Genomic DNA, 72,089 nt, shown 5'->3' on the forward strand with positions numbered 1-72,089 from the left:
GCAATAAGTAAAGTATGTAGATACACTAATAATCCCAGTCATCAACAGTGGAATGCAGTGAAAAGGATTCTTAGATATCTAAAGCATACTTTAGACTATGAAATTCACTATACCGAGTTTCCTGCTATTATTGAAAGGTATAGTGATGCAAGTTGGAATATCAAGTTTGAAGATTCCAAGTCTACGAGTGGTTGGGTTTTTACCCTTGGTGGAGGAGCAGTTGCATGAGGCTCTAAGAAACAGATCTGTATAACTCATTTTACAATGAAATCTGAGTTTATTGCTTTGGCATCTGCTTGTAGAGAAGTTGAATGACTTAAGAATATGCTAGTGGATATTCCACTATGTGAGAAGCCTATACCTACTATTTCAATGTTTTGTGATAGCCAATCAGCTATATGTAAAGCAGGTAATATGCAATACAATGGAAAGTCTAGACATATTAGTCTAAGACACAATTTTATAGGACAAATGATTGATGACAATATTATTTCATTGAAATATGTGAGATCATGTCAAAATTTGGCAAACTCATTTACAAAAGGTCTTTCGAGAGATGTCATCAATAAAACATCGAGGCGAATGAGAATTAAGTCATCACCTAAAAATACCCAACCTAGTGCGTTGGAGATCCCACATGCATAGGTTCAATGGGAAAGAAATTGGTGAATGACAGATATTGAGCATATTTATGTAAGCCCATTACTGATGTGTGCTCATGAGCTGCAACTAATATCAGAGTTGAGCTAATAGCTCTTAATGAGTTTGTAGGCCTTAAGGCTAGGGTGTGTGTTACTGTACACCTAGACAAACTCACCTATATGAGTATAGAAATGTGAGCTGTTTCTTATGAGAATTAGCAATTCTTTAGAGCACTCATGAATCCAGGAAAGCACAAGGCTCTAAATGTGCCAACATGAAATCCACACAATCGAACTTTTGGAAACCTATGTATGATTAAAAACTTTGTTAACAATATAAGGAGCTATGTTCAAGGTAAGTCCACTTAGCACCTTGGTTAATTTAGGTTTTTTTTCAAATAGTGGGGGTTCAAGTCATGCAGACACTCTCACTGATGCATAAGTTTCTATGCAAGCCAAATATATTTTAAAACTAGTGGGGGATTGTTAGGAAAGTTTTAAAATATTAAATCTTGATGATTTTGTTTACTACCAAAAGTGTTTTGAAAAATGTTTTGTCCCATATCTAAGAGAGAAAAGTTTTTCAAGATGTTTAAATAGAGAGTTTGTTATCTATTCTTTACTTTGGTAAGCCTTGAGTCTTTAGGTGGATTGTGAACGTTGTTGCGCATCGTGCAACAACAGACGAGCCGTTCACGCACACACGCATGCGCGCGTGCGTGCGTGCGCAAGGGCGCTTGAGGCGCAATGTGGCATTTTGATGGCGCACTTTGCAGTTCGCACACTCGCAGCGGTGCGAGGTGCAAATGTCTATTTTGGATTTTTGGTTTTGAGATATTTGGTCGTTTGAAAGGTTTTAATAGCATTTATATTGAGTTTATGTTGCATTGTGACTGTTGGACGATTTGTAAGGCCTTTGATTGACAGTCAAAGGTGGGTGACCGTTCAAGGACCTTTTCGTCCTATTTCCAAACCGTCTGGATTATGGCCATTAATCTCATTTATCTCAAAGCGTTTTGGTCTTTCTCACAAGTCTATAAACCGCTTCCTTTTCCGTCTTTTGAATCATCAAAATTTCTGACTCTCCACTGTTCTCCTTTCTTTCTTCTCGGTTTGGCTTGCAGAGTTCATGTGTGGGAGAGGTCATCTGTTCTTGCGAAGCAGTGACTCTCTTGAAGTTCAAGCCTAGTTGTATCCTGGAAACTCAGTCGTAACAAAACCCTTTTATGCATCTTCAAAATTTCCGGAGTGGGGCGATTGAAGTTCTAAAGATAGCGATCTTAAGAACGTGCCTCTAGGCTTGAAATCTTTTTTTTGAAATACAGTTTTTACAAGGTTGGAATAACAATTTTAGAACTTCATTATGGCCTCTGGTTCGACATCCAACTCCATCAATCTGCTTAGCCGTGACCTTGGAAAAACTTGATCAATTTGATGGGTCAAACTTCAAGCGGTGGCAATCAAAGGTCGCTTTCTTATTGTCCGAGCTGCATATCGACTATGTCCTCAAAAAGCCTCGTCCCAGTGTCGTTGCTGGAGAAGTTGAGACAGAAGAACAAAAAAAAGAGCGTGAGAAGTTGCATACTGACAACTACAAATGCAAAAGGCATATCCTGAACACTTTAGCTGATTCTCTCTTTGACCTGTATTCACCATTGGAGTCGGCTGGAGAGTTGTGGAATGCTCTCGAGATCAAGTACAATGCAGAAGATGCTGGTAACAAAAGGTTTATCGTAGATCAGTATGTTATTTTTTCTATTGTTGATGATAAGTCGATACTTTCTCAAATTCATGCGATGTAAATTCTGGCCTATAATATAAAAGGAGAAGGTATGTATCTTGATGATGACTTCCAAATTGTTGTCATCATTGGGAAACTGCAGGATTTCTGGAAAGAATATAGGAATCACCTAAGACATAAAAATAAGAAAATCACTTTAAATGGTCTTCTTAAGGACATCCGAATTGAGGAGGAAACTCGTCTTCGTGACAAAAATAATTCGAGTCCTAAAGAAGGTTATCCTAAAGTGAATTTTGTTAATAACAAGGGTCTCAAAATCATGAAAACCCAGAAAATCAAAAAGAATTTCTTGAATGGGAAAAAGCCAACTGATAAAAAGAAAATTAATTGCTATGTTTGTGGCAAGTTTGGCCATTTTGCTATAGAATGCAGAGAACGAAAGAGGACTGATCCTAAGCCAAATGAGTCAGAAAAGAGGCTTGTTGCTGTAATCTCTGAAACCTTTATAGTGGATGCAAATAAGGACTGGTACCTGGATACTGGAAGCACTATTCATGTGGCAAACGAAAGGAACTTGTTTAAGTCATATAAAGTAGTGGGGGAGGGATGCAATATCTTTATGGGCAACTCTTCCGCAACTAAAGTGTTGGGAAAAGGGAGTGTGGAAGTTAAGTTCACCTTCAGGAAAGTCCTAACACTTGAAAATGACCACTATGCTCCAGAAGTTTAGAAAAATTTAATCTCTGCAGATCTACTGTCGCGAAATGGCTTTAAGATTGTTATTGAGTCTGTGATTGTAACTGTGAACAAAGAAAAAATCTTTATAGGAAAAGGGTTTGCCACTGGTGGTATGTTCAAGATGAGCATAAATGAAGCTACTACTTCTGTTTATATGGTTGACTCCTATTTTCTTTGGCATTCAAGATTAGGACATATAAATTCTCGTTGCATTCATAATATGAATAACTTTGGTCTTCTTCCTTGTCATGTTAGAATAAAACATAAACATAAGTGTGGGACATGCATTCAAACTAAGCTAACTGGACTACTGTTTCCTACTGTAGAAAAGAATTATAAATTGCTAGAATTAGTGTATTCTGATGTATATACGATGGATAATGTTTTAAGTCGTGGTGGCAATAGGTACTTCATTACCTTTATAGATGATTACTCAAAATTCTGTTACGTTTATTTGATGAAACATAAATCTGAAGCATTTTCCAAATTTCTTCTTTATCTTGCTGAAGTACAAAATAGGTTTAAAACAAATATTGTACATTTAAGAAAAGATAGAGGAGGTGAATACTTAGGAGGAGAATTCAATAAATTCTGTGGAGATAATGACATTATCCATCAAACTTCAGCACCTAGAACTCTTGAACAAAATGGAGTAGCAGAAAGGAAAAACAGAACACTTGTAGAAATGATGAATGTTATGCTTCTTAATACGAGTTTCCATTCCAACTTATGGAGAGAGGCTATACTTTCTGCTTGTTATAATCTTAACCGAGTTCCTTATTCCAAATCTGAAAAATCACCTTATGAATTGTGTTTTGGTAAGAAACATAATCTTAGTTATTTCCGTGTTTGGGGTTGTTTAGCATATGTTAAAATTCCAGAAAATAAAAGGAAGATTGTTGGACCTAGAGCATTTAAATGTGCATTTGTTGGGTATGCTGAACATAGTAAAACATATAGATTTCTGGACATTGTTAATGATGTTATTGTAGAATCTAGAGATGTATTTTTCATAGAACATAAAAATGCATTTGATTCTCTTCTTGATGGCAATCGCATTACAGTAGATGAACATCCTGTTAATGACATGATTGAATATTCTAATGATTGTGTTGATAAACCAGAAACTGAAGTTAGACTCAGTAAACGCATTAGAAAACCAACTAATTTTGGTTCTGACTTTTATACATTTCTAATTGAGAATGATCTTGTGTCTTTTCAAGAGGCTATGTCTTCTCAAGATGCTGTCTTTTGGAGAGAAGTTGTTAATGATGAAATAGAATCAATTATGTCTTATAATGTTTGGAAATTAGTGGATTTACCTATTGGTTTCAAAACTATTGGCTGCAAATGGATTTTCAAAAAGAAATTAAAGGTTGATGGTACAATCGATAAATTCAAAACGGGTTTGGTTGCAAAAGGCTTTAAACAAAAAGAAGGTATTTATTATTTTGATACTTTTGCTCCTGTAACCAGCATATCTACAATTAGAATTTTGATTGCCATGGCTGCCATAGTAAAGCTTCAAATCCATCAAATAGATGTGAAAACGATCTTTTTGAATGGAGAATTAGATAATGAGATATATATGGAGCAACCTGAAGGTTTTGTAGTGCGAGGGCAAGAGCCCAAAGTTTGCAAACTTGAGAAATCTTTATATGGATTAAAGCAAGCCCCTAAGCAATGACATAAAAAATTTGATAGTTCTCTGGTACATAATGGTTTTGAAATTCATGATGCTGACAAATGTGTCTACAGTAAAGTAGATAGTAGCTCAATTATTATTATCTGTTTATATGTTGATGATATGCTTATTTTGGGTAACAATAGTGAATGCATAAATCAAACAAAAATATTTTTATCTTCCTTGTTTTGTATGAAAGACTTGGGTGATCCAGATGTTATTTTAGAAATCAAAATTATAAGAAATAAAAATGACATTATATTATGTCAATCACATTATAATGAGAAAATTCTTACAAAGTATGGATATCTTAATAGTTCACCAGTATGCACCCCATATGATCCAAATATGAAATTGACTCCTAATGTTGGTGCAAGTGTTCAACAATTAAAATATGCCAGTGTTGTAGGTAGCCTTATGTATGCAATGAACTGCACAAGGCCTGATATTGCCTATGCAATAAGTAAAGTGTGTAGATACGCTAATAATCCTGGTCATCAACAGTGGAATGCAGTGAACAAGATTCTTAGATATCTAAAGCATACTTTAGACTATGAAATCCACTATACCGAGTTTCCTGCTATTATTGAAGGGTATAGTGATGCAAGTTGGAATACCGAGTTTGAAGATTCCAAGTCTATGAGTGGTTGGGTTTTTACCCTTGGTGGGAGAACAATTGCATGGGGGTCTAAGAAACAGACATGTATAACTCATTCTACAATGGAATATGAGTTTATTGCTTTGGCATCTGCTTGTAGAGAAGTTGAATGGCTTAAGAATATGCTAGTGAATATTCCAATGGTGATAAGCCTATACCTTCTATTTCAATGTTTTATGATAGCCAATTAGTTATATGTAAAGCATGTAATATAAAATACAATGGAAAGTCTAGACATATTAGTCTAAGACACAGTTTTATAAGACAAATGATTGATGACAATATTATTTCATTGAAATATGTGAAGTCATATCAAAATTTGGCATACCCATTTACGAAAGTCATTTCGAGAGATGTCATCAATAAAACATCGAGGGAAATGGGAATTAAGCCAATTAAGTCATCACCTAAGGATACCCAACCTAGAGCGCTGGAGATCCCACATGCATAGGTTCAATGGGATACGAATTGTTGAATGACACATATTGAGCATATTTATGTAAGCCCATTACTGATGTGTGTTCATGAGCTGTAACTAATATGAGGGTTGAGATAATAGCTCGTAATGAGTTTGTAGGCCTTAAGACTAGGGTGTGTGTTACTGTACACCTAGACAAACTCACCTATATGAGTGTAGAAATGTGAGTCGTTTCTTATGAGAATTGACAATTCTCTAAAGCACTCTTGAATCCAGGAAAGCACAAGGCTCTAAATGTGCCAACATGAAATCGACACAATCGAACTTTTGGAAACCTATGTATGATTGAAAACTCTGTTAACAATATAAGGGGCTAAGTTCAAGGTAAGTCCACTTAGCACCTTGGTTAATTTAGGTTTTCTTTCAAATAGTGGGGGTTCAAGTCATGCAGACACTCTCACTAATGCATAAGTTTCTATGCAAGCCAAATATATTTGAAAACTAGTAGGGGATTGTTAAGAAAGTTTTAAAATATTAAATTTTGATGATTTTTTTTTACTACCAAAAGTGTTTTAAAAAATGTTTAGTCCCATATCTAAGAGAGAAAAGTTTTTTAAGAGGTTTAAATAGAGAGTTTGTTATCTATTCTTTACTTTGGTAAGCCTTGAGTCTTTAGGTGGATTGCGGACGTTGCTGCGCATCGTGCAGCAACGGACGCGTCGTTCACGCACACACGCGTGCGTGCGCATGCAAGGGCGCTTGAGGTGCAATGTGGCATTTTGATAGCTTACTTTGCACTTCGCACGCTCGCTGCGGTGCGAGGTGCAAATGTCCGTTTTGGATTTTCGGTTTTGAGATATTTGGTCGTTTGAAAGGTTTTAATAGCATTTATATTGAGTTTATGTATCATTGTGACTGTTGGACGATTTTGAAGGCCTTTGATTGACAGTCAAAGGTGAATGATCGTTCAAGGACCTTTTCATCCTATTTTCAAACCGTCTGGATTATGGCCATTAATCTCATTTATCTCAAAACATTTTGGCCTTTCTTACAAGTCTATAAATCTCTTCCTTTTCCGTCTTTTGAATCATCGGAATTTAACACTCTCCAGTTTTCTCCTTTCTTTCTTCTTGGTTTGGCTTGCAGAGTTCATGTGTGGGAGAGGTCATTTGTTCTTGCAAAGCAGTGACTCTCTTGAGGTTCAAGCCTAGTTGTATCCTGGGAACTCAGTCGTAACAAAACCCTTTTTCGCATCTTTGAAATTTTTGGAGTGGGGCGATTGAAGTTCTAAAGATAGCGATCTTAAGAACGTGCCTCTAGGCTTGAAATTTTTTTTCTGAAATCCATTTTTCACAAGGTTGGAATAACAAATCAGACTAGCATGCGTTAAGCTGCATCAAAACAACTCATTCTGAAGCAATGCTTGGACAAATCATGAGGACCAAAAATGGCATGCGAGGCATGGGTCATGCTGGAAAGATGGTATGACTCAAAATCACCATTGTGAATCATGATCCTCAAGAAGGATCTCACCTTCATCAGGAAAGAAAACATGGACATGGCTACTTTCCTAGACAAAATTAAATTTGTCTGATTCTCTTGCGACCGCTAAGCATTTAGTGGAAGACAATGATCTTGTATAAATTGTTCTTAATGGTCTACCCATTGAATATGAAAGCTTCGTGACATCTATCACGATCGAGTCCACTAGTCAAAGCTTCGTTGTTCAATATGACCTTCTCCTTAATCAAGATAAGAGAGTGCTTATGTTACATGCCAAGCAGCCAAAGCACAAAGAGTCCTCAAAGGGAAGAGGTTGAGGGCATGGATTCTATAGAGGTCATTGGAATCATGGCAAGGGCTGTCAACAAAGTATGTTAATTAGTATATGTACCAGTCGAGAGGGTTGTGTATGTTCGCCCCCGATGATTCACTGAATCCCACGTCTATGTTCGGGGCTTTAAATGAGCACCACGTATACAAGCACATGGGGCTCGTATTCCCGTGTATGTTGACATAACTTTGCATCGGACTCTGGTGTTGTTGCAAAGACTTAAGTACCCTTTCTTGCTATTCTTCTCATAAAGTGATGGTTTGAGAAAATGACAAAAATGTCCTTCATTCAAAAAAGAAAAAACAAACAGTTCAAAAAAAGGACAAACATGTCCTCCATCTAGAAAGTCGAGGATGATGTTGACTCTTCAAAGTCTTCTTCTTTTTCTGTTCAAAAAAAGGACAAACATGTCTTCTTCTTTCTCCGTAAAACACTGTAAAACCCTCTCTCTCTCTAGAGAAGAAATCAAGGGAAACAAATAGTTCTTCCTGGAGAAGGCCATGAACATCAACTCTCTCACTCTCTCTCCCTTCTCTCTCTACTTCTGTGCACATCCAACAGACGATCCTACATTGCTCCATCGTCATCTTCTTCTTCTTCCTTCTTCGTAAAACACTGTAAAACGCTCTCTTTCTCTAGAGAAGAAATCAAGGGAGGTAAAGGGTTCCTCCTGGAGAAAGCCATGAACACCAACCCTCTCACTCTCTCTCCCTTCTCTCTTTACTTATGTGTCTGATTTAGAGTTTTTGCCCTTACAGGAGGGGGGTCCGGGGGCTCCCCCCCGGCACGGATCCCGCTGCGCGGTCAGCGGGCAGGGGTCCAGGGGGGGCCGCCCCTGGCGGGGGGCTCGGGGGGCAGCGCCCGCCGGACCAAAATTTTTTTTGGCCTTCCAACAATGATTTGTAGTATTATCGGGCTTTCCTACAGCAATTTGTAGTATTTTCGGGTCTCCAACGAAACACTATAGTGATTTGCAGAAGACACTATAAATCGCTATAGCGATTTGCGGAAGACACTACAAATCGCAAATCGCTATAGCGATTTGTAGTGTCTTCCGTGAATCGCTATAGCGATTTGTAGATTCTTTCGCAAATCGCTATAGCGATTTGTAGTGTTTCCGCAAATCGCTATAGCGATTTGCGGAAGACACTACAAATCGCAAATCGCTATAGTGATTTGTAGTGTCTTCCGTGAATCGCTATAGCGATTTGTAGATTCTTTCGCAAATCGCTATAGCGATTTGTAGTGTTTCCGCAAATCGCTATAGCGATTTGTAATGTTATTCAGTAAGCAAATCGTTGTAAATCGCTACCCGAATTAGGACCAACTTGTCAGGGCCATATCTCCCTAACCAGAGGTCATGTTCCAAATCCGTAAAAAGTGGGGTCTTCGTTATTGAGTCTAGTTTATTTATGTAAATTTTCAGCAAATTTTATTGTCATTTCATTCCCCATTTTAACTTCAACGATACATTACAACCACAATCATCAAAAGAAAGATTGCCCAAGCTAAGAGTCACCGTTCTCGCCCTCCTCCTCGACAGCAACCCAGTCGGTGCAGTCGCGCTGAGGATGGCCAGCAGAAGCTCCACCACGTTGTCTTCCTCTCCCTAGCGAGGAGGTCTCAGCGGAGCCGTCGTTCCGGTGACGGGTGTTCATCTCATTTCGGTGACGGGTGTTCTACGAAATGTAAATCCCCCCTCCTGTAAGGGCAAAAGGCCATGAACACGCTGGGAGGAGCCCTCAGACCCCTCTTCTGTAATGGTAAAAGCTCTGAATCAGACTCCATAACTCTTCAAGTTGAATGATGCTACCCACATTGGTGATGCTACCCACGCTGGGAGGAGCCCCCAGACCCTCTTCCTGTGCAGGTCAGTCGGTGCTTGATGGAGCAATGTATGATCTTCTAATGGATGTGCACAGAAGCATAAATAGAAGGGAGAGAGAGAGAGTAAGAGGGTTGATGTTCATGGCCTCCTACAGGGGAGATTTCTTTCTCGGATAATCCTGCAGTGCAGAGACTGGGTCTTAAATAATCATCTTCGGGGCACTTAAGTCTTTACAACCACTCCTTTTCAAGAACCGTCATTTTTTTTTGCACCAATGGAGGAGAGGGTACTTAAGTCTTTGCAATCGCATCAAACTCCAACACTAATTAATGCTGACAAACATGGGGATACGAGACACACATGCTTACATACGTGGTGCTCTTTGGGACCCCGATCATGAGATGTAGCTAACTGCCCTGTTCGGGGGGGAACATATAACCTGCTTCGGTACCAGTCCACCAAAGCTCACTAGTCAATCGTCAAACAAATTTTATGCTACTTGAAAGAGACTTTGCACCATGGCGGGCTTCTTAAATTGCCCTCTTCCCTTCAATTAAGCACTTATCTAATGTGGACTGTCCCGATGATCACAAATCTAATGGTGGCTTTCTTATTTTTCTTGATCAATGTCATTTTGTAGTCCTCTCGCAAGCAACAGGCTGTTACTTGCTTTAGTACCAAGGCTAGCTGAATACAAGTCTCTGGTCTGTGTTGCTTCCTACTTACTCTAGTTAAAATCCCTGCTTCATAAACTCGGCTACTCTCTTTGAGCACCACCGATTCTTTGGTGCGATAACATTAGTGCTCTTGGCTGCCTATCTAATTTTTCATGCACAGACTAAATACGTTGAAATTGACTTGCATTTTGTCTGTGATCATGAGCTCAAGGGCAATACTCGTGTGAGGTTCATCTCATCTAGTAATCAGCTTGCTGACGGATTAACCAACTGCTTTCTTTTGCCAAGTTCGGTATCATACGCGGCAAGCTTAATGTGTGGGCCCCTTCTGTTGAGCTTGCAGGGGCGTGATAAGACAAGATCCACCGAATCCAACCACTTACCAAATGAGGAGATCGACTTCAATGTCAATCCACTCGGATAGCGTGCATTTGTAACAGTCGTGTATATCTTGTAAAGAAAATAAAAGATATCTTTCCTTGGTTTGTTATTGTCTTATAGTGTAGTATCATTGTATTTTTTGTAGCTCTCTACATATTACTTTCAATATATATGAAATCTCTTACACTCACGGTGAATGAGTGAGCAAGGTGTTATTCTTCTTTTCTGCAAGTTCAAAATCCAATGGTTCGTTGAATAATAACTGGTGGGGTCTGCCTAACCCCATCTTATCATTCAGAAAAAATTTTTTTTAATAAAAATACGCGCAATGAGTTGTCTTATCTTATTTCCCAGATTTCTTAATTAGAAAGATGGAAGATGGCCGGGCTTGAAAGACCTGGAGATAAATCGCCACTCACAGTGGACTCACTCACCGTAATGATGAATAAAAAAAGAGTCAAATCACTAAGGTAAAGCAAAGTAAGAGGTAAGGAGAAAGAGAGAGTCGCCCATGCGTTGCACTGCTGCAAGGGCTGCCCTTACCAAATCCAATCCAAAAGGTTGGTTCTCTTTAGAGGGGGTGCTGTTCATGAGTTGCGGCACGGCACGGGAACTGACCTCCCAGCTTTGGAAAAGCATTCTGCAGTATATGGAAATCATTAACTGGCCATTGTGACTGCAGGCTCTCACCTGAAAGCTCTCAACTCGAGAACTTTATCCAAATCTTGGCTTCTTTTTCATTTTACTTGCTCATAAAATGATGTTGGTCACATGTGAGATGTTTTTCCAACTCAACCCACAGTCCACCTAAATCTTCATGTTGCACAGCTGTTTGTCTTCAATATGTCAAGGTCTTTTCTATGATTATTAAAGTCACTAGTCTTTGCAAAATTCTTAACGCATTATATATATATATATATGATGATACCCTACTGTTAACAAGGGCCATAGATCTTGTAAACAGAGCAGCTTGTGACTCGGCTAGGTTCGGCTTGTTCTTGATTGCTTTGTATAGTTGGTGAGCTGATCCACGAGCAGCTCGTTTAGCTTAAATGAGTCAGCTCGGCTATATAGATAATATATATTTTGTGTAATATATAAAAAGAAGAATGCATAAAATATATATAAAAAAGAAGATGAATGAAAAATATATACATAAAATATAGACTATTAACTGTAATTTATAAAAATATATATATGTTTTTAAGTATAATATATATACTATATATAAATAACATGGAATGTTTTTACACGAGCAAGCCAGCTCCCGTTCGGCTTGTTTCATTCTGGGACGAGCTCGGCTCAGCTAAACACAAACATGGTCCAAGCCATGAGCTCAATCCGCTAGTAAATGAGCAGAGCCCGAACATGCCCTGTTCGGCTAGTTTACGGGCCCAACATGTAAATACCTTATCAACAGGATGAATCCCAGGTTAGCTTTCAAAAAATCAAATGGAACTTCAAGTCCTTTTAATAATAAGAAAGAAGCACTTCTCTTTTATGTTGGGGCCGACTTCAAAGGAGTCATCTGTTTGTATAAAAGGATGGGAAAACAAAAGTAAAAGGCATAAAGCTAGAAGCCACGCCGACCGACGACCGCAACTTTCCTCTACATGTGAAATATGTGATGGCATCACGCAAAGTTCCTTGGCCTGGTGTCTCTGCTTACAATGAAGACTTGTTTTTCTTTTTTAAAGGCAAGCTGGGGTTAGGCAGACCCCTACCAGTTATACAACTATACCATTGGGTTTTGAACCTGCAACTTCCCAACACAAGGTAACGTGCACTAGCTGCTCCTACCAGACAAGCGAAGACCCCATAATCAGCTGGATGCCGGGGACACCATTTTAATTTTTTGGGTTGGATGTAAGCATTGCTAGCTATTTACTAGATCCATCCTACATAATCAGCTGCAGCCTAATTGGATCTGGGTAGGTTGAGAAAAGCCCTAGTCTACCTTGATCTGGTTAGCTGCTCAACTTACTGGATACCAGCCAGCTGAGCTAATTGGCTCCGAAAGGTTTTTATCAGCTTAGGTACATGATTATCACTCTCTTGAACATCCATACTGAACCAGAACTACTGAGATCTGAAACCACACTCTTCTGACTACCACATTGGACATATTATAAGATGGGCAGGGCAAGTGACCAGATGTTTCTAACATCTCAGCCTGGGCTGCAAATGAATCGGGTATGGGCTGGATCCTGTTAGATCCAAATCTGAATCCAAAATGTGCAATTAAGATCCAATATGGTAGGGCTGAATTTGGAACCCAAATATGAGTTAATACTGGATTTAATAAAAACCAATAAAAATTGAGCTCTTTACATGTAAGAAAATAAAATTGGACTCGATTTTTGAATTAGATCTGACTTAAAATACTAATACAAATCCAAAAGAAATCTGGTTTAGCAACATCCAATCTCTATCTACATTTGGTTCTTAGCATAAGGATCCAAATTCAGAAATAATGTGTCGGACTCGAATTGGATATACCCAATTATATCTGATCGGTTTGTGACCCTAATTCCCACCCCAGCTAGTCTAGAGAAATGTTGTTAAAATCAGTTCACTAGGTCAATTGGTTTCTTAAAAGAATGAAAAAATCGAATAGAGAAACCAATTGATCTTGAATTGGCCTTTTTTTTTATTTTTACTCGGAGAAACCACTCCAGGCGCAAAGACCTAGCTGCGGTCTCTGTCTATGTCAACATGAAACTCCGAGTGCTTACCCCTCAACCCCAGGGAGTGGTCAAGTTTCGCCTTACACAAGGGGTGACGCCCATGGGATTTGAACCTAGACTGTCCATCAAACGGTCTAACGGTCTAGGCCCCATCCCACTCTTGAATTGGCCCTTTTTTATTACCATCAGATAACATGTCATAAAAAAATAGACAATGTTAAAAATTGTTTAACCTCCTTAAAAAAAAAATTTGAGTCGACCTTGAATAGTAAAGGGAAAAAAGTGAAAGGCAAGCATAGAATCTGTCCTTGGTGATCCTCTAATTTAGAGGACCACTTCCCACCTACCACAAAAGACACTTGTCTTCTCACTTTTACAAAGAAAAGGAAAGGGAGGCCAGAATCTTGGGACTGCTTTTCTGCATAAAGCAACTTGTTCTAGTCATGAACTCTTTCTTTCATTTTATTAATTTATTTTGTGCCTAACAAAATGATAAACTATAAGAAACTTTTAGAAACACGCTTAAACTTTTGGTATAATAAAAACACAGCTAAGTTTTTTATATTGATAAGAAACACACATAAATTTTGTCATGGTTAATTAAATAAAATCCATGGTTTTCTTCCCTCAAAGTTGCTGTTAGATGTGTGCTTCAATTACTAAAACTTAAGTGTGCTTTTTATTATGGCCAAAGTTTTAAGTGTGTGTTTTTAATTTTTTCTAAACTAAAATATTGCTTTGAGAATAAATTAGTAATTTTATCAAATTAACTCAAGTTGATTTAATAGTAATCAAAGCTAAACTGTTGAAAGTGCCCGAAGTTTTACGACAACAACCGTAAGTACGACAGGCAAAGCCAACACGACTAGAGGTCTCTAATTATAAGGGTGGTTTCTCCTTGTAAGTCATCTTATGATTTGACCAAGTTCTATTCTTGATCATTTCCACTAAAACCCACTAAAATCATGGCAAAGTTAACCTCTGATTATTCTATCGCTATGCAACAAATGTCTACAATTATTTGGAAATTTTACAATTTTATCTAACAATGTTTTTTTTAAGTCATCAAGATGGTTTTGAATATTATTCACTTTGAAAATAATGTGATAACAGCAATATCTTAAATAAATTATATTTTTAAGTGTTTTCTGTTACTAATATTTTATATGTCTCAATAATTTTTTAGGCTTTTTGAAAAACAAAATTTTTAAGTTTATCCCAAGATTTCCTTCAATGAAAGACTCCTAATAACTACATTTATGACATGGGCCTACTCCTTGGCTTACTGCCTTGATTCAAGCAAAGCCAAAATTCAATGGGAGTAAGCTCACTAGTCAGGGACACCAACCTTGACTAGTCATGACCATAGTGACAAACATTTTTATCGGCAATTTCTCATTTTTAAAAAACTCACGAGAAATTGAAAAAAATTAATAAATCTTGCATTTTTTCTGCAAAATCTTGGCAATAAAAAAATTAATTAAAAAATATAAAAAAATTTTATAAGAAAATATTAATAAAAAATATTTAAAAATAAAAATACATGATTTTTTTGCCAAAAATAGCCGTTTAAAACATAAATATCGCGTTTAAATCATGGTATTTATGTTTTTTCATAAAACTCATGATATTTTGTAATTCTCGCAAGAAATTGCCGTTTTAAACTTTCAAGCAATTTCTCACGATATTATCGAGAGATTTTCATAAATCTAGCGATATTTGTCACACTAGTCATGACTAGCTGTGACTTGGGGTTGCTTGAAACAACTGGATGGTTAGTTCATACTATTATAATGCTAAAAGTTTCTTGCGGTAAATTTCATGGGATAATATATATAATGGATCCGTGCTAAACCACATTGGTGCTAAATCAGAGCCAGTGATAAATCACGTTGGTGTTAAATCAGAGCTAAAGCCCATTGACCAACCATTGTGTGCCATGATGGACGGTCAATGCGCAAAAATTCAAAAATTGCATTTTTGACTTTTACTGGCACGTGCCAGCAAAGGGTCTGAGACCTTTACTAGCGTTTTTAGTGCGACACTAAAACTCTAGAGAATTTTTTAAAAAGGTTGCACGGTCAGTGCGCTTTAACTCCGATTTAGCATCAAATGGGTTTAGCACATACCCATTTCTCTGTCTCTCTCTCTTTATATATATAAAATGGCAGCTACCTACAGCCAGTGAATAAGGTTTTAGGGTTGTCTTTTGCAAATCTGACCTAGGATAGTCCTATTACTAAAAAATCACTTGAATTGTGTTTTTTTATATAAATAATGATTTTTTATGCATTGAATATTTTTGAAAATGGTAGACCGTTGATTTATAAATACTATAATAACCTAACTGTGTATGAAATTAGATAATCAAAAAGTGGGTTCTTAGATCACGTTTGTATGGTCAGATTCTACAAATAAAAAAATCTTTCCAAAGCTGGATAGGCTAGAAAAGTAGTAACTGCCATCTAATATATATATAGAAGAGTGTATCATCAAACACTTAAGTGTTTGATGATAAGATCAGCAGTGGCGACATTGTTTTTGTGTAAAAACTTTACTTTAGTGGTGGTTGCCACCGCGGCTAAAGGTCACCAAAACTCAAAAAAAAAAAATTTACGTGGATGCTGGGTATGTCCCAATGTGTTCAACATTACTATCAATTAGGGGTGTCAAAAGGTTGGGTTTGGTTTGGACTCAGGTGGAATCAGACTTGGACCAGATTTTTGGGTATCGTAGCGAGTTCAAACTCGGGTCTAATCGGGTCTACTATAAGAAAAACCATACCCGAACCTGATAAAAACTTTATAAACCAAACCCAGATCATACCGGATAAACCATATTTTTTATCATTTTTACATTGAAAAGTAGTTGTAGGTCTTAATTAGAACTCGGGTCTGGTATAAAATTTCACAAACTATACCGGGTCAATGTATTAATAGGACCTTTGAATTCAAACCCGGATCTTAATCAGCTCTTCTTATTTATCAACCCTATAGGGTTGGGTTCGGGTCGGGTCTGGGTCAACCAAGCCGGTTGACACCCCTACTCTCAACTCTCTCTCTCTCTCTCTCTATATATATATATATATATATGTTAAATACATTTTTTTAGTTTCTTTGTTTATTTTAAAATTTTGATCATACAAATGTGAGCTGGGTAATTGATTTTTACAGAGATCAAGGCTTATCAATGATCTAAAATCTTTATAAATTTTGGAGACTCCGAATATCGTTTTTGTTTTTTTAATCTAAAACACGTGATCGAAAACACATGGAAAGACTCGGGCTTCGCGCCATCTCTTGTATATCCGAGTCTAAACCGACTCCGAGTTACGCTGGTTTGAACTTTCAAACGTGAGCGAAGCATGCCAGAATCAGACGATCTTTCTTCTCCAAGTCTGCAACAACCCTCTCCCTCCCTCTCTCTCTCTCTCTCTCTCTCTCTCTCTCTCTCTCCACACTATAAATAGCCTTAACCTCGGAATCCTTCATTCTTGTGTTCAAGGGAGTGAGAAAGTGAGTGAGGAAGAGAGGGAGGAGTAACAGTCGGATATCAATGGAAGTTTCGCGATTGAATATCCTCTGTTTCCTAATTTTCGTCCTCCTCTCTCCGTTACAATCTGAAGGAGGCAGCAAAGTCTCCGTGGATCTCTACTACGAGTCTCTCTGCCCTTACTGCTCCAATTTCATCGTCAACCATCTCCAGAAGCTCTTCTCCAATGGACTCCTGGACGCAGTCAATCTGCGCCTCGTTCCCTACGGAAACGCGAGGATCGGAGCTAACGGAACGATCGAATGCCAGGTTTTTGTTTTTCCTTGTCGATTTCGCGGTCGAATTTGCTTAAGATCCGAGAAAAGACGCATATTGTTTGGTTGATTTTCTCCGCTCTGAGTTATGGATGGATTGGATGAAAACATATGAATTGAGATTCTTCTCTAGGTGTTTGGTATGTGTTGTTTCTGATAAGGGTGTGTTTGATTTGATCAAATTGGTTACTTAATGGCTTTAATTAGATCATCAATATGCCTGAATTGGTTCGTTTGATACGTAATTGAATCCGGTAAATAATGGACAAATAACGGGTAGTCTTTGCTGAAGTTCATTCCTTGTGTAGCTTTAATGAGGTTGATAGCTAGTTGATTATTTAGTTTGGCTGCTGCGTGCATTATACCTCTATTTTGGAAGGAAACCAAGGGGTTGAGCTCGGGATTGAACGTGTCATTGCGTTTAAAAACATCGGGGCGGTTGAGAATTTAACCGAAATCCTGTGATGCTTTCTGATTGAAAAGTATTTGGTGGATATATTGAAATAGTCAGCACTGATAAAAGGAATGAATGGTGGATTCTGAACTGATATCATATCCCCTCTTTTGTGAAGTTGCAGTGATCATTGGTTTCTAGCTGCCGCTGGCACGGTGTGCCATGGCCATATGAGAAAGGATAGATGATGATAATTAGCGGCATCGACCATGAATACCTTGAACGTTTTCTTATTCCTACTGAGCATAACATAATCATCACCTCATGCATGAATGTGGTATCTCAGGTGGTCACATTAATCAGCCAACTTGAACAAGTATGAGGTGCTTAATTAGCCATTTCCCATTTTTCTGCATCTACAATAATCACTGATTTTGTCCTGTCACTGGCATTTTATGCATAGCTATATGGGAAGGTTTCCTGATTCACCTTCTCAATGCTGGAGAGGGGGAAATATTGAGGCCAAACAATTAGTAGGATTTAGAAATGCAGTCGGACATTTTTTTATTCCTACTGAGCATGGCCAATTCATCTTCATCACCACGTGCATGGGCATGGTATCTCAGGCACTCATAACTCCAACAACTTCGAGCACCAAGCTGTTTGATGGATGATTCCAAATTTGGGAGGGTAGAATAGGATGCACATATGCCATGTTTCGAGATAGATAAACAGTTAGAATCTTGTTGAGGAATCTGTAGCTAGACATTCTTATTTGCATGTATATGCCCAATCTTCATTCTTAAACATCTGTCCTTGGAATTTGAAATAGTGGGCTAGTGAAGATTCTGATGAAGAAATTTGTTGACTTGACATCCCTAGTGGTTGTGTTTCCAATCCTTGTGTTAAAGCATCTGGTCTTAAATCAAACTCCAATGATCATCAATATGTAATATCACATGACCCAATCCCTATAATGGGGTTGAAGAAACTCTTTTCTCTTGAGAGCCCTCGGTTCCTACATGGTGTAGAGTGCAGGGATTTCAGTAGAAGAAAATTCTTGTGGAAGCATTGTTCTTTTTTTTTTTCAGAAAAGAAATTAACTTTTCCAGTAGCTACTTGTGCCTGTGTGATATTGTGCTTGTGCATGTGGGTAGGTTGGTTCGAATAATTGTTGGCATGGGATGCATAAATATGTAACCAGTGGATCAACGGGAGGCAATTTGAAAGTATTTCAGTCATTACACAAGATGTAGGGAATAGGGACATTGAGTCTAAAGCCCTCACTCCAGTACATTGTAAAGCAATGTATCAGAGATAATTATTAATCTAAGAGGATAATAACGTTATGCACTAATCTGATGTTCAATGATCCTTACCAAAAACACACTAATGAGATATGAGAAAATAGGTGTGTTCAAGACGAGTAAAAGTTAGAAATACCTGTATGAATTGATATTATTAGCTTATGATCGTATCTATGTCACATGGGTGCAGGTGCGGGTGCGGGGGTGCGGCACTTTCAAAAAACCTGGGTGCGGGGGTGCGGCAAAAATATAAAAAATTATATATATATATATATATATATAAAGTCCAAAAGTTGGACATAAATGACCCTGGGTGCATTGACTGCACCCAGGGTCAGGTTGACCGCATTGGGTGCAGGTGCGACACGGGTGCGGCACCTAGTTGGAGAATCCCTGTGACATATAGAGCAAAAAAAAATTTCTTGGCAATTTTTTTTTTAAGTCCGAAAATTGGACCAAAATGACCCTGGGGTCTTGGCAATTTTTTTAAGTCCGAAAATTGGACATAAATGACCCTGGGTGCGGCACCTAGTTGGAGAATCCCTGACATATAGGGCAAAAAAAAATTGGCAATTTTTTTAAGTCCAAAAATTGGACCAAAATGACCCTGGGTGCGGTCCAGGGTCGGGTTGACCGCACCCGCGTCGACGCGGGTGCGGCACCCTGCTAGTCGAATCCCTGTGACATAGGATCGTATTGATTATATTGTATTATCTTTTGGGAGTTTCTATTTGCAATGATTGTGGCGTATTATATCATCTGTGGCATAGACTTTTTTTTTTCTTAATGTGGTGATCATTGTCTCTTTTCTTTATTCTGTCTAATTTGTTTTTTGCATAGGACATACTTTCAGGAGAAGTCTTCAATTTGTTTTTTCTGTTTTTGCAGCATGGCCCATTTGAATGCTTTCTGAATACGGTGGAAGCATGTGCAATAGATATCTGGCCTGATGTGGTATGGACAATCTCTTTCCATAGCTTTTGAAATGAGTCAATATAGCTGCAAAATAAATGGCAGTTAACACTTTACAGAATATCTGCATATGCTTATGTGCCTCTTGTTTGGTCTGTGTGTCTGCATGTTGAAACTTTATATGTATGTGTCAATGCATGTGTGCAGAAACGTATGTGTGTGTGCGGCTTGATTATATTTCATCTTATCTTATTTTTCTTCATTTTACCTTTTATTTTGATTTGCTATAGTTCATAAAGTACACACTCATATTTTTTGTTTTTATGTATCTCTTACAATTTGTTTATTATGATAATATATAACTCTCATCCGATGTTTCTAAGTATATGCATATTAACAATTCAAACATGCTGATCTTCCATAAGCATTCCCAACTAAATTATGTAGCTGGTTGACCGGTTTGTTAGCAAATTTCTTTTTCTCTTGGGGGAAGAAGAAAGTAGCTTTATATCAATAGCTCATCCAGTTTTGTTATATCATAAATTATTTCATAATATCAATTATTTTTATCAAAGAGCTAAAGACCGCAAACTGAAAGAAGGAAGCTTCAAAGTAAACTAAGCAATGTGAAATCCTAAATGCATCATAAGTTAATTTTGTTTCGAAGAAGAAGCTTTCTTTTACATTGTTATGATGCCTAAGTTCATGCCATACAGAAACAAATTAGCTCCACATTAATGTTATTTAATTACTAGCACTCTTCCTTCTCCCATTATCAATATGTTTAGAAAGTACAATGAATTAATGACATTTGCTGTTTGTAGTGCCATAAAGGTATATGTTATATTCTCTTCATTGGAATACTTTTATGCATTTTGGAGAAATAATGGGTAGCAGTTTTCCTATTTAATTTGCTTTCAACTTGGTCATTACCAAAGGTCCTTGAGACATCAGTTTTATGTTACTAAAAACTAATGGTCATGTTCTGTTTCTGTTGACACCTCAAAATTTACTACTCATTGTTGAAACCACAAACTCTAAGGATACTTGATGGACAATGGGAATACTGAGCATTTCAGGGCCCTTAAGATAAATACACCTCATACACTTACTCTTCCTCTCCATTAGAACATTTATAGCCATTTAAGGCTTGAGAAAGCCTATTGTCACCCTCTAGAACCATGGGCAAGATACCATGGTTCCTTTCTGAGCTATTCCCAAATGTTAGGAACCATACATAAGTGCAGAAGGTGTGGATCTAGGAACATCAGACACCAACCCCCCTCCCCTTCCAAAGTGGTTTCCTATGTTTCCCATAAACACAAAGGAGCTTGGTAACATTTGCAATGTGTGCCAAGAAAACTTGTAATGTATCTAATACATGGCACAAACATGAGGCTAGCCCACGAGATAAGGTTAGTAATGTTTTAGTATATGTCGTCAGGTTCTTGACTAATGACACAAGAATACTTGTCCAACAAAAGAACTTCACTAACATTTGAGCTGGGTGTTATGAACTCCTTAACATTTCAGATAGATGTCCTCATGCATGTCACCCAGGCTTCTTAATGTTTGGATGGGTATTGTGGACCTCCAAATGTCTTTTATGGGTGCCCTTATGCATGTCACCCAGGTTTCCATAACTTTTGGATGTCACAATCTTCCGAATGTTTGTGTTAAGTTTCTCTGTGCATCCCAAGGGACTTTCATAATGTTTCGAGGTAGTGTCCTCCCCACATGATTTTGCCAAAAGAAATATGGCATCATGCCCAAGGGTTTCTACATTTGGCTTGAACAAGTGTCATGGTGTTCATAAGAGCATTTACGCTGCAATAAATGGCTATCAATAGGGTTCCTAATGAACAGAAAAGGATATTTGATCTCATCCTCAGCTACCCAAGTTTGGTGCCTAGGCTATCACCCTTCTGTTATTGCCTCCTTTATCAGTATCCTGTATCCCAGCTGTCAAATATCGGAATAGTCTTGTCATAAAAGCTTGGTGACTCTGACTTCACCACCCATAACTATCTCTTTGACCTATCCAAGAACTTGATTGTCAGACCTTTACTCTTGGCTTTGAGGAACCATCACATAGACCTGCCTTTCCACTGGAAAAAGAAACTTCTGTGGTGTATCAGAAATTCACTATTCTTGCATTTCTAGAAGCGAAATCATCGAGGGTTTATCTTTTTATACCTTGAAATGAATTGACAACTGTGGATCTATAGTTCAGAGAGTTAAACACCAATTTTCCCTCATTGGATCTACTTTCTTGTACCCTGGAGAGTGAGACACCAGTTTATCCCCTCTGACCTTGCTTGTTTCAGCAATTTATGATACCATTTGTAGTGCCATAGTTTTATTGCCCATGAAAAATGAGAATGTCTTTGTCAGAAGTAAGGTGGAACCTCTAAATGTCCAAGATGCATCTAAGCTTCCATGGTCTTTTTTTTTTGTATTTTTCATTTTTTTAATGGGGAAGGGATGTGGGGGTTGCATAATTTGATTTTGTCTTTGTCATTGACTAGGTGATACTATTCTACACAACTATTTGTTCATCTCTCCACAGAGCACCATAAAATCCAATATTTGATCTTTGGAATTTTTATCCACCAGGATAGGCTCAGGTTTGGAACACTGTTTTGAAAGGGCTCCTGATGCAGGGCAAGATGCATTTTAGTTACCTGGACACAATTTGGTATATTTGATTTGTTCTAAATGAATGCTTTGACATGGTTATTGCATTCTAAATTAAAGTTTCATACTAGTGCAGATACCATACTCCAGGTGTCAAGGAGGGGCTGTACTGGGGTTAGTTATAACTTTCTACTTGGCCGCCGCCCTTAGGACTTGCACCCTGAGCACCTTACATTTGCACTAAGCAATTGCCCTCTGTTGATTTTAAAATTCTGAGCTGTAAATTGATGTGAAGGGTCTAAAGAGAAGGGCACCTTACTTTTGGACTAAGCAATGACCCTCTGTTGCATTTTAAATTCTGAACTGTAAATTGATGTGAAGGGTCTAAAGAGAAGGTCAACTTTGACTCTGCTATAGAAACAAAAATTATAGGATGGTCAGTACCTTTACCAAAGTAAAGTTTTAAAACCCGGTGACTTGTCACTCGGCTCGTCCTTGAGTGACTCGTGACTCAGCCAGGTCAACTCGGTGACTTGGCCAGTCATGTTAACTTTATATTTTATATAAAATATATAAATATATGTATATATTATCTATATTTTATAGTATTTTACCAATATATTATATATAATATACATTATATGATATTTTTTATAATATATTTAATGTATAAGTTTATTAATACATGTATAATTATTTTTTATATATAATATACATAATATTTATATTATATTTCATATAATATATGTAATTATATATCAAATATATTATATATGTATATATATATGCATGACTCGCCCATGACTTGGCCTAGTTTTGTAAAAGCCGAGTTACACCTGTTTTTTGACCCGGTGACTGGGCGATCCGGGCCCAGTCAACTGAGTCACTGGGTCAACCCGGTGAGTTTTAAACTATGACCTTTACAACACACCATAAAACCACAGCATTTTTAATTGTAAACTGGAATATATGTCCTTGGTATGACAGACATATTAAGGCTACATAATCTACGATTTCTGTCTTTAAGAGGGAAAAGATAAGAGTTAATGCCTTTAAAGCTGAAAAACACTAAGATCTACTACTCTCAAAGAATTTATCTATCTACTTAAAATTCTTGTTATGAATGCTAGCTCTGTGGGCTTTGCAGCTAGAGGGAAAAGCTGCTGTCCTTGATAGGTTTTGAAAAAATAGTAACAAGTTTCCAAAGTGAGCCATCTAAGGAAACTCCTGATCTAAAGCAATTAATTGTAGTATTATAAATATGCCTAATAATTTAAGAAAAATAAAAAGTGAGAAACCAGAATTTTTCTGGGTTTTCTCATACCAAGCCAAAATTGAATCTTGACTTGCCGGAGATCCAAGTCCAAACTGAAATAAGCTTTTGAAGGGTCAAAGTTACATATTCAGTCATTGAAAAATGAGGCAGGAAGGCTAAAACATATGAAACTTGTATATGAGGGATTAAAACTTGAAGTTCCACTTCTTACAAAGAAAACTAAAAGATTAAGCAATGTCTTATATGGTACAATAAGAAGGGTAAAAAGATAGAAATGCCCCTAATAACAAAACCTTTAAAAAAGCATGATATGTACATACTAGTATCCCAAAAACTGTGGAATTATCAAGTTTGGTAAGGTAGTTCTGAATGCAAGATGTCAATAGATTATTTTAGATGATTTAAACTAGGGGAATTGGCTCTAAATTGTAATGTATGTCATGTTAATTATCTCCACACAAAAGATATTCATGACATAGTCATCATTCCTCTCATTGTGCTCAATATGCTTTCAAAAAATTGTTATTTCTAGTAATATGAATTTTTTCATAATCAAGGGGTTCAATGAGATAGTTGGATGATTAGGTTGCATTATCATAACAGTTCTCTGGTTGAAATCCAATAGGGGTTATCTCCCAGCTTGATTATCCGAGAAGATATTTTTTTTCCCTAATCAAACAAGGGGAGCTTTAAGATGCAAGCAAGAGACGCTAGTGATAAGAAGTCGTTGCCACATAAAAGGAAGGTACTAAGTTATATTTGGAAGATATAAGAAAGTGGACTAATTAACTGAATAAATTTTACTTGGCCAAGCAATTGTTGCATACTGCAAAATTCACCTTCCTGCTAGCCACTTGTAGCATTGTCAGTTTAAAAATACAAAAGTTTGGAATTTCTGGAACAGTCATTGATCTTTACTGGATCTATGGACCCCAATTAGCATTGTTAGTTTATAATGGATTTCTTGATATTACTCGTTGAAACTATAGAATATATATTGATATTGCAAGGAATGCGAACAAGTTCTTCTGAAAGATTAGAGATTAGTGTTTATTCCATTTGCTGATCTCTAGCATTCATGGTCTGTGTTGATCAATGAAGAATATATTGCAAAATCCAAGTATCTTTAGTATATCACATGAATGAACTGCCAGGAGCTAATATGGAGTTGGTTTGACTGCCTAGGGTTTCTATGACTGGCAGAAACGCCACATGGTCATGTTTTATGTGATGCTTAGTGTAGTTGGTCTTAAGCAAGTCATCTTTCGATCCTAGTCTATTCTTTAATTTGTCTAATTCTTTTTTCTCTTCTATCATTATGTAATATTGTACATCATAATCCACTTTGAAAGTTGTGTTAATTTATTTTACTTTCTTGATTTGTAAAGACCTATGTTGGAAGCAAGATTTTTTCTGATTATATCTACTGAAAACTGACTCCTTTTCTTTTCTTGTTTTGGTTTATGATCATAATTTATACTAATTGATATTATTTTTAATTATATGCAGCATGTACATTTTAGTTTCATTTATTGTGTGGAGGCTCTTGTCATAAAGGGTGAATACACACAGTGGGAGACTTGTTTTACCAAGACTAAATCAGACATTCAACAGATTGCAGAATGTTACAACAGTGGACATGGGAAAAAGGTGTCTTTTTTCTCTCCTTTTTTTTGGTCTTATTTTAGCCGCCATCCAGCATAATGTCAATCTATGTCACATAGGTGTGGGTGCGGCGATACAACACTTTAGAAAAGCTTGGGTGTGGGAGTATATATATATATCCGACAGACCTGGCTCTGTATAGCCAGACTGATTCAAACCTGGGTTTATTTTGACCCAGGTCAGATTTTGACTGAGTCAAAGCAAACCCAACAGACCCAGGTCCAATTCAGACCTAGGTCTGCTTTGATGCAAGACTGAGTCTAACTTGGGTCAGAATAGGTCCAGGTACAATTCAGATCTGGGTTGCTTTGACCCAAGTCTGAATCAGACTTAGGTCTAAACAGACCCAGGTCAGACCTGACACCTGAGTCTGACCCAGTTAACACTTGGCTGCTTGCTTGCGCCAGGTGTTGTAAACCCATAAAAAAAATAAGAAAAATGGAAAAAGAGGGGAGGAAAAGGGGAAAATGGGAGAGAGAGAGAGAACCTCGATGTATAGGCAACAGAGGAAGAAGAGGAGGAGAAGCAAAATGGAGCCGGAGAGGAGGAAGGAATGTAGGAGGAGGCGGAACAAGAGGAGTGCGAGATAAAGAAGGAGGACGACAAACCCAGCCTTCTGTGTGTGTGTGGATAGGCAACCCTCTCTCTCTCTCTCTCTCTCTCTCTCTCTCTCTCTGACATGTTTGCCACACCAGGTGCCGCACCCGCATCCGTGTCGTATCTCGTTGATGCGGGTGCGAGGACCCTTTTGCCGAGTCCCTGTGGCATAGATGTCGATTGCTTGAAAATAAAATTTGTCTAATTGGTAAACTTCTTGAGGGTCATCATTTTTGTATCCTCTAAATTTGGTGAACTTGGGATCTTTGATTCCTCGCACCGCCTACTCGCTATTCATGAATGCTTGGAAGTGGTACCTTAGATCAATCAAGCCAACCATCAAATCCTGTATAGCAACTGTATGGCAAATCTATGTCACATAGAAATTTCACTTAGCATGTGTGTGCCATGTCAACATGACAAGACACTGGACACAATACGACACACCATGACACTTCTTGGACATAGTCATACATGTCCCTAACATGGCTAACACCGTTCATTAACTTTATCTATTTCGGCCGTGTTTGGGTCTGTTTTCGTTTATTGCTTACAAAAATAAATTCAACCACATTTTATAATGAATATACTTGCCCTTATTTTTAATTAAGTGAATGTCTGGATCACCAACTATTTAAATTTTAATGAGTAAGAAAAGAAGATTAGTTAGGAGTGGTGATGATGGCGATGGTGGATGACAGTGGTAGATAGTGGTGCTAGTACTGGTGATGGTGGATGGTAGTGGTTGCAATGGTGGTGGTGGTGGTAATGGTGGATGATAGTGGTGGTAATGATGGTGACGGTGGTGGTGGTAATGACATAGTGATGGTGGCATTGGTGAGGGTGGTGCTGGTGGTAATGGTGGACGGTAGTGGTGGTGGTAATGGTGATGATGTTGGTGGTAATAGTGGTTGTAATAACAAAAAAAAAAGAAGTTTTGGTTTGGGCCGGACCCGACCTGGGCCACCACCCCTCGCTGTCATTAAAAGAAAGCGAGGCAGGCGGGAGGAGGGTTACGAACCCCCCCCCCCCCACCACCTCTCGCTCTTTGTTCTCTCCCTCACCGACCCTCTCGTCTCCCTTTGTCTCTCCATTTCTCTCTCTCTCGCTCGTCCACTGTCACCGACGCCAGCGACCCCCGACAGCCGCCACCGACATCAGCGACCCCCCCTTTCCTTCCGGCGAGCTCCTCTTCAGCGAGCTTCCTCCGAAAACCCCCTAGTATGCCACCGCTTCCTCTTTTCCCCTCTTTTCCCTATGTCTCTTCTCTCTCTCTCCCTCACTTCCCTGTGCCCCCTTTTAGCAGGGGAGGGGCACGACAACCCTCCCTGCTCTCCGTTACGGTAGGGGAGGGGGGCTGAGCCTCCTCCCTTCTCTCGTTACGGCAGGGGAGGGGTTGAGCCCCCTCCTTGCTTCCGTTACGGTAGGGGAGGGGCCGAGCCCTTCCTCCCTGCCCCCTTTTTGATGTGCCAGCAGGGGCCGATGGCCCCTGCCTTTTTGTTTGCCAGCAGAGGCCAATGGCCCCTGCCTTTTTGTTGTGCCAGCAGGGGCCATCGGCCCCTGCCTTTTTGTCTGCCAGCAAGGGCTGATGGCCCCTGCCTTTTTGTTTGCCAGTAGGGGCCGATGGCCCCTGCCTTTTTGTTTGCCAGCAGGGGCCGATGGCCCCCTGCCCTTTGTGCGCGAGCCTATACCCTTGGCCAGCAGGCACGGGAAATCTTTGGAAGCTACATCGTGATGGGGACAGATCATTACAATTGTTGGTCTCCAACGAGGAATTCCTAGTAAACGTGAGTCATCTGCTCGCATTGACTACATCCCTCTTTTGGCAGCAAGGGTCATTTGGCCCTGCCCCATCCTTTCTTTTTTCAAGGCAATTGGGACGGTTGGCCTCAGCGCTATCTATCGGAGAAGTCGAGCCTTCTCCTTGCTTTTGCTTTTGTCTGGGTTGCATGTTAATATCGCATATTTGCAGCTACGACGGATCTCACTCGCGCTTCGCGACCCGAGCCGTCAATCGTGTACATCCGCAGACGCCAGCGAGCTCGCAACTCTCCAAGGTAGGGGAAGATTGCACGGAAGACTTGGATAATTGAATTAAGTTCAATTAAACTAAAAACGACCATTAAATGAATATATATATATACAAATATATATTTATACGATTATGCACTTCACTCAAGGATGCGGTTTCGCAATCCTTGCCCTTTACCTTCTATCAGTTTTTACTTGCCGTCACGCATCGCATCGAGATTTAGCGTTGCACTTCTGTTTACTGCCTTTACCTTGCCGTCGCACTATGCGCCTAGGCTTTTACTTTTGCATATGTGTTGGTATTGTCTTGCTATTGCAGATGACGTGCAGGTTCTTGCTCTTTGCGTATACCTTAAGGGCATCCTCGCGGAGGATGCAAGGGGCATTTACCACTCTCCCTCTTGCGACAAGAGTTCAGTCGAGAGCGAACGACACATCCTCTTCTAAGGAGAAAGATGCCTCGCAAGGATCCTGGCTCTTAGTGTGCGCAGTCCTGCAGAGTCGACTTGAGATTTAGGGAGCTGCGCAAAAGCATCAAAGACTGCTCCAAATCGAAGCATTTAGAAGGAAGTGACTGGCTGGTTCTGCTCGCCTTTTTGGCATATCTCGGGTGATCACGAATTGGGGGTTCGAGCGAACTTCTTAGCGGGTGTTCTGTTGAGAAACCCGTATCCCGTCTATCGAGGCCGGTATCGAGTCATGCGAGACATGTAGATACCCCGATACCGGATGTGATTCGAGAAAACCACATGTATAATGTTGGCACAAGGTACTGTTGTTTCAAAGGATAAAGTAAAGTAGACAAACTTTGCATCTTTGTGAAACACTCCTGTTGAGGCTTCTATTGAGGAGCTATACCCCCCTTCATCCTAGAGTACTTGTAGTCGTGCACGACACGTCTAGTACTGCGATGATCGGATGAGACGGTCGTGCGACCTCAAACAGTGCTAAATGCACAATGCTGTAATCACATAAATGGCCTCACATTCGCCTTCACAAGCAAGATGCTCGAGTGGTTTAAAGACCACAACATAGAATGGGTCGTTAGTTAAGCAACCCCTAACGTACCTATTTGCTTCTATGTGTCTGTCAAGGGAGAGGATAGAGCGGTACAAACTCCAATGGATAGGTTGTTAACAACCACCCTACAGGCAACGATTCGGCCTCCCGAGTCATTGGAGTTAGGGGAAAGGGGCTACAATAGTTAGCTCAACAGTTCTGCAGAAGTTGGATGCATCCGTGGCACTGCCTCCTTTGGGGAATCCTCTCTCGGCTAAAGTCGTCCCTTTGGAGCGGACTCAACTAGCTATTCAGGTTATTGAAAATACATAGAATAACAGATGCCCGAACTAGTCTCAGTTGTTTCTATATTTTGCCTGCACGTACCCGCAGGTTAGTAATTATCGAAACATAAGGTTTGTTCACACTGGTCGTAGGGTCGTGTGACTCGCTTGCACTACTGACTTGCTTGCACTACACTCGCTTGCACTATTGACTCGTTTGCACTATTGATTCGCTTGCACTACTTATTCGCTTGTACTACTTACGCGCTTGCACTATTTTACCTCGTGCATTGCTTACCTGTTTGACTGCATATCTGCTTTAAACTGCGTAACCTACTGAATTAAATTTACATAATTCAGTTCCTTGTAGTCTCTCTTGTGCACCTACTAGTTTTTCACGAAACTAACCCATTCTATGGGTACATGTGATGATTAGGTACACCACAGGCGATGGCGTGATGGCAAGATGGCTCCAAGACGTTCTTCTTTCTGCTCTTAGCTCGCGTCCTGTTGTTTGGGGTTTTGAAACGGATTTTCCTTGGATATCCGAATTTTGTACTATTTAGAGAACTTCTTAAATGAAAGTGACTTTTCCAAGTGTTTGCAAGTAACATGGGTTATGTGTTTTGGTTCTTTTAGCTAATGCGCCCAAAGTTGTCCAGCTTGCCTTTCTAAAATTAATAAAAGTATAGTCTTTCGCTGATTTCGTAAACCATCTCTCAGACGAAGAGATTCCTTTTTAGTCTCTCGTCTGTTTTTCTGAAAGGTTTGCAAGTTTGAAATTTTGGGGCGTTACAACTTGGTATCAGAGCTAAGGAAAACAAGAATTCTTGACCAAGGTTGTTAAATGTGATGAGGCGAAGCGAGGCGTTGAGCTTGCGCTTCGCCTCTGAGGCATATGCCTCAGGTACTGAGGCGTACGCCTCTCACAACTGGTATGGAAGTGAAGCGGTGGGAGGGGAGGCAGGGAGCAGCGGAGGAGCAGTTGTCCGGCACGTGGCGGTGGATCCACCGACACTTGGGGTTAGCACAACCGGCGAATCGGGCGGAGGAGGAAGACTTGGGGATGAAGGAGGGGATTCTGGAGGTTGATGAGAGGCAATTTGCGCATCACAGCACGCCTCAGTACCTTGAGCATGTGCCTCGCCTCTGAGGCGTACGCTTCAGGTACTGAGGCGTACGCCTCTCACAACACTGTTCTTGACCATTGAGCATCTGCATCGCGCTGTGAGTATACTTTTCCTCTTGCTTAGTAGGTGCACTTTGCATTGTTAAGTTAAGTGGCTTGACACGTTTTGCTTATGTACCAGCATTGCTGGGGTTACATAAACTACTCTTGTTAAACATGAATAGTACTTATGCTTTTGCTTGTTTCGAGCTTTCTAAAATTTCTAATAATTTGGTTTTCCTTGTTTACTGTAAGGATGGCAAGGAACTCGAACGAAGGGTCTACTGACGAATGGTCAGATCAGCGGGGATTCGTGATGGATTCCCTAGGTTCCCTGGCAGCGGCTATACAAGACCAGATTCGTTTCCAAAGGGAACCAACGCTCGTTCCTGAGACGATCCCGCATACCGCAGTGATGTATGAGAAATTTCTGAAGCTTGACCCCCCAACCTTCGACGGCAAGTCCGACCCAGACATGGTCGATAACTGGGTGAAGGAGGTGGAACGAGTGTTTGAGGTCTTGTCAGTGCCCGATGACAAGAAGACGCTATTCGGGACCTTCAGGCTGAAGGGGAATGCCCGCAGTTGGTGGGACATGGCCCGGGGTGTGCAGTTTTCGGGAATTTCGCTCATTCCTTGGGAAGCTTTCAGAAAGGCTTTCTTGGAGAACTACTTCCCGCCTCACTCGAGGGAGAAGAAGAAGGTGGAGTTCTTGGAGCTCTGCCAGGGCAATTCGAGTTTGACGGATTACATCGCCAAATTCCAGAGTTTTGAACCCTACTGCCCCAACCTGTTCGCGGATGATCGCGAGCGAGCAGGAAAGTTTGTTCGGGGGCTGAAGGAGGGACTCATGCATCGGGTCCTAACGAGCATGCCCGAGACAACTCTACTTTTTTGGAGGAAGCTAGGAGCGACACCTGTATCCTACTTTTCTGAGAAAAGTAGGGAGAGACATGTGTCAGTCTACTTGAAGGAGGGAGAGGTTGACACGTGTCCTCTGCAGGAGACACACTTCAAATGGCGCCACCTCAGAGGAGACAAGTTTTACTTTTTCTGGACAGGATAACACATGACACTTGGCCTCTCAGGGTGACCTTGGAATGACACATGGCGCAGGGTGGATACTGACACGTGGCATGGAATGAGGAGGATGTCTAATGACATGTGGCGGCTTCTTAAGGTAGCCCCACACTGACACTTGGCAGATAAATGGGAGGAGAGAGAAAAGACAAGTGGCGCCAATCCAGGGGACAAGGCTCCTATATTTTTGGGTTTTTTAAAACTTAGGTTTTTCAAAAGAAAAAGCCTGTGTGACACCACCTCAGTGTGGGTCCCACATTGCTTCTTTATTGAAATAAGGACAAGACAACAACCGCTTTTTGGAATTTTCATGAAATCTGGACTAATTGGTAAAACAGAAGTTTTTGAAAAGAGTTGGCCCCTGTAGGGCGATTTTGTAAAAGAATGATAGTTGAAATAGTTTGACAAAAGGGAAAAATCTAAGGTGAAGTGATTGAAATCCATATTGAAAACTATCCAGATTGTTTTCTTGAGAAACTATTTTGAAATTTGGAGTCCTGGGGGTAAAATGGGAAGAATTGATAATTTTGAAGACCCAGGGTTTTGAAATCAATTTTGAAAAGAGTTGAAACTCAAATCTGGATTGAAAATTTTGAAATCAAGAGTTCTGGACCTCGAAATGACATGCTGTGCAGTGCAGTGTTATGAGATGCTCATGCAATGATATGCAATGCCATGTCTTATGCAATATAATCTTGAACCAAGACTTGGAGATTCCTGTCTTCTGTCAGGAATAAAACTTTTGAACATCTGAGCTAAAAATAGAGAAATTTTGAGAGTTGCAGATGAAATTTAGACTTTTGCAAGGTCCGGGCTCCGAAAATGACCATTTTGCCCTCCGGAGATTTCAGAGGCTGTATGTTGATGCTTGGTGGAAATGTTGGAGAGGTGAATGAAAATTTGGGGTGTTTACAGATGCCCCTCTTTGCTACTAAGCCGGCTTGTGGCCGAGCTTAGTGGCAAAGAAAAACATACCAAATTTGGGCTATATAAAAAAAATGCCCCAGTTAGAAGGATCTGACTGGGTATGAGGAAATTAGCCCGGTGATCAAGATAGATATGAAATGGAGAATGAAGAGAAAAGATTTGCTCTATAAGAGCGAAGTTCAGGTTTTATGCCCTTAACCTGGATGGGACAGAAATACCTCGCTTGGAACGAAGCTCAGGTTTTAACCCTTGACCTAATTGGGGAATAGAATATCTCATCGAAATGAGACTCAGGTTTGTACCCTTAACCTGATCGGGCGAAAAATGGAATACCTCTTTGATTGAGGCTCAGGTTTGTACCCTTATCCTGATCGGGCGGAAGATGGAATACCTCTTTGATTGAGGCTTAGGTTTGTACCCTTATTCTGATCGGGCGGAAGATGAAATACCTCTTTGATTGAGGCTCAGGTTTGTACCCTTATCTTAATCGGGCGGAAGATGAAATACCTCTTTGATTGAGGCTTAGGTTTGTACCCTTATCCTGATCGGGCGGAAGATGGAATACCTCTTTGATTGAGGCTCAGGTTTGTACCCTTATCCTGATCGGGCGGAAGATGGAATACCTCTTTGATTGAGGCTCAGGTTTGTACCCTTATCCTGATCGGGTGGAAGATGAAATACCTCTTTGATTGAGGCTCAGGTTTATACCCTTATCCTGATCGGGCGGAAGATGGAATACCTCTTTGAATGAGGCTCAGGTTTGTACCCTTATCCTGATTGGGCGGAAACTGGAATATTTGGAAGGTGAGTAAGACAACTTTTCTTGAAGAAGAACGAGGCTATGGAAATGGAATTGTAAGAGACAATCTTGAAAGATGATCAAGACGATCCGGTGAATTCTTCATCAGTGTGAAATATGAATAAAGTAAGGAGTAAGACGACTCTTTCGACAATGGCAATCTTTTGATAAGGTAACTCTTTCGGCAACGCGAAAGACAAACAAGGCAAACTCTTTCAGAGAAGAGTAAGGCAGCTCTTTTGACAACGCAAAAGATGAATAAAACAATTTTTCCAACGAAGGATAAGGCAACTCTTTTGGCAATGCGAAAGATGAACGTTGGCGATCCAAAGGAACAAGGCGATTCTTTCAACAACGCGAAAGATGACAAAGGCAATCCAAAGGAAAAAGGCGATTCTTTCGACAATGCAAAAGATGACAAAAGGCAATCCAAAGGAACAAGGCGATTCTTTCGACAACGCGAAAGATGACAAAAGCAATCCAAAGAAATAAGGTGATTCTTTCGACAACGCGAAAGATGACAAAGGTAATCCAAAGGAATAAGGTGATTCTTTCGACAACGCGAAAGATGATAAGGCGATCCAAAGGAATAAGGCGATTCTTTCGACAACGTGAAAGATGATAAGACGATCCAAAGGAATAAGGTGATTCTTTCGACAACGCGAAAGATGACAAAGGCAATCCAAAGGAATAAGGCGATTTTTTCGACAACGCGAAAGATGACAAAGGTAATCCAAAGGAATAAGGTGATTCTTTCGACAACACGAAAGATGATAAGGCGATCCAAAGGAATAAGGCGATTCTTTCGACAACGTGAAAGATGATAAGGCGATCCAAAGGAATAAGGTGATTCTTTCGACAACGCGAAAGATGACAAAGGCAATCCAAAGGAATAAGGCGATTTTTTCGACAACGCGAAAGATGACAAAGGTAATCCAAAGGAATAAGGTGATTCTTTCGACAACGCGAAAGATGATAAGACGATCCAAAGGAATAAGGCGATTCTTTCGACAACGTGAAAGATGATGAGGCGATCCAAAGGAATAAGGCGATTCTTTCGACAACGCGAAAGATGACAAAGGCAATCCAAAGGAATAAGGCGATTCTTTCGACAACGCGAAAGATGACAAAGGTAATCCAAAGGAATAAGGTGATTCTTTCGACAACGCGAAAGATGATAAGGCGATCCAAAGGAATAAGGCGATTCTTTCGACAATGCGAAAGATGACAAAGGTAATCCAAAGGAATAAGGCGATTCTTTCGACAACGCGAAAGATGGCAAAGGTAATTCAAAGGAATAAGGCGATTCTTTCGACAACGCGAAAGATGATAAAGGCAATCCATTCGGAGAGAAGGCTAATCTTTCAACAACGTGAAAGATGATAAAGGCTATCATTTCGGAGATAAGGCTAATCTTTCAACAATGTGAAAGATGACAAAGGAAAATCTCTCGAAGGGGTCAAGATGCATCAATATGGACCTCAAGCTCTCACTTAACGTCAGGATAGCTAGAAAATTTTGTCAAAATGTTGAAAATTTATTGTTGATTCAAAGTAATTGAAAATGATGCTCATTGTTGTGAAAATATTCCTTATTTTCTACCTGAAGTATTACCTCCAAACAGGATTGACTTCATAGAATCAAGATTTGGAATCCAAATTGCTTGCGATTGACATTCTTCAAAGAAGTTATCAATTTCTTTGATATGAGCAGGAAAGAGAATTTGATATCATGAAAGCAATTGATGAAAGAGTATTGATAATAGAATTTCACAAATTTAAAGAAGATTCTTGATAGATGTGGCGGTTTGATATCAATGGGAGCTTCTCTCATGATAATCTTTCTGCACTCTTTTTTGGCTCTTTTGGGCTTCGGGAGAGTTCATTACATCATCCTTTATTCTGGCTAGATGTCCTGACTTTTCTCTCTTTCTTTTTCCTCTCTCTCTCTCTTTTTGGGAAGGGTACATCACAAACTCCTTCAACTTGGAGATGTTTTGATCCTTCTTTTCCTCAGGGGTCATGTTGATGATATTGGCTCATTGGCTTGGAGATCTTTGGGTAATAACTGAAATTGAATATCTTTTAGGGATTGTCGGGAGGTTCATCGCATCTGCCTTCATCTCGACAGTGCTTTGGACTTTCCGTGGAAGGATCCGTCACAAACTCCGTCATCTTGGAGATGTTTCAAATCTTCTTTGGCCTCGGGGGTCTACTTGCTTAATTCACCTTCATCTTGACGACAAGTGAGAGATCCCTTTTGCAGATATTTAATTGCAGCTTAGGTGATTTTGAGGAGACAGGGCTTGGGTGAATTCTCTCTTTTTCCAGCGCTCAGGATATTTTCACTGTCTCAATTTTGCAAGAATGGTCTTTAAAAATGTGCCATTGACTGCGATCAATATCAATCATCTATGGCTTTGCAAAAACATTGAATCTTCTTTTCTGGCCATATCGAGGATTTATCCTTTATCCTTTTGGTTGACCAATAGAAAGAATTTGGATTTTGAATCCTTCTTCACAAAAGCTTTGCCTTTTTAGAAGTAATACTGAGGTAAAATTTTGTGCAATAAAATTTTGAAATCAACAGGTAATTGATTGGCAAATTGACAAAGTGTTCTTTGAAATCCTTAGTAAAAGAGATCGCTTGTCATCCGAGTTGACACATCCATGACGATGATACTCAATTTCGAAGGTAAGTCCTGGCATAAGGCTGGATTTTGAAGGTAAGCCTAACTCAAAAACTGGTTTTGAAAGACCATCTGAATCAGGACTCAGGTTTTACAAGGAAAGCTGGAAGATTCGAGTCGAAACTCGAGCCTTCGAAGGAAAGCTAGGAAGTTTGGTTTCTAAGAAGATAAAGTTCGGGTCGAAACCCAAATCTTCAAAGGAAAAACTAGGCCAATTCAGATTTTTGAGTCGAAACTCAAATATTCAGAGAAAAGTTGGAAAGTTCGAGTCGGGGCTCGAATCTCAAAGGAAAACTAGGAAGTTCAGATTTTGAAGGAAAGAAAACTCGAGTTAAAACTCAAATCTTCGAAGGAAAGCAGGAAGGTTCGAGTCAGGGCTTGAATCTCAAAAGGAAATTGGAAAGTTTAGATTTTGAAGGAAAGAAGACTTGAGTTAAAATTCAAATCTTCAAAGGAAGGCTGGAAAGTTCGAGTCAGGGCTCGAATCTCAAAGGAAAATCTTTAATCAGAAGATTGAATTTTGAAAATCGACAGCGCGAGGACTGGGATTGAAAGTTTTGAGAATGGCCAGTTCGAGGACTGGATTATCTGACTTGCAATGAGAAAGACCATCATATTTAGATGTATGTGGTCTGATTTTCAAGATGAACTCCTTATCCTAAACGGGGATATGAATAGAAATTGGAGAATTTTGGGGAAATCATGGAAAATGGTTCAGGTTTATCCCTTAACCTGAAGGGGAAGCAAATGGATGCAGAATTAATGCAAAATGAAATGCAAATGCATATGAAAATGTGAATACAAAATTAATGCAAGTGGGTGCATATACATGCAAAATGAGAGATTGGTTTATCCTGCCTGCATACAGAATGTTTGAAAACAAAATTTCAAAAGATGCCCCAGTGTAACTGGGAAGAGGGAATAAAATTTAAAGAAGGCTCTCTGCAGGGCAAAGACAGGATCAAAATTTGATGAAAATTTTTGGATTTTTGGAGGAAAATATTAAGGAAAATATGGTAGACCATTGGAAGAGTATCCCATTACTAGGGATTGAGTCGTCATAAGGATTACGACAATTGTGTTGTCATCCTTTTGCAAGGGAAATAAACAACGGAAAATGTGCCTTGTTACCTAGGCGAGGTTGTCAACCATGAGGAAAACATCATTTTTGAAGGAAAGAGATATCTTTTGGAAAAACAATCCGCAAACGGATTTAGAATAAGGAGAAGGCAAGTGGGTAAACAATTTTCATTGCAATAATCAAGGTATGCACGGGGAAATAAGATGAAGAATTTTGCAAATAGACAAAGGGATTGAAAATCCAATGAGAGAAAACATATGATTTTTGAAAATTGCAGGCAGGATAAAATGCAGCTGGAAATTCGAGATCCAGTAGAACGGGAGAATAGAAAATCACCTGAAGTTTTGAAAGAAATTGGATATTTGAGAAAATCATCCAGGGTTTGAGAAAATAAAGGAAAAGGATGAGAATATGGGTATTTGAAAATAGTTTGGAAAAAATGTAAGAAAATAGAGGTAACATACAAACAATCACGTCCTGCACAAACATTTATGCGCATACAACACTCCCTAGAAGGCTGACTCTAGATGCATCATTTTGAAAACAGCTGTAGGACCCTAACCCTAACTCTGAGTTCAGATTATTTTTGTCCAATCCAGTTATGCCGATATACCCGAATTAAAATCCGAGGTACGTTGCATACATTCTCAACTCCGGTTCTAAGGTAAGGTTTTCCAACATCCTTGAGTGCCTACCGATATATTTCGGACTGTGACCCGCGGTACGTGGTAGGGGGGTGTTAACCCAAATAATTGGCCTAGTTGTGAGGCTCTGTCCCGAACTAGGGTTCTGGAAGAGAGTTCAACAACGTGAAGACCAGGTAGTGATAGGTAATGGAGATTTTGAAAAATGATCACATGCAAGAAATAGATGGCTCTAAATCCTAGAGAGATAGATTTTAAAAACTTTAAAGAAGCATACATTGTTTGCATTCAGATCCTAAATTGAGGAGAGTTGTATTTAGACTTAAGTCTATGTGAGCATGAAAATATCTCCTCAATCTGGTCCTACCAAACCATGCCTAGTCTATATGCAATCAATGTTAGCTAGGTCAGAATCTAGGCTCCTAGGTTTGCATGATAGCAAAAGTAAAAAGCTGACATTTTGTGAAAATAATTTTGATAATTGAACTAAGTCAAGCACAATTTTGATCAGACAAGGACAGGTCCCATCACGGTCGCCAAACCTGTTATCGTCGCAAAATTTTTCCCCGTCTTCCCTTCCTTGCGGAAGAGAGAGGGAAACGCTTTCGCGATTCAAACTTGACCGGATTTTGAAAAATGTTTTGAAATACTCGCCTCCATCTTGAAATTTGTGAGAAAATCCATGGGATGGGGCTCGACCTGTCGGTACGAGGTTCGACCGTTCCTGCCGCCTTTAACAGGGGTAATCGAACCAAGGACCAAAACTATGCTAAATCATCAAAATCGTGTTTTATCCTAAATGCACAGAGAATTCAGGCATGTGCTATGAGATTTTGGAAAATGGAAGTAGGAAAAACATGATGTATGCTTGGAAAATATTTGGAGTTGAAAGATATTTCTCAGGGAAAAGGTGAAAGTCAATTTCTCAGGAAACTCGGATGAAAGGGGTTTTGAAATCACGAGAAAGTTCATAAAGGTGTGGGAAAATCATGAATAGATGAAAATCTTGAGAAAATGGAAATAATTCTTGAGAAAAGGGTAAACATTTGAAGGGAAAATGCTTGTCAGGAAAAGCTTCAAGTTTTTGAAAGCTTTCTTTGGAAAATGGTTGAGATTCATTGGAAAATTCTTTGGAGAAGGAGAATTGAAATTTGGGAAATTGAAATTCTGAGAATCTTAGCCTTGAAACACTTGGAAATTGATTTTGATCTTTGAAAAAGGTGAGAGACTTCTTTTGAAAATCTTGAGAAAATAACCTTTTTCCATGAAAAACTGTGGAAAAACTTGACTTGGGAAAACCGATTTTGAAAAATTCTCAGAGTTTCTTGAGAAATCGATTTCTTGAGAATGAAATTTTCTTAAGAAAATCATGAGAAAATCAATGATTTCATGATGCAAATGATATGAGTGAATGAATGCACTTTGAAAAGTTTTTCTGAGAAATTTGTTGGAAAAATGTGTATTAAGTCAAAATAAATCCTTCACATATTCTGACTGTGGCCATGAATATGTTCTGAGTTTAATCGATTTAATGCACAATACTTTGCAAAATTTGAAATATGATGTGCATTTTAAGATAGCCTAAGAGTGTAGGCTCAATGTGACTGGTAAAAAGATGATGGATCTGGGTCTCGTCCATATTCCGACTAGGGCCGTAAATATGGATTCCACCGAGTTCATCAACTCCCTAAGAGTTGGTTCACGTGCCATTCGTGTACATCCATAGTGCTTTTGAAATAAAATGCATGAATCACATAAACAAGATATTGCAGGAATTTAAACTATATGATATGCATCCTAGTCTAAGCAGAAAATTAAATCTCTTATTCCAAAATTTACATTATTACATCACTAAATAAATGAAATAAAAGGGGAATTGCAGACTTCAACTCCTTCCTTTGAATGTCCCTGCCAAGCTTGAAATGGAGTTATTCCAAGATTTTCCAATAATATTATGAAATTATTGGATATAAACCCTATTATCATGCTTCCTTGATATTTGAAATGATAAAAATGCAAGAAATTCAGTAGAAAATAGTTTGAAATTCGAAATTGGGGTCAAAATGATCAAAATACCCCTAATATTAAAGTTATACTTTTAAAATCTGGGTTTTTGAAGGAAATTTTGGTAAAAATTGAGATTTTGAAATTCGAATTGAAACAAATGATGGTGAAATGCAGTATGAGGCATGATGACATGCTGCTAAACACATTAAGACTGTAAAATCAGAATTTGATATTTTGCAATTTATCCAAAATAACGAATTTCGCTTGTTTTTCGCTTGGATTCGGGTCCCGCGGGGCCCTGTTTTGATATTATGGCTAAACCAAGCCTCAAATGAATTCCAAATGCTATCAAATTCGGTATGGAGCATCTACCTATCCTGACAAACAGCCTAGAATGCTAAAACTCATGAAATGGCATGGTTTAGATACTAAAATTTTAAAAAAAATCCTAAAATGGACGAATTTCGCCTATGGACCCGAACCAAATACAATGCTTAATATGATATTGCAAAAATTACACCATAAAAACCTCTGATATTTTGCAGACTGCTAAAGGACCCGAAATTGAACATTTTTGGTTTTTACAACCTCGGGATTTGAACTACGGTGAGTTAGGTAACGGGCATTTGGTTCTGTCGGAGGTAAAATCGACCTAATCTAATATAAAATGCTAAACAAATAGAAAACAGCCATAGAAATTTTTGATATTTAACTGAGCTACTCACGACACATACAGGGACAACTTTCATGTTTATGACTTCGGCATTTGATCAACAGAAACGCAGATAAAAATACAACTTTTCATGTCTGAAGTAACAAAACAGACAAATGTGACAAAACAGAAGACTGACAAGAAAAATCCGAAACAGATCTTAAAACTGTTTTAAAAATCAGAAGCTTTCAGATGCAAACAGAGGACATCTTGAACATAACATTCACTTTTTACAGATTCGGATTTGGAGCAATACCCAAAGAGAACCCATCTCCTTAAGTCGATCCAAAATCTCAAAGGCTCAAATCAAGCTCTGACACGTGTCCCGAATTCTCGGATTTTTTTCAGACATAAAAAAAAATCATAAAAATCTGAGAAAATCATGTTAAAAACTAGACATTACCCTTAGTTCAGAACATCTTTTGGATCGAAAATTGGACCTCACATGAGAGATATCTCGATTTTACAAGTCGGAAATGAGTTTTTAAAATGCATCCCGGGTAACAAAACCCGACTTACCATTTTGAATGTTTACCGCAGTAAACAAATTCAAATCCTTCCGAATTTTTGGCACATTTCTAGGGACACCCAAGGGCGCATACCACGATTTTTTTTAGAATTTTTAACGAAAATTAAATGCATGAAATGACGTGTGGTCTGACTGACAAAAACAGAGAGTTACTGAAACTGAGCAGAATTGAAATAAATGCCAAATTAAACCTAATTAACTTATGAAACATGCTAAATTAACGAAATAAAATACAAATTAAATTTAGCTAAATGCATGAATGCTAAAAATCATCAAGGAAGCATAATTATATTTTTTTGATATACGTCGTTTTGTGAGAATAGCTCAATCCATCCCTCGGATGAGCTCTTTCTTCAAGCGACAATACACATCAAATCATGATATTATGAAATCAAGAGTAAAGGAGGTGCACATTGTGTTTTTATGCAGCTTTGAAACTCTCAAAATGGACGGCTACCCACGGCTTCTTTCGTCCTTCGATCCGGGCTTCAAATGATTCACGAAGATCGACCTATGCTTAGGTCAAATCGGCCACGGCACGAGCAATGTATGTGCTTCACTGCACCTTCTCCACTGAGCCCAAGGGGGCGTGAATTCCAAAGTTCAAAAATCGTGTTCTGGGGAAAATCTAGGTTGAATTTCAAAGTCCAAAAGGAGCTCCTAGGCTGGGCGTGGGGCCTTGTATTTGTAGCCTTCTTTTGAAAATTTTGAATTTTAAACAGGCTCAATCTGAGCCCTCCATATGGCACCATCTCAGAGCATGCTATTTTGATTTTTTTGAGAAAATAAAATGGGAATTTTGTGGGTGAGACACCTCAGCAGGTGAGTTTGAAAATTTTCAAAATGGTAGCTTGATTTTCTCTGCAGGAGGCTCCCAAATTGCGCCACCTCAGGGGGTGCTCTCTTGGAGTTTGAAATTCAAACTTCTATTTTTCTGAAGGTCCTCCTATGGCGCCACCTCAGGGGCTACTTTTATAAAAGAAATAAAATTAAATACAAAAAATAAAGCCAAGTGGGGTTCTGGAATGGCGCCACCTCAAAAGAGATTCTAAGGTGTAAAGTTGGAAACAGTAGGAGTATGCCATGTGGCGCTACCTCTGAGGAGCTTTTGACACATGTCAGAAGGACATGAATGGAAGAAACAGAATGCGCCACCTGAGAGGAGTTCAAATTTCTGCTTTTTCTGCAGGAAAGGAGAGACTGACATGTGGCGCCACCTTCAGGGTGGCTCCACACTGCCATGTGGCAGGAGAACAGGAATGGAAGAAGCAGAAGACGCCACCTCAGAGGGGAGTTGTTCCTACTTTTTCTGATGCAGGGAGATCTAGACATGTGGCAGTTCAGGATGAGTCTGCTTTTGACAAGTGTCAGCTAGCTGGAGGAGTCTTCTCAAATGGCGTCACCTCAGAGGGAGATTTGAAATTCAAATGGGGTTGGCTTTGGAGGAATGGAGGGTGGACATGTGGCGCCACCTCAGGGTGGCTCCTACAGTGCCATGTGGCAAGAGGGAGGAAAAGGGACACGTGGCGCTTTCATAGACCAGATGGAAAAGGCAGAATTCAGGATTTGAGCCACCTAGACCTTGTCTAAATTGTAGCTTTTTTCGAAGAAGGCCAAGAGTGACATGTGTCCTCTACTTTTTCTGAATGAAGCTGGAGATGACATGTGTCACCTACTTTTCTGAGAAAAGTAGAGGGAGACATGTGTCATCCTGCTTTTTCTGAAAGAAGCAGAGATTGACACGTGGCAGAGGGAAGAGAAGGAGGTCCAAGCCATGTGGCGCCATCTCAGACAAAATAGAAAAGGTGAAGTTCAGGATTTGCGCCACCTCTGGGAGGATTTGAATATTTGAATTCTAGCTTTTTCTGAGGAGAGCAGAAAATGACATGTGTCATTTGCTTTTTCTGAGAAGAGCAGAGAATGACATGTGTCACCTGCTACAGGAGAGAATACCTCAGATGGCGCCACCTCAGAAGGAGACAACTCTACTTTTCTGGAGGAAGCTAGGAGCGACACGTGTCTCCTACTTTTCTCAGAAAAGTAGAGAGAGACATGTGTCAGTCTACTTGAAGGAGGGAGAGGTTGACACGTGTCCTCTACAGGAGACACACTTCAAATGGCGCCACCTCAGAGGAGACAAGTTTTACTTTTTCTGGACAAGACAACACATGACACTTGGCCTCTCAGGGTGACCTTGGAATGACACATGGCGCAGGGTGGATACTGACACGTGGCATGGAATGAGGAGGATGTCTAATGACATGTGACGGCTTCTTAAGGTAGCCCCACACTGACACTTGACAGATAAATGGGAGGAGAGAGAAAAGACAAATGACGCCAATCCAGGGGACAAGGCTCCTATATTTTTGGGTTTTTCAAAACTCAGGTTTTTCAAAACTCAGGTTTTTCAAAAGAAAAAGCCTGTGTGACACCACCTCAGTGTGGGTCCCACATTGCTTCTTTATTGAAATAAGGACAAGACAACAACCTCTTTTTTGAATTTTCATAAAATCTGGACTAATTGGTAAAACAGAAGTTTTTGAAAAGAGTTGGCCCCTGTAGGGCGATTTTGTAAAAGAATGATAGTTGAAATAGTTTGACAAAAGTGCAAAATCTGAGGTGAAGTGATTGAAATCCATATTGAAAACTATCCAGATTGTTTTCTTGAGAAACTATTTTGAAATTTGGAGTCTTGGGGGTAAAATGGGAAGAATTGATAATTTTGAAGACCCAGGGTTTTGAAATCAATTTTGAAAAGAGTTGAAACTCGAATCTGGATTGAAAATTTTGAAATCAAGAGTTCTGGACCTCGAAATGACATGATGTGCAGTGCAGTGCTATGAGATGCTCATGCAATGATATGCAATGCCATGTCTTATGCAATATAATCTTGAACCAAGACTTGGAGATTCCTGTCTTCTGTCAGGAATAAAACTTTTGAACATCTGAGCTAAAAATAGAGAAATTTTGAGAGTTGCAGATGAAATTTAGACTTTTGCAAGGTCCGGGCTCAGAAAATGACCATTTTGCCCTCCTGCGATTTCAGAGGATGGATGTTGATGCTTGGTGGAAATGTTGGAGAGGTGAATGAAAATTTGGGGTGTTTACAATGGCGCCAACCGAGCTCGCAGAGCTCAAGAAGCAGTTGCAGGAGTTGATGGATCAGGGATTAACTTCGGGTCAAGGCGGCTTCGTGATTTACACCGACGCTTCCGGGACAGGCTTGAGTTGCGTCTTAATGCAGAATGATAGAGTGATCGCCTATGCATCGCGCCAACTTAAAATACATGAGAAGAATTATCTGACTCATGATTTGGAGTTAGCAGCGGTGGTCTTCGCATTAAAGATATGACAACACTATTTGTATGGGGAGCGGTTCGAGGCTTTTACAGATCATAAGAGCCTAAAATATTTGTTCTCGCAGAAGGAGTTGAATATGAGGCAGCGACGTTGGCTGGAATTCCTCAATGATTACGACTTTACTTTGTCCTACCACCTAGAAAAAGCGAACGTTGTGGCCGACACTCTGAGCCGCAAGTCTCCCAACGTTTCCGTTAATTTGTTATTTGCGGGGTGAAAGCTGATCGAGGATCTGATATCGTGGGAACCGTTTGTGTTCACTCCAGTTTCGATCAGTCTTTCCAGCATGGTAGCTCAACCTGAGCTATTGTCAAAGATCTTTGTCAGTCAGAAGATCGATGCGCAGTACGAAAAGCTGAAGGCTCTAGTGCAGTGGGCCAATACCCCCTTCCGACTGAGTGAGGAAGGAGGTGTATAGCGTAAGGATCGTCTCTGGGTGCCAGAAGATCCTATTTTGAGATATGAGATTCTCGCTGAGGCCCACAAGTCCAAGTACACGATTCACCCGGGCGGCAGAAAGATGTTCAAAGATTTGCAGCGCAGATATTGGTGGAGTGGAATGAAGCGGGACGTAGCCGAGTACGTTTCGAAGTGTTTGACTTGCCAACAGGTTAAGATCGAGCACCAGCGACCAGGCGGAGTGATGCAACAGATGGAGATTCCACAATGGAAGTAGGAGGACATCACGATGGACTTCATCGTCGGGTTGCCGAGGATGCAGAGGAAACACGATGCAATTTGGGTGATCGTGGATCGACTCACTAAATCAACGCATTTCCTTCCTATATGGCTCAGTCAGTCACTGGACAGCTTGGCAGACCTCTATGTCAGGGAGATTGTGAGATTGCACGATGTTCCTGTGTCAATCATCTCCGATCGTGACCCGAGGTTCACCTCCAGGTTTTGGGGGCAGCTGCAGTTGGCCTTAGGCACAAAGCTAAAATTTAGCACCACCTTCCACCCTCAGACCGACGGACAATCTGAACGGACGATTCAGACTTTGGAGGACATGCTGCGAGCGTGCATGTTAGACTGGAAGGGAGAGTGGGACTCTCATATCGGGTTGGCAGAATTCGCGTACAATAATAGTTATCATGCGAGTATGGGTATGGCCCCGTACGAAGCCTTGTACGGGAAGCCTTGTCGATCACCTGTTTACTGGGATGAGGTTGGTGAATGGATGCTAGATACACCTATAGTGCTATAACACTATACTCATCAAGTGCAGATGATCAAGGAACGTCTGCGTACAACGCAAAGTCGGCAGAAGTGTTACGCTGATCGTCGACGTAGAGAGCTCGTGTTCTCAACAGGAGATATGGTTTTTGTTAAGGTATCCCCTACAAAGAGTGTCTTCCGGTTCGGGAAGAAGGGAAAGGTGAGTCCGCGATTCGTCGGACCTTTTGAGATCCTGGATCGGATCGACGAGGCGGCTTATCGCGTTGCGCTGCCTCCTCAGTACGCTCAGATCCACAACGTCTTTCACGTATCTATGTTGAGAAGATACGTTCACGACCCATCGCCCATCATTCATTATGATGATGTGGATATCCAAAAAGACTTGACGTTCGAGGAAAGATCAGTGGCAATCGCTGATCGTCGAGACCAAGTGCTCAGATCGAAGACGATTTCTCTTGTAAAAGTACGTTGGCAACACCATGGAATTAATGAATATACGTGGGAGCCTGAGTCGGATATCAGGGATAAATACCCTGACTTGTATTTTGATCAATATATGCTATAGAAATTTCGCGGACGAAATTATTTTAAGGAGGGTAGGATGTAACAAAAAAAAAGTTTTGGTTTGGGCCGGATTCGGATCCGACCCGGGCCACCGCCCCTCGCTGTCATTAAGGAGGGTTACGAAACCCCCCTCACTGCCTCTCGCTCTCTGTTCTCTCCCTCACCGACCCTCTCGTCTCCCTTTGTCTCTCCGTTTCTCTCTCTTGCTCGTCCACTGTCACCGACGCCGGCGACCCCCGACAGCCGCCACCGACATCAACGACCCCCCCTTTCCTTCCGACGAGCTTCCTCCGAAAACCCCCTGGTACGGCACCGCTTCCTCTTTTCCCCTCTTTTCCCTCTGTGTCTTCTCTCTCTCTCCCTCACTTCTCTGTGTGGCCACGGGAGGGGTCAAACCCCCTCCCTGTGCCCCCTTTTAGCAGGGGAGGGGCACGACACCCCTTCCTGCTCTCTGTTACGGTAGGGGAGGGGGGTTGAGCCTCCTCCCTTCTCTCGTTACGGCAGGGGAGGGGTTGATCCCCCTCCTTGCTTCTGTTACGGTAGAGGAGGGGTCGAGCCCCTCCTCCCTGTTCTCTGCTACGGTAGGGGAGGGGCCGAGCCCCTCCTCCCTGCCCCCTTTTTTCTGTGCCAGCAGGGGCCGATGGCCCCTACCTTTTTGTTTGCCAGCAGGGGTCATCGGCCCCTGCCTTTTTGTCTGCCAGCAGGGGTCGATGGCCCCTGCCTTTTTGTTTGCCAGCAGGGGCCATCGGCCCCTGCCTTTTTGTTTGCCAGTAGGGGCTGATGGCCCCTGCCTTTTTGTTTGCCAACAGGGGCCATCGGCCCCTGCCTTTTTGTTTGCCAGTAGGGGCTGATGGCCCCTGCCTTTTTGTTTGCCAACAGGGGCCATCGGGCCCTGCCTTTTTGTTTGCCAGCAGGGGACGGTGGCCCCCTGCCCTTTGTGCCCGAGCCTATGCCCTTGGCCGGCAAGCCCGGGAAATCTTTGGAAGCTACATCGTGATGGGGACAGATCATTACAATTGTTGGTCTCCAACGAGGAATTCCTAGTAAACGTGAGTCATATGCTCGCATTGACTGCATCCCTCTTTTGGCAGCAAGGGTCATTTGGCCCTGCCCCATCCTTTCTTTTTTCAAGGCAATTGGGACGGTTGTCCCCAACCCTATCTATCGGAGAAGTTGAGCCTTCTCCTTGCTTTTGCTTTTGTTTGGGTTGCATGTTAATATCGTATATTTGCAGCTACGACGGATCTCACTCGCGCTCCGCGACCCGAGCCATCAATCGTGTACATCCGCAGACGTCAGCGAGCTCGCAACTCTCCAAGATAGGGGAAGATTGTACAGAAGACTTGGATAATTGAATTAAGTTCAATTAAACTAAAAACGACCATTAAATGAATATATATATATACAAATATATATTTATACGATTATGCACTTCACTCAAGGATGCGGTTTCGCAATCCTTGCCCTTTACCTTCTATCAGCTTTTACTTGCCGTCATGCATCGCGTCGAGATTTAGCATTGCACTTCTGCTTACTGCCTTTACCTTGTCGTCGCGCTCTACGCCTAGGCTTTTGCTTTTGCATATGTGTTGGTATTGCCTTGCTATTGCAGATGACGTGCATGTTCTTGCTCTTTGTGTATGCCTTAAGGGCATCATCGCGGAGGATGCAAGGGGCATTTACCACTTTCCCTCTTGCTACAAGAGTTCAGTCGGGAGCGAGCGACACATCCTCTTCTAAGGAGAGAGATGCCTCGCAAGGATCCTGGCTCTTAGTGTGCGCAGTCCTGCAGAATCGACTTGAGATTTAGGGAGCTGCGCAAAAGCATCAAAGACTGCTCCAAATCGAAGCATTTGGAAGGAAGTGACTGGCTGGTTCTGCTCGCCTTTTTGGCATATCTCGGGTGATCACGAATTGGGGGTTCGAGCGAACTTCTTAGCGGGTGTTCTGTTGAGAAACCCGTATCCCGTCTATCGAGGCCGGTATCGAGTTATGCGAGACATGTAGATACCCCGATAGCGGATGTGATTCGAGAAAATCACATGTATAATGTTGGCACAAGGTACTGTTGTTTCAAAGGATAAAGTAAAGTAGACAAACTTTACATCTTTGTGAAACACTCCTGTTGAGGCTTCTATTGAGGAGCTATACCCCCCTTCATCCTAGAGTACTTGTAGTCGTGCACGACACATCTAGTACTGCGATGATCGGATGAGACGGTCGTGCGACCTCAAACAGTGCTAAATGCACAATGCTGTAATCACATAAATGGCCTCACATTCGCCTTCACAAGCAAGATGCTCGAGTGGTTTAAAGACCACAACATAGAATGGGTCGTTAGTTAAGCAACCCCTAACGTACCTATTTGCTTCTATGTGTCTGTCAAGGGAGAGGATAGAGCGGTACAAACTCCAATGGATAGGTTGTTAACAACCACCCTACAGGCAACGATTCGGCCTCCCGAGTCATTGGAGTTAGGGGAAAGGGGCTACAATAGTTAGCTCAACACTGCTGCAGAAGTTGGATGCATCCGTGGCACTGCCTCCTTTGGGGAATCATCTCTGGGCTAAAGCCATCCCTTTGGAGCGGACTCAACTAGCTATTCGGGTTATTGAAAATACATAGAATAACAGACGCCCGAACTAGTCTCAGTTGTTTCTATATTAATTATCGAAACATAAGGTCTGTTCACACTGGTCGTAGGGTCGTGTGACTCACTTGCACTAGTTATTCGCTTGCACTATTTTACCCCGTGCATTACTTACCTGTTTGACTGCATATCTGCTTTAAACTGCGCAACCTACTGAATTAAATTTACATAATTCAGTTCCTTGTAGTCTCTCTTGTGCACCTACTAGTTTTTCGCGAAACTAACCCATTCTATGGGTACAGGTGATGATTAGGTACACCACAGGCGATGGCGTGATGGCTCCAAAACGTTATTCTTCCTGCTCTTAGCTCGCGTCATGTTGTTTGGGGTTTTGAAACGGATTTTCCTTGGATATCCGAATTTTGTATTATTTGGAGAACTTCTTAAATGAAAGTGACTTTTCTAAGTGTTTGCAAGTAGCATGGGTTGTGCGTTTTGGTTCTTTTAGTTAACGCTCCCAAAGTTGTCCAGCTTGCCTTTCTGAAATTAATAAAAGCATAGTCTTCCGTTGATTTCGTAAACCATCTCTGAGACGAAGAGATTCCTTTTTAGTCTCTCGTCTGTTTTTCTTAAAGGTTTGTAAGTTTGAAATTTTGGGGCGTTACAGTGGTGATAACATAGTGATGGTGGTGGTGATAGTAATGGTGATGATAATGACAGTGGTGACGATGGTAGTGGCGGCAATGGTGATGATGGTACTGGTGGTGATGACAATGGTGATAGTAGTGGTGACAATGGTGATAGTGGTGGTGGTGGCAATGGTGATTATGGTAATAATGGTGGCGGCAATGGTGGAGAAATGGTGGCGGTGATGATGATAGTAATGGTGATGGGGGTGGAATGAAATAAAATAAGCACTTACGAAAGAAATAAGTAGGTCTCCCCCTATTTTTTAAAAAGGTGTGAAATTTATAAAATGGCATTAAAAAAATGAAAGCAGATGATCCAAACACCAAAACATGCTACTTAAAATAAGCATAAATGGCAAGTAGTAGTTTATAAAGTGATCCAAACAGGGGATTCATTTTTATGATCTTGATTGTTTATTTTAATTTACTCACATTCATTTTCTTTTAGAATTTGCCATTGATTGTATTACATTTCATGTTTCTACCTAGCCCTATTTTTCTAATGATTTAGACTTTTGTTCAAGAATTTAAAACTAGGGTGGTATTCATGTTTTATTGCTTTAGATTATATATATATATATATATATATATATAGAGAGAGAGAGAGAGAGAGAGAGAGAGAGGTAGTTGCTAACCACTTTTCTATCTAACTGCTGTGCTAACCGAGCTTTCGAAGGGTTTTCCCCATGTATTACTTAAGACCATACCGATGTATTTGGCACAATCTATTTACTAGGAAATGACACTTGGATCATGTTTTTTCGATGAAAAACATGAAGACTTGAATATTTAGGAAAATCTTAGATCGTCGTTTTTTTAAAACCTTATAGAAACCTACCTGTGTATCGGAATCGAATGATCCAAGAGTCGATTCCTATAAAATCAAGCATGTAGAACACATCTGTACGGTCAGATTTAAGGAAAACATGGAAAACCCCTTTGAAAGTCCGGTTAGCACGGTGGTTAGCAGCTACCACCCTCTATATCAAGAATTTAAAACTAAGATGGTATTCATGTTTTATTGCTTTAGATTGTGTATATATATATATATATATATATATATTAGATCTGAGGATCTAAGATCCTCTGTTTGCAAAAACCTCCCATGCCAGATCAGATCCCATATCTGGGATCTGCTGCATTCAAATGCCACCTTACATTTTGAAATTCAGATCTATAGTGTACCATTGTGTATAAAGGATTTTTGACATGAACCCATCTACCAGAAGCTTTTTGGAAGGGAAAGTATGACATTAGTTGTTTCTGTGGCATACATATTTTGCCATTCTAACTAAAGTTCAACTGTTGTTCTTTACACTTTTGAATGGGAGTCTAATGTTCTCTCTTTTTCCTTTTTCGTATGTCACTTCTCTTTTTGGCATTCTTTTGATGTTTAATATTTCTTCAAACTGCTGCAGCTTGAGCTACAACATGGAGCAGAAACCAATGCTTTGGAGCCCCCACACAGATATGTGCCCTGGGTGAATGTGAATGGCCATCCGCTCTATGAGGTGCTTAATCTGATTTTTTTCCTTTTTTGCTTTCCACTAGTAGTTTTTAAACTCACTAAAATAAATGCAATCATATGAGTTATATTGTATAGAGGAGCTCTTGTTTTTGTGTAGGGCCATTTTTGTCACTCATTGTTTGCATCTTATTCCTTTTTACACATGCCATTTAATATTTCTTTAAGGGTATTTTTGTCCTTGTTGTCAATCCCTAAAGGATAGCTACGTAAGTCCTTGGTAGAGAAGTAGTTATCTTTTTGTGTTGCCCGTTATCCTATTCTTCTCCTTCCTCTTCTTCCTTTTTCCATTCTTTTTCCTCATATCTACTTGTCAAATCAAATTTTGAGGCTAAGTTCGTTTATTTCCTTTAAATTATAGTGATTTTTCCAAAATTTTATCTACAATAAATTTGGGGCTTTTTAAAAAAATCAGAATCTGAAAATCATGCAGTTTCTATAGTGATATATCTCACGATAATATCGCGATATTATCGCGAGATATATGAATTGCCGATATATTGAATATTTCGCATATCGCGATATATTCCCGCTACTAACGTTTGGCTTGAAATTGCGGATATTTTCGTGATATTTTCAATATATCGGCGATATCGGTAACTATGTTTAGAACATAAACTGTTTAGGAGCTACTCATCACTCATTCACGTATGTGTGTGTGTGCATGAATTGTGGCGAAACATTGAGCAAACAGTCATATCAATTATTGCTATCCTTCAGTATTTATCTATTAACTACTGATTTGTTCGTTCCTACATTTGATTTTAACTGAAAACCCTGCACAAGCAAATTTTCTGAAAACCAAAATAAGGAACTGGAGTGGTTTAAAAAATAGAGGATCTCCATCATATTTTGGCTTCATCTCAATTTTAGCTTGCCCTCATGAAATATTATTTCATGCATACGCCACATACACATGCATTCACACGCACACTGACATGGCAGTTACACCAGTCTCTGTTTCATTGTTATCGGTTGAAATGTTATTTCAGTTTCGACAGTGCTCATGCTCTGAAACTATTTATAGGACTATGAAAACGTGGAAAAGTACATCTGCAAATCATACCAAGGCGTTTTGCCTGATGCTTGTAAATCTCTGGAGTTTGATTCATTCGTTGGCAAGGGGAACCAATGCAACCATGTAACCTACATGGATGTAGTAACAACGACTACAACAGCATGATGAAGGCTACTGAAACCAAATACAACCATGTAACCTATATGGATGAAGTAACATCGACTACAACAGCATGATGAAGGTTACTGTAAGGGATGCTACGGGATTGCTTGTCATGTAATTATCATGTGCAACTGCAATGGTTTTATTAATTTCCTTTATGCAATAATTAGTTGGTATACAATCTTGTCCTTTATTACCTTTCTGTTGCGGAAGTGCAACTCCAGAATTGATACTGGCCTTGAAGTTGACATGTATGTTGTATATTTGTTGGACATATAAATTAATGTAAAGTAATCATGGAAATAGTAAAGCCACAGTGTTTCCAATTGATGCTGAGTGGTAGGAAGCTCTTCATTAGCACATTTCATATACTCGGGATGATAGTGCATGTGCTATTCATATTAGTTCATTTTTTGATAATCTGTTTACAGGGAATGCATTTGATTCCTTCTGCCCTACTCTGATCTAGTTATCTCTATCCTTCGCTTCTGGTCAAGGCTGCCAGGACTTGGATCCAACCAGATGTAAACTAGGGTTCGGTAATGAAATGTCCTGACCTGGAGCTGGATCCTACTGCGATCTGACATGTCCCATTTCAAATTATATATGTACAAACCACATAATTTAGAGAGCTGATCAGGTCGGGATCCCTCTGATGCCGTTCATCAATGTGATGAACAGCATCTCAAACTCATATCTTTTGAGATTGTTCTGAACCATCCATTTTTTATGCTCTAGATGCCATTCTTCTAAAGCATCAATGGCTCTGAAAGAACTGTAGTCCAACGATGGCCTTAGGGATGCCATCAGAGGGAACCTTAACGCATCATGATCATAGGAAACCGTTAAAGGCTCAGTTCAGGAAGAAACTGGTAGGAGGTAGGGAATACAGAGGACAGTACCTTCATTTTGTTGGCATATGATAGAATCCTATCATAAGCCATAAGATTGGATCCCGTTTCAAACTTCTCAATATCGTCCAAGTAGGGCAAGAACAAACTGTGGGAGCTCCTTCTCATTTCGGTCTCGCCCCATATTCTTTGAGTGCACCATTGACATGGCCAAAAGCACACATCATGCACCTTACAGGTGTGATCTACATGTTTCACTTAGTGAGAATCGTCTCTTGAATCATCTGATCATGATACATAGGAAGAATTTTGTAAGGCTTCAAAAACTGATGGCCTACAATGTATGTACTTTCCCAAGTCGTATTTTTCATAGAAAAAACATGATCCAAAGCCGGTTTCCACTATTTTCAACATGCTGAATCCATCCATGAGGTTGGATTGGATCAAAACCTGTGCATAGGAGATCTAGAAGCATTTGTAGGTAATGGCACCATTACTAAAACGTTACCCCATATATATAGCGACACAAACATGCTAAATGAAATATGATAAATTGTTTTTTTCTGTTTTTTTTTTAAATTATGAATAGGTGTAATAATCGGATAAATTTTTTTTGGATCCGGGCCGGATCCGGACCGGGATCCGACCCGGGTAAGTTAGTCGGCTGCGTGCTTTTAAAAGCACGCAGCGACGAAGGGGGGAGGCTCTCGAAACCTCCTTTCCCCTCTCGTCTCTCGGTCTCTCTTCCCCGACCGACTCCCCCTTTCGCCCTCTCGTCTCTTCCATTTTCTCAGTCCGGCAAGCCTCCCCGACGACCAGCGATCCTCCCTGCGGCCACCGACATCGGCCACTCGTTGCCAGCCACCTCTTCGCAAAAACCCCTCGCTGTCTCCTGTGTCGCAAGACGCCGGCCGCCACCCTTGTCTGGGTTGCTGCAGACCTCGACGACGACCTTCGTCAGCCGGCGACTGACGCTGACGACGGCCTCTAAGCTCCGGTGAGCCCCGATCCCCTTTTTCTGCTCCTGTCGGCCTTTCTCCTCTTCGAGCCGACGCCGACAACTCGCTGTCGGCCCTCCACCTTTGCTGCTGCCGGCGATCGAAGTCATCGACATCCTTCCAGCCGCCATTGTTCCCCTGTTCCCGAGAACCCCTTCGACGACCCCGTTGCTGCGATCTTCGGAGGTAAACCCTCCCCTCTCCTCCTCCTTTGTGTAGGGTAGGTCGATAGGGGGGCTGATCCTCCTGTCGTCTCTTGTCGGCAGGGGGTTACCCCCCCTGCCTTTTTGCAATTGGTCGATAGGGGGGTTGAGCCCCCTGTCGCCTCTTGTCGGCAGGGGGTTACCCCCTGCCTCTTTGCAATTAGTCGACAGGGGGGGGGGGGGGGGGGCTGAGCCCCCTGTCGCCTCTTGTCGGCAGGGGGTAAAACCCCCCTGCCTCTTTGCAGTGGGTCGACAGGGGGGCTCAGCCCCCCTGTTGTTTTTCGGTAGGGGTTTCACCCCTGCCTCTTGGGGTCCTTTGTCGGGGGGGGGGGGGGGCTTTGCCTCCCTACCTCATTCTGTGTTCGATAGGGGACAAGCCCCCTACCTTCTTTTGTTTCCCGGCAGAGGGAGAGGCCCCCCTGTCGTTGCTCTTATTTTTTCGGCAGAGGGCTTCACCCCCTGCCTTATGTTGTTGTCCCGGCAGGGGGCGGAGCCCCCCCTGCTCGGCTGTTGCTCCTTGGCAGGGGGTTCTGTCCCCCTGCCTCCTGCGTTTTGCTGGCAGGGGGCGAAGCCCCCCTGCTTTCCTGTTTTCGAGTAGGGGCTTGCCCCCTGCATCTTATTTGTTCTCCGGCAAGGGGCTTTGCCCCCTTGCCTTGTTCTTGCTGCTGACAGGGGGCTGCGCCCCTGTCTCGTGTTCTGAGGGGGGTGTTTCCCCCCTGCCTTGTTGCGGCAGGCATGGCAGGGAGCCTCTATTCCCTCACCTATCTTTCTTTGTGCTGGCAGACAGGGAGCTCCTGCTCCCTGCCTCTGCTGTTGTTGCCAAGCAGGGCTGAGGCCCCTACCTCTGGCACCCTTGTCTGTGGGATGCAGCGTTCCTGCCTCTGCCTCCGGTAGGCAGGAGGCCTTGCTACCTCTGTCCCTCTTCTGCAGGGAGCTGAGCTCCCTGCCTACCCTCGTATCGGGGTCCGGTACTGCTGCAGGTCTTACCAGACCCACTTCTCATTTGTATTTTGGCATGCTAACTGTTTTAGCATCACAGGTTGAATGGTGGATTCTGCTCGCTCTTCATGGCTTGAGATTGTGCTTACCTACACAACTGGTATACGAGGTCTGTCACCCCTTAAGGTAGGGGAAGATTGCACAGAAAACTTGGACAATTGAATTGAGTTCAATTAACTAAAAAGGACAATTAAATAAATATATATGCATATATATCATATATATTTATATGAGTACGCATTTAACTCAAGGACGCGGTTTCGCGATCCTTGTCCTTTACTTTGTCGTCGTGCATTACACAAAGGTTCTGCGTTGCACTCCTGCTTACGGTCTTTACTTTGCCATTGCGCGTTGTGCCGAGGGTTTGCATTGCACTTCTGCTTACCGCCTTTACTTTGTTGTTGCGCTTTGCGCCTAGGCTCTTGCCTTTGCACATGTCTTGGTATTGCCTTGCTATTGCAGATGACGTGCATGTTCTTGATCTTTGCGTATGCCTTAAAGGCATCTTCGTGGAGGATGCAAGGGGCATTTACCCCTCTCCCTCTTGCGACAAGAGTTCAGCCGGGAGCGAGCGACACATCCTCATCTAAGGAGGGATACCTCGCAAGGATCCTGGCTCTTCGTGTGTGCAGTCCTGCAGAGTCGACTTGAGATTTCAGGGAGCTGCGCAAAAGCATCAAAGACTGCTCCAAATCGAAGTATTTGGAAGGATGTGACTGGTTGGTTCTGCTCGCCTTTTTGGCATATCTCGGGTGATCCCGAATTGGGGGTTCGAGCGAACTTCTTAGCAGGTGTTCTGTTGAGAAACCCGTATCCCGTCTATCGAGGCCGGTATCGAGTCATGCGATACATGTAGATACCCCGATAGCGGATGTGATTCGAGATAATCACATGCATAATGTTGGCACAAGGTACTGTTGTTTCAAAAGATAGAGTAAAGTTGATAAACTTTACATCTTTGTGAAACACTCTTGTTGAGGCTTCTATTGAGGAGCTATACCCCCTTCATCCTAGAGTACTTGTAGTTGTGCACGACACGTCTAGTACTACGACGATCGGGTGAGACGGTCGTGTGACCTCGAACAACGCTAAATGCAAAATGTTGTAATCACATAAATGGCATCACATTCGCCTTCACATGCAAGATGCTCGAGTGGTTTAAACACCACAACATAGAATGGGTCGTTAGTTAAGCAACCTCTAACGTACCTATTCGCTTCTTTGTGTCTGTCAAGGGAGAGGACAGAGCGGTACAAACTCCAATGGACAGGTTGTTAACAACCACCCTATGGGCAACGATCTGGCCTCCCCAGTCATTGGAGTTAGGGGAAAGGGGCTACATTAGTTAGCTCAACACTTCTGCAGAAGTTGGATGCGTCCGTGGCATAGCCTCCTTTGGGGAATCCTCTCTCGGCTAAAGCCGTCCCTTTGGAGCGAACTCAACTAGCTATTTGGGTTATTGAAAATACATAGAATAACAGACGCCCAAACTAGTTTCAGTTGGTTCTACGTTTTGCCTGCGCGTACCCGCAGGTTCGTAATTATCGAAACATAAGGTCTGTTCACACTAGTCGTTGAGTCGTGAGATTCGCTTGCACTACTGCTTCGCTTGCACTACTGCTTCTCTTGCACTACTGATTCGCTTGCACTACTGCTTCGCTTGCACTACTAATTTGCTTGTTTGCTCGATAGTTCAGTATGCTACTCATTGAGCTATGCACGCCTGTCAAGGCGTTACTTTAGTTGGTTAAACTGCTTACACAGTTCTTTGCAGAGTAATAAGGAGCTTCTCATACTAGTTAAATGCTTATAATAATAGCATTATACCAGTTGCTACATATTAGCATGTGACTTGCTTTATCCCTTGGTCGAACTGTTTGGTGCTTATTGTAGCATAGCACTTGTTGGCTTGCATCTCTTATGATTGATGTGATTGCATACAGCTCGTAATCTACGAATTGGTGGCAACTAGGATTGATGTGGCCGCTTGTCTTATAAGCTTCTTACATATTGTGATATAATTTTTGCCGTATGATTGCTTATGAATGGCTTGTGATGTAATGGTTTATGCCTTACGATTAATTTAATTACTTGTTGATGGACTGAGCCATTTTATGGTAATTATATGTTTTACGAGCATTGTTATGAATGTTTGTCTTATTCAGTTGTTTTGTTTGGCTGACGGGTAGAGTTAGTTACCCTTCGCCCATAGAACCAATTGAATTGCCATATTTGCGCGTTCTCATGTGTCGTTTACACATGCTTTGAGGGCCTATTTGAGGATTGCAATATTCCTTGTGGCAATAACACGATGCGTAGGATTATATGCTTCTATGTGAAGTGATACGATGCATGTATCACTGAGTGGGGTGTTTGTCGAGCACCTGATCTCCAAAGGATTATCTGCAAGGGCGTGTATGATCAAGACCAGGTACCCGGCTAGAGTGGTAAATTCTCTGTGAGGATGTACACTGTCCATGAACGGGTAGCCGCAAAGACGGTGAACTCCTGTGAGGAAGTGTATGGTCCAAGACCAAGTATACCCTCTAGGGCGGTCATTCCTTGTCAGGTCGTATATCTCCCAGACCGAGCGATCCGATGTGGATTTTGTGTTTTTGCTTACCATAGAAAGTTATGGTGAGCTGTGACGATCTTCTGAGGTTGTTTGTGATAGCTAACTATGAATTCATAGTTTCGGCTTTCTGTTTTAGCATGATTACATGCAGGACTCAGGTGTGAGAATCAGATTGTTAGCGATTTGAGTTAGTGATCATGTTTTGGACCTTCTACGGAAGGGTGAGCTTTTCTGAGAAGGTATGACGCCTTAGTGCGTCATAACCAGTGACGGTTAGCCGTGTAAGACTTTGAGAGATGATGATAGATTAAGGTCGTTCAGGGCAAAGCATTGGTTAGAAGTAGTGAGTGACAAACTATGTCTTGGGGGTGATTAGATGCAGAGACCTCATTCTAGGAACGAGGACAAGCTTGTTGCGTAGTAGTTCACAGCCTACGATCAATTGAATCGTATGCTGCGTTTGTCAGTTGCACTGCTTACTTGCTTTGAACTGCTTACTGTTTGCACTACTTGCGCATTTGCACTACTTATTCGCTTGTACTACTTACGCGTTTGCACTATTTACCTGCTTACATTGCTTACCTGTTTAACTGTATATCTGCTTTAAACTGTGTAACCTACTGAATTAAATGTACTTAATTCAGTTTTCTGTTAGTCTCTCTTGTGCACCTACTTGTTTTTCGTGAAACTAACTCATTCTATGGGTACAAGTGATGATTAGGTACACTACGGGCGATGGCGCGATTGCAAGATGGCTTCAAGACTTCTTCTTCCTGCTCTTAGCTCGCGTCCTGGACGCTTGGGTTTGTATCGGATTTCCCTTAGGATATCCGAATCTTGTGAATTTTGGTTCTTTTAGCTAACGTGCCCAAAGTGTTCAACTTGCCTTATGATTTATCAAAAGAAAATCTTCCGCTGATTTCATAAACAAACTCTGAAAGAAAGAGATATTTCTAGTCTCTTGCCTGTTTTTCTGAAAAGGTTCGCAAGTTTGAAATTTGGGGCGTTACAATAGGTGTGTTCTACGTACTTAATTTTATAGGGATCTTGGAGTGTTTAATTTTGACATATGGGTACGTTTTTATAAAGTTTGAAAAATCAATGGTCCAAAATCTTTATAAAATTTTGAGGCTCTAAATATTCATTTTTTCATCAAAAACCTATTATCTGGGTGACAATTCTTAAGTAAATTGATCATGCCGAACACACACACACACACACACACACACACACACACATATATATATATATATATATATATATATATATATATATATAGAGAGAGAGAGAGAGAGAGAGAGAAGGGGGATGGGTCCACCCATTGTCCTGCCTTTCAAAATCTTTATGTTAAATATGTTTTTTAGCAAATATGATCATGTGAATGTGATCTCCATGGTTGAAAACATAAGAGTATACTCTTGCATCAAACTTTTTTGTTGTGCAGATAGGATTTTACAAGGATCCAAGAATCAACAGCTATAAAAATTTTGAATTTTTTTATGCCATAAAATCTTACCTACACAAAAAACTTTTATCCAAGAGTCTAATCATATGTTTTCAACCATGAAGATCATATCTATGTAGTCAGATTTGCCAAAAATATATTTAACATACAGATTTTGGAGAGAAGGAAAATGGGTGGACCATCTCTCTTCTTATATATATATATATATATATATATATATATATATATATATATATATATATATATATATATATATATATGCTCTTAGTTAAAAAGAATCCTTGAAACGCATCAGGAAACAATATCATCACATGCTGTTTTGGGGCAGTAAGCAATAGAAAATAAATTGTACTGTGGAGGGGTTTGATAATACCCAAATTATGGTAGACGCACCACAAGGATGAGAACCTTTCGTTTACAGGTAGTTTATCTGAAAAAAAAATCATTTAGGATCATTGAACAAGTATAAGACCTAATTAGCAGTTAAAGAAAGGGGGAAAAGCAAACAAAAGGTTTAAATCACTTCGGTACCTTTCTTCCGGTAGAGAGAGAGTGGGGAGCAACTTGGTTCTACTTATGCCCTGTATCATCTCCATCATCATGTTGTTTTGATCAAATCTATCTTCACAAATGGATTCAGCATGGTCAATTTGATAGGGAACAACTTCTTAATTAAACTTTTTTGATAAAAAAAACATGATTTGATTTTTGGACTGCCCAGAAATCTCTCACCCACTCCATGTCCGACTCATTCCTATCTTATTTCTTTTGGGGGAAAATATTGATTACACTCTGGAGTACCATACTCTCTAGCTAATACTCATAGGCGCAAGCGTTACTTGATCAGTTTGACCCCACAAATGCATTCAATATGGTGCAGTTGCTAGGAAATTCACTTAGGAGTAGTAGTTTTGACGTAAAAACATGGTATCATATAAAATTTTGATGCTTTCGTAAACGGTTGAAATTTGAAGCATTTGAAAAATCTACTTATATAACCCGATTAGAAGTCCCAAAACTTGCTTTTGACAAGACAAACTTCATAGATTATACCCATAAGGGTTGATCCCTAAAAGAGTCGTGAAAACATGAAGAAATGGCTTGTTTCTACTAGACGGTACGGTACGCTTGAAGGTAGCCAATATTATCCTTTTTTGGTGGAGGAATCTGCCAGGTGCCAGATCGTCTATCTTTCTCTCCTGTGTTCGACTCGTGGCCATCTTTTTTTTTTTTTGTGTGTGATGAAGAATCTGCAGGGGTGTCAGATCTGTGCAGGGTGGCACTTCTATCTTCTAGTTAAGTGACATGATTTATAAGGCCTCGATGTCTTAAGATAGAAATTAAGCTCCTGTTTGGAGCTATAAATTGCTCATATGTTTTTATTTATTGAGCAAGTTTTGGTGTTTGAATTTTTTCCTTTTACTGTTTTTATCCTGAGCTAAAAATGAAGGCCCCCTGATGTGCCCCAGTATACCCTAATACTGGAACGAGTCGAGTTAAACATTGCTCACCAGGCATGTGGGCACAATAGTACAAGCATGCACGCACACAATCACATAAAGAGAGCGAGACAAAAAAGCAAAAGGCTTCTATTAGCAAGATAACGAGTATAAAGGAACCCCAAAATCACCTTATACTCGAGGGTTCTTAGGCCAAAAGCCATTACATGCACTACAAGAAAGCAAAAGAAGTAACTACATCAAACAATAAAAGCAAAAAGCTTGGCAGTCTGAAACACTCTTTCTCTCCTAGCCGTCTTTGACAACAATTGTGAGTGGTACTCCTCCACAAGTTGATGGTGATTATACATACTGACAGGTTTTTTCCAAGTAGATTTACTCTCTTGTAGACCTTCTCACGCCAAAATAGTTGTTGGAGTGGTTAAGGATGACTTCTGGTTCTCTACCTTAGATGCTGACTGTTGAAAGTGTGCGCTACGAGATCAGTGGATGCTGAGATGTGCTCCCCTATGAATCTCCTTCATCTTCATGTAACGGCTTCAGGTTAAACACATGAAAAAAATTGGATGCACTTGAAAGTCCAGTAGCAAATCCAACTTGTAAGCTAGGTTCCCAACACACCTCAAATTCTTTTAGGTTTTCTTAACCAACTTCAATCATTGGTCCCTTACATCATGTCATGCCATGACTCATCAAAAATAAGGATGTGTTCATTCATGTTCCTCAAGATTCAGGTTGTAAACCTCTTATACTTCGTTATTCATTAAGAATACAAAGTATCTTAAGAAAAAAAGAAATATTTTATCATCCCAAATCCATCACCAAGCACTCAAGTATTTTTGAAATGGTATTTCAAAGATCCTATTTTATAAAATGCATTTCGAGATATATTTCTAAAGTTTTTGGTGTTTTCAGGCCTTTTTAAGGAAATATGACTTTTACCAAACTTTTTCCAAGAAATAATCTTCAGCCACTTTTAATCAAAAGTTGAGGTTTCTAGCTTTTCAACAGACAAAAAACCACTTTGATCCGACGTCAAAATAAAAAGTTATGTCAAAAACATGTTTTGTATTAAAAAAATAACTTGTTTAAACACTAAGACCCACTTTGAGGGTATTTTTATCCTTTAAATAGTTGAATTTGTTTCAATCATAAAAGGTTTATCATAGTCGAGGATGTTAGCTTTCAAACGCTGTAAATCATTCATCAAATGGACTTATAAATCTCGAGTTATAAGCATTTTTTCATAACCTATCTGGCCAGATCCATATTGGTTTGGGTTTTGACCTGATTTGGATCTAGACCCATTTTATTATGCACTAATTGAGCATACCTATGTCTGCACTAGTTAGTTCAACTGGTGCAGACCCAAAGGATTAGACCTAGGTTCAGATCTAGACTCGATCTGGTTGGCCCATACCCAATAGAGTATATGCCAGTTAGACAGATTGGAGCATACCTTAGTATGCGCCAGTCAGCCTAGTTGGCATAGATCCCCTGGGTCTGGATGTAGATCGAATCTAGACCAATACGAACCTGACCTAGAGCAGGGTGGTCAGGCAGAGCTGATCAGCGCCATATAGCTCATCTAGCACAAACTTGATTGGGTGGGTTTTTGGGCAGAAAAGGCTATAAATAACTCCCATTTGCCACTTTTTGAGACATCTTGAGCTTGGGTAAGATCCTCCACTTGAGTGCTTTGATTTTGGTGAAAATTTGAGAGAGTTTTGCTTTCTCCTTCCTTTCCTTTGCGTTAGGAAGCTTTTTCCTCCTTAGTATAAGTAGTTTTTCCTAGATGACTTACTTCTCTTAAGTAGTTTTCCTAAGCTAGCCTTCCCACCACTTGTTGACACCAAGTTGGAAAATAGGAAAGAGTGCATGAAACTCTTTCTAACTAGAAATAGTTTACTTTTGTTGCTTCTTGCTTAGGATTTTCTCACCTAGGGGTGGAAACATTCTAACTTTACTACTATAGCTTAGGAATTTATTTTCCTAGTTTAGTAGAATGATTTTCTTACTGGAAGTGCCCTCTCTCATGTACGATATCCAGTCAAAGAGGCAAAACCCTTGACTTGCGGTAGAACGTAGAGGTTCTACTGGTTCAACAAGTGAGGGTTAGGGCTTCTTGGAGCTCGAGTAAGTATTCTTTTATTTATTTCTTTTGTTTTTTTCTTGTAATTTACTTTTCTTACTCATTGTTCTCTAATTAGCACACATTGTCTTTACTTGTTTGAGCATTGAGTGGGTCCACCACTCTAGGCTTACTACACAGGTGCTTAAGAAAACTTCTAGAACTCAACTTTCTTAGAAAATCTTAGCCTTGGTTGGATTATCCCTTGCCATTTGAGGAGGAACAATTTGACTTATGCCAACGAGGATCCCACAATTATTTGAAAGGAGTTGGTTTGTAAAACAAAATCCTTTCAAATAAAAATCTTTTGTTTTCAAAGGTAGGATTTCAATACTAAAGGTCTATATTATAAGCCTTGTTTCAAGATTGCAAATTAACAATAATAAATCACAGATTTTTTTTTTCAGTGGTGATCAATTATTGGACTTTTCGAACATCACCATCTTTGGATGCGAACTGAGTTTCCTACCATTTATTTACCTTGGCATGTTGCTTCACCTAGGCATCTCAAGGACATTGTATTGGGACACAACTGAGTCAAATGTGAGGGACAATCTCCACACCTGCTAGGCTAAGTTCCTCTCTCTTGCTGGGCGCTCGGTTCTAATGAAGCACACCTTGGTTGGCATCCCTTCTCACTTTATTCCAATTTTTGTTATGCCAAAGAAGGTGCTTGAATGCTTCAATAAAGCTTTTCAGACTTTTCACTAGTTAGGGAATAAAAATGATCAGGGCTATTATCCCATTCCATAGGAGCTAGTGTACTAGGGACTTATCAGTTCTCAATAGGGCTTTACTTGTCAAAAGGTTGTGGCTTATTTGCGTGCAGGATTCATGGTGGTCGAGGGATCATATCATTTTAGAAAAAGTATCACTCTCATCCATTGATCCCTGCCGTTGAACCCTAATGTCAGGATTGTGACATGTAGCTCTCAGTTTCTCGCCTAAAAAGAGTTAAAAATAAAAAAACAACAAAGAAAAGACAGTTGATTGACTTTCTCTCTCCAACCCTAGCTATTCCCTTTGCATCTTGCTTTATTTCTCCCCCAACCATATTTTCCTGACCCTTTGGTCATTTCCCAAAAACCCATCCATGACAATGCTTTTGTTTCTCTTCACCATAGAAAAGGGAAGAGGGCTAGCCTACTCCATCATTGATTTGGGAAATCTTTTGGTTGTTTGTGGAAGAAGAAGAGGGCTAGTCACCAATCATATATATATATATATTTGTCCTATGGTCAAGTTGTTAACACTACATAAGATTTCATTACTTTCTTTCATTGAATGACATTTTCCTTGGATCAACTTATCATAGTTGGAAATATTGGTGCTGAAATATTAATAAAAGTTTTGTGTTGCTGATCATATTTCAATCTACATACATATGTTTTTTGTGTTCCTGTAAGTACAAGATGGGTATTTGCAACCAATATTTTGTGTTTTTAAGGTTCATAGGTACATATTTTCATTGGTTTTAAGTGTATCATTTCATGGTTTTGTTCTAAAATGAAATATTGATATTTTTAGTCTTATAATTATGGTGATTGAAAATTATTATTTAATTGGATCATTGATGTGCCAAATAGTTGATGTCATAAAAAATCTTTGCTAAAAAAATTAAAAATAAATAAAACTTAAAAGATAAATACATGTGAACCATCTTGCCCCGAGAGCACTAATATGGTGGATGAGGAGAATGCGAACAATAGTGAAGACATCTATGAAAAGAAGAAATATTATTTTGTATAATGACTTGATGATTTAATGTTGATAGTTGTGATGAAATTTGATGGACAATCTATTTTGGTTTTTGCAAATTGGAATGTGGTCTATGAAGCTGGTGATTCTACTAATTTTGATATATGGATTTTTTTTTTAACTCCACTAAAAAATTCCTTTATGGTTTAAGGTAATATTTGTATCTTCTCATCTTCTATTTTCTATTTGTTTTCTAAACAATGCTACAAATAGAAAAAAACTTGATATAGATCTACTAGGCACTTTCATTCATAAAGAAGCTTTAAAAATTGGACTTATCATCTCCTTCATATATATAAGCAAACTTTTTTGAACTTTGTTGAAGCATTTTGATGTGTCAATGCCTAACAGTCTGAATTTTTTGTGTGGTGTTGGTCTCTAGATATAGTCTTCAGATATTTATTGTGTAAATGTGCAAGCCCTTCCACTTGGGCTCGCCCACCTCAAATTGGGTACTAGATTTTCATCACTTAAAGCTTCCCAAGGAGAATTTTTTGCATTTGTGAAGTATTTTGAAATTTTGTCAAGGGCATCCTTGCTCTAGCTATAGTTCAACTTCAAAAGAAATATATATTGTGCAAAGTTTTTAGTCCAACTCAGTCACTATATTGGCATATGCTTAAGCAAACCTTAGACTAATTTTCAAGGTTAAGTTCTTGAAAATTTTATAAAATCTTAAACGAACTTCTTTTATAGCAACAATATAGAAAAGTGTCTTCTTTTCACTGAAAAGATTTTTAAAGGGTTTGCTATATAAGCATTGAGAATATAATTTTGCCCATGCTCATTACTATAAATCAAGTTTAGAAAGTAACATTCCTATGATACTGCTTCAAAATTTTATTTATATCATTTTTTTTTACAGGTGTCAAAAACAAAAACCTACTAAAAAAGAATGTGAATAACAAGTTGTTCACTGAACAAAATTTTAGGGTTGAATTTTTTCGATATGAGATCTACATAACAACTTGAAAGTTTTGATATTGAGTTAGTAGTGACTTAAGAAAATAAGCAATTTAAGAGTAACATTACAAGATATAATCTTTTAGATTATTTACTGTTTATTTACAAATTATTTCTTCTTTCTGGTAGAGATGTTAAACCCAGTTCCCACCAACCAGATATACTTGGGCACTAACTCAACAACTCGATCAACTTAACAACATATCATTAACAAGGAATTACACAACATAATTTTAGTTTTGGAGTACAATAGAAAGAGTACTGGGCACTATTGTAGGTGGGTTGATATCGAAGTTTTTGCCACCCTTAACTCCCCACTTCGTCAATGATATAGACCTTGACAAGTGGATGGTTCTAAATGTTTCAAACAATCTAAGCTCTTTCATCACCGAGAAACTTCGCAAAACCATTAAACTATTGCATTTGCTTGACTAGCTCATATATAAGAACAATGATATAATCTGGTCACGGCATCCAATCCTATAAAATAAGTGAATGTATCATAACCAGATGTTTACCTTAATAAAACACATCCATGCTGATAGAATGTGCTTAGTAACTTTAAGTCTTTTATTGTCCATTTAAGGAAAAAAATTTACAATGAAGTAAAGAACAATGACAAACACAAGTTAGTTATCTCAACATCTTTTTTTTAGCTTTTCCTTAAAAAAAAAACGTGATTACATGCCTGGAAACACTCCAAAACAGAAGATGCCACGTATGATGATGCACAAATATCACTAGATGCTAGGTATGGATTTTTTTTGAGGAATTTAGGCTTCGACTTCCAATTTTTTTTTATGTTTTTTAGGGTAATTGTTTCCCATCTATTCAATGTTTTGGACATTAAAATGTCATTAACCAAACAAATATTTTCTCCTTTTTTTCTATGATGAGGAATCCTCACTGGAGCAAAGTAAAACCCAAGGTGGGGACCCTTGACCACCCCATCTTTTTTATTTGAAAAGAAAAAGCAAAGAAGTAGGGGCAAGTTTAAGCATCACGTGAAATGTGACCAAGTTCATGAACAACTTTCACTTGGTTGAGTTCACAAAGTTGGTGTCTTTCAATGCATTGTCAAAAGGGGGTGCAAGTATACTCTATCAAAAAGTGTCTCGAGATGAACGGGATGCACTTTACTCACTTGGAGTCTCCCTCCTCATTTGTGTCATAAGGGGAGTCAACAATAATGAAGATGATGCAGAAGTGATAAGGGGCATGGACCAAGCAAGAGAAAAAAACCAATTGCTAAGCTAAGAGCTTCTCATTAGCATCTTGCTGTAACATCTTAAAATTTAACTCGAAAATATGGTCAATTTTTTTTAATACAACAAAAATATTGATTTTGGTTTCGGTTAAAATTACGGGCGGGTTACAAGTATTCTAACTCAGCATGTGACTGAAACCATTCTCTGTATAGGACTTGGGTCCAGGTCCAAATTGTAAATTGGTTCCAACTCAAGAATTTGAATCAAAGATGTAAAAGAAACAATATAATTAATGAATCAAACCATTCATCAATTAAATGAATTGTTTGAAAACATTAGATACTAAGGCCCACACATTGCCAAAACAAACAAGTCTCAATAATCATAGATTGTTTCCAAAACAAAATCCCCAAGACTAATATAATTGGTTCTTGGTATCTCCTATAGCATCACACCATCGTTCCAACTTGCTTACTCATTACCTGAATGTTTATAATATAGGGGTCAGACTCATAGAGTCTTAATAGGAATACAAATAACAATGCATGTATATACAAAATCAAGCATATATGAAATTATACATTCTTTCAAAACATGTATAATGAAACATAACAATAATAAGACATTCAAATGAACAACTATAGTGAATAAATTCATGCAACAGGATATAAAATAAAAACATATACATGATTATGCATCTGAATTATTAAGACATATTTTCAATCCAAGTTTAACACAAAATGAATCAACTTTAGTATAAGGCCTTGTTTCTCTTGAATGTCGCCCTGTGGGTACTCACAGGACCAAACATTGAAATAGAGAGCCCACTTGGAAGTTTATTATGCTACGTATTTTAATGACTCGAGTGTCTCTACTGAGTCGGTCCCACTATGGGCAATTCATGATCAAGAGAAATCTCACTAGTGAAAGTATAAAAACATGATGCATCCTAAACTTTTGTAGAAGAAATGAACATACCTCTTAGGACAATAAAGGTAGTTTGCCCCCCTAAGCACCGAGGACTAGGGACCAAATGAGCTTTCTCACTTAAAAAGAATTTAACGTGGTTCATTGAAGTGTGTACTACCTACCCTCTCTAAAGTGAGCCATAGACTAAATAGGTTATTAGGTCCTCTTTATTAAAGACAAAAGTTCATTACATTTTATCACATATGCCATAAAACATTCAGCCCTTTCTGGCCAATTACCTCTGCATCCGCTCTGAGGTAATTTTTAAACATTGCCTTTTTTCGACACAAATATCATACTATCCATTCATGACAGTTACACAATTCATTATCATATTTATGCTGATAAGACATTTTGCATACCCTTGATACCATATTTTTTATACCTCTGACACCTTTAAACCAGTCGAGCATTTATACCCCCACATCTACTATGAGATATCTTTATGTGTGCATGTTTGTTTTTCATAATTTCATGCACTAATTTTTGGCATCACATTGTTTTTTTTTCAAACATTTGCTCATTCATGAGCATTCACGTATGCATGCATGATTTTCATGCCTTATAGCACATTATGATCATATTTCATATAACATATTTGTGTACTTATGACACCATATTGATTCTTTTAAACTACTTGCTCATCCATGAGCATTCACATGTGCATGCATACTTTTTGTGCCTTACAACACATCATAACATCATATTGCACATTAAACCTCATGATGCATGTCATAACATCATGCTACACATTATTATATCACGATAGAATTTAAAGTTTAACATTTAAAAAATGTTTACAAAGAATGACACAACACACTGCCTCAATAGGCCTACATACTGTTCATCAGTATGTCATATCTTCATCTGGCTCACTGTTGAAACCATGTCATATTCAACTAGTTTACTTTGGAACCATCTCATGTATTTAATCAAAATAATTTCCCAAATTGAGATTGATAACACAAAATTTACCTATCATTGTAAATTCTATCGTAAATCATGTAGAACGATTTAGGCTCTGAAATTTTAACAAAATGTTCTTATATATATCACATGCATATAGGCAAAAACACAGACCTCTCATTACATATCAGGAATTAAATTTTTTATAACACAGACAATTTTCTATTCAAAGAACAATCTTGTCAAATTCTATATTTTCAATAAAAAATTAGTCAAAAATCATTTAGAATAAATTAGATGTTGAGATTATCACTATGGGTTGCTTGATATATCTATTTCAAGCACATAAAAACCAAGAATTTAATTTGATTACAATAGAGAGCTAAAAATCCTATAACATCTGCTATTTGATAGAACATGTTTTAGAAAATTACAGATTCTGAACCAACTTTCATGAATTTTCATTTCCAAACTATGATGAATCAACTACCAAAATTTTAACTGTGTTCTTCCATATCTAGATTAACACACATTAAAATCTCAGGCATAGATCTTAAGTATTCTGTGAGATATAACTTTTACAACAATTTGTTGTCTCTAGAGACATACTGTTTGGACAATATTTTTGTTCTAATTTACAGAGGACATATCTCCCAAACTACAACTAATTTGAGTTGAAGATTTGAACTGAGATTACTTTCATATATATAAAATATTCTCATAAATTTTCAGAATTTATAGGTTCACTATTTAGAAGAACTAAATTTATCATTTTAACTGGCTGGATCAAAATACACATCACAGAATATAGATTTTTAAGAATCAACTAAGAACTTCATGCATTTAATAAAAACATTAAGAAAATGCATCCAATGATTTTAAATGTACCAAGAACACATTAGATTCATGCATACAACCACATAATCATGATAGAAATACAATAAATCCATGAATCTAACATCCAAAATTCAATGTTTTTCAAAGATAACACATTTTCTCTATAAAGACCACAAAATTAGTTTTTGAAAAAAGATTTTGGGTTTCAAAACCTTCATGCAGAACACTATATCAATGTGATGATGCATGAAATTCATATCGTTCTTATCATAAATTCATGCATTTATATGTGTTTTTATAGAATAAATAGCAATGTTTGTGATGTTTTAGATACAAAAAAGCCACGGTTTGAATTTCACTCAAAACCAGATTGAAATAAGAAAGGTAGAGCTATTTCAAGGTAATTGGATCAATTTTCAAGGTGGTTTGGATCCAGATCCGATCCAAAACCTCCATCTTGGACCTTGAAGCAAACCCAAAGTCAATCCAATCCTAGATCCAAAGATCCAAGGTGAAATTTTTTAGAAAACCCCCCTCCAAAAGTGGCACCTAAAGGTAATTTGCAAATCTCTATAATTGAGGTCATTTTTCAAAATAATTTCTAACCTAGGTGGGTTTTAGATTTTTTACTAAATATGTAATATAAAAACTAATTTTAGGCATTTGAGAAAATCATTCAGGCCTAAGGATTCATGCCCCTTCTTCTCTTCCATCCCTCTTCTTCTTCTCCAAAGCCGTCTTCTTCCTCTTCATTGATCTCTTTTTTCTCCTCCTTGTTTCTTCTTCTTCTCCTTTCTTTTTGTTCTTCATATTTTCTCTCTTTATTTTGTTGTTTTACTATGTTTTTCTTACATATCAAAGTGGATGAAGCTTTTTCTTTGAATTTGGCATGGGAATGCCATCTACTTCCATAGCTGACGGTCGAGACCCTCTATGCAACCACTGACCCTCTATGCTTCTCCTTCGATCTCCCTCCTCGTTGATTCGGGTCCAAACTCAAATCCAACAAAGAGAACACGTATAACAGCAGATTTAAGAGACATTTGGCATGATTTTCAAAGCCTTGGACTGCTCTCTTCGCCGCCAAACTTTTCGAGCAACCCTTGAGGTGCGCCTTATCACGCACTGCTTATAGCTAATATCGAGTCTAATTAGAGTTGTACATCTTTATTTATTTTGCATATTTATTTATTTTGTTGCATCATACGTTAGATACTTAGGATTATATCTCTTTCTTCATGTTTTTAATCTGGTGTAGTTGTTTTTATTGAAAAAAAATTTGTTTCTTTATTTCATAATAGAGTAATTAGATTTCTACATAGTTAGATTTCCGTTCTATTTTCAAAAATTATTTTAGCTTTCTTTCTGTAGTGATTAATTTTTTTTTTCTAATAGTTTAATACATTTGATTTATATGAAAAATATTTTTTATATCATTTCTTTGGCCGAAATATCGGTGGTGGATTCAAGAATCGATTCTGTCTAGAACCTGTCAGGTGGTGACATACCTGAAACAGAACAACAACTTGTTTTGCTTCTCCATGTCAATCCCGAATTCATTTTAGGCTAAAATTTTGCGAGTAGTTTAGTGTATGTGTCTAGAGTGTACAATCCAAATTTGGGATCATTTGGATCAATCTTTCAAGAGATATAAATGTTTTATCAGGGTTCTGTCTTGATTTTGCAAAACCAGTTTTTGCATAATCAAGATCCGATCCAACTCTGGTCCCCAATTTTTTCAGGCCAGAATACTTCAATTTTTTTTGGTGATTTTTGTTCTCATGTTTTCTTAAAATTCAAAGGAGTCATTTTTATATTTTTTATTTATTTATTAGGTCCATTTTATGGTCTGTTTTATTCTTTTCTTTTTCATATAGAAAATCGAGTTTTACATAGTTAGAATCAAGTGTTTGCAAAAATCATTTTTCTAGCCTTTTCAAAATTAGAATTATTTCTTGTCTTAGTTTAATTTCATTAAGGTAATTAAGAGTTATTTCTGTAGTACATTAGATTAGTTGCTAAATTTTCTACAGTTGTGCAATTAGTTTTAGGGAGTTGTTAAATTAGAAGTTTTGCGTTTTTAATTTGTAAGTAGTGTGTGCTTAAGTAGTTTCCTTTTTTTCTTGAATACTTATTTTCCAATTTAGTTGATTAAGTTTTAGAAAGTTTTGTTCTGCAATTTTAGAATAGGATTAGTTTTCAATTTGGTTTATGATTTGGTTTAGATATTTACTTTCTTGTTTATTTTTGTTAATTACTTTAATTGAATAATTAAATTTAGTTAGTTAATTAGTCTAGTCATGGGTTTCTTAGACATTAATTAGTTTTAGTTAAATAGTTTAATTTAGATGGATTAATTTTATTTTTTTAGTTTTATTTATTTGCTTTACATTATTATTGTTTCTTTGTTTCAATTGATGAATTAATTAGTTGTCATTTGTTTTAAGTAGTTTAGTTGGTAATTTTAGTTCTTAGTCATTCAGTTATTGTCAATATTATAGTTAGTATAGATAATTTAGTTTTACATGTTTTCATTAGTATAATTGCTTTTCTTTAGTTATTTCATGTTTTAATGTTGATTAGCAGTAGTTAAGTTTATGTTTTAGCAATAATTTAGTTTGAATTAGTTGTGTTTAATTAGATTTTTAATTATGCTAATTATAGTTAATTCATAGTTAATAGTGTTAGTTGCAGAAAATCAATAGAATTTTGTCAGACTTTGGGTCATCAGTTTATATGGTTTTCTGTGGATTTTTGACCCAAAGTAAGTTTTGTTAGTTTTGTCAAGATGTTGACTTAAATTCTAGAAAGGTTCATCTCATTCAAAGTCGAATTGATTGTCTCCATC

At 39.3% G+C, this 72,089-nt stretch overlaps 1 protein-coding gene across 2 annotated transcripts; it reads left to right on the forward strand.

The window, feature by feature from the left end:
* Positions 1–16,765: 16,765 nt before the first annotated feature.
* Positions 16,766–52,244, forward strand: LOC149821077 (gamma-interferon-responsive lysosomal thiol protein-like). Of its 2 annotated transcripts, XM_089982845.1 has the most exons (5): positions 16,766–17,088; positions 19,683–19,748; positions 25,129–25,269; positions 50,632–50,724; positions 51,766–52,244. In XM_089982845.1, the coding sequence occupies exons 1-5, from the start codon at positions 16,843–16,845 to the stop codon at positions 51,919–51,921; spliced, it is 702 nt and encodes a 233-aa protein (XP_089838971.1). In that variant the 5' UTR covers positions 16,766–16,842; the 3' UTR covers positions 51,922–52,244. The 2 variants fall into 2 exon arrangements, with proteins under 2 accessions (XP_089838971.1, XP_089838972.1); XM_089982846.1 differs by lacking the exon at positions 25,129–25,269 and having other exon boundaries at positions 16,767–17,088; positions 51,766–52,099.
* The last annotated feature ends 19,845 nt before the right edge of the window (positions 52,245–72,089 follow it).

This window comes from Nuphar pumila, chromosome 12 (assembly GCF_984573655.1).
Source record: "Nuphar pumila chromosome 12, dmNupPumi1.hap1.1, whole genome shotgun sequence".
NCBI lineage: Eukaryota > Viridiplantae > Streptophyta > Magnoliopsida > Nymphaeales > Nymphaeaceae > Nuphar > Nuphar pumila.

What these genes read in the sequence shown, in the direction of transcription:
- LOC149821077 (XM_089982845.1), top strand. Translation starts at nt 16,843, where the DNA reads ATGGAAGTTTCGCGATTGAATATCCTCTGTTTCCTAATTTTCGTCCTC. An exon ending in ACAGTGGACATGGGAAAAAG is followed by an intron (nt 25,270 to 50,631) that starts GTGTCTTTTTTC and finishes AAACTGCTGCAG; the next exon opens with CTTGAGCTACAACATGGAGC. An exon ending in ATGGCCATCCGCTCTATGAG is followed by an intron (nt 50,725 to 51,765) that starts GTGCTTAATCTG and finishes AACTATTTATAG; the next exon opens with GACTATGAAAACGTGGAAAA.